General features: G+C 41.8%; 1 protein-coding gene across 2 annotated transcripts; it reads left to right on the top strand.

Moving 5' to 3' along the window:
- The first annotated feature begins 15,749 nt into the window (after nucleotides 1-15,749).
- LOC108704205 lies at nucleotides 15,750-60,530 on the top strand. 2 transcript variants are annotated; one of them, XM_041578911.1, is made up of 10 exons: nucleotides 15,752-15,924; nucleotides 28,041-28,370; nucleotides 28,588-28,887; nucleotides 44,557-44,841; nucleotides 46,122-46,223; nucleotides 49,129-49,443; nucleotides 50,463-50,813; nucleotides 52,246-52,536; nucleotides 58,857-59,204; nucleotides 59,665-60,530. In XM_041578911.1, exons 1-10 carry the CDS (start codon nucleotides 15,870-15,872, stop codon nucleotides 59,715-59,717), a joined length of 2,430 nt encoding a protein of 809 aa, XP_041434845.1. In that variant the 5' UTR covers nucleotides 15,752-15,869; the 3' UTR covers nucleotides 59,718-60,530. The 2 variants fall into 2 exon arrangements, with proteins under 2 accessions (XP_041434846.1, XP_041434845.1); XM_041578912.1 differs by lacking the exon at nucleotides 46,122-46,223 and having other exon boundaries at nucleotides 15,750-15,924.
- Nucleotides 60,531-60,948: the final 418 nt, after the last annotated feature.

The following is a 60,948-nucleotide window of genomic DNA, read 5'->3' on the forward strand; positions in this document are numbered from 1 at the left end:
AAACTTCAAAAGAAAGTGGAAAAAGCAAGTAAAAGCAGGAAAATAGAGGATACCACTAAGAAAAGATCCCTTACAAGAGGGGAAAAGTTATTTGAAGAATGGAAAGACAAGACTGCAGACGAGTTACAGGATTTCATTTGTGAGTGGTCTGATGAGGAATCTTACAAGATGGATAAGGCTATTGATCTTGATAAATATACAGGTGATGAAGAAAAGAAGAAAGTTTTGCAATATTTCTTGACTTTGAAATGAATAAATTGTTAATAAAGTTTGTTTATTATTTTTAAAAAATGAACTACAATTATGGTTTAAGTACTGGTCTGGGTTTGAAAAAATCCATAACTGGCTACTTTTACTGAGTAGTCAAAAAAAAAGTCTTTGGATGATCTCTAATACTTTAAAAGAGGTGTTAAAGAATAGAGGTGGGAATCTTACACACTTATTAATGGGGAGTGCTCACCTCACAGATACACACTTTTTGTAGTGTCAGGTGCTGAACTGGAAGAGCCACTCCTGTCGCCGGGTCATGACAATATGCAAAAAGGAAACCAGCAGCACACTGTGTTGAATTACAAAAGTGCACCTAAAATTTATTAAGCACACATCATACAAAAAGGCCCTTTATCAAGCTTAATGAAGGGAAGGGTATGCCGAAAATATTGCCTTTTTGTATGATGTGGGCTTATTAATTTTTTGGTGCATTTTTGTAATTCAACACATTGTGCTGCTGGTTTCCTTTTTGAATAGAGATGGGGTGTGAGATCTATTGTCTGTTACATACGATGCTGTTTTGGCACATCTCCCTGGAAGGTTAAATAACACATCAAAGCTCCAATCTTGCTAATACAATCAACACCTAAATTAGTGACCTTGTTGTGGATTATGATAAACAGATTATGCTGATTGGAACAACATTCCAGAGGATATAAAGAGAAGCAAGATCCTATATACAAGTTATTCTGAATTGAAAAAGCCAGTTGGATGACTGATGAAATGTCTTCAAAAACACAGCAAGTCCATATTTCCATATATATATAAGTCCTTATTTCCATAGATATATGGTGTTAGTTTCTTATTTAACCAACAGGCGGCAGTATAGTTAATACAGTAAGTTAGTTGTAGTACTTTACTCCAACCACTAGAGGCACAAGGGTATAAAAGGGCAGCCACACCCAGACTAGGTGTCTTCAATGGGAGGGAACAGTCAGCGTTACTGGAAAAGGAGAAGAAGAAGAGAGGGTTTAGGCACAAGAGGGTTTGATGGGCTTTGGGCTGGTGGGCTGCCAGTGAGGAGACCTGATCAGAATAGTAAAGGGGTGCTGAAAGAGCACAGGATTATCAAGACAGGTGGGGACTGGTGCTACAAGTGACTACTCTACCCAATTTTTTTGGTGAGACCCTTTGGTAAAGTTTTTAGCAAACTCAGGTTAACCTGTGGGGACTGTGCTTATGTCAGACGGAGGTACCAGTGATGTGATGGTGTGCATGAAATAAAACTGTGGATGTTTCACTTGCAACTCTTTTTTCCGTCTCTGTATGGGAAAAGGAAGGGCATGGCACAGGTCTGGAACTAGGGGTAGGCAGAAGAGGCACCTGCCTAGGGTGCAATGAAAGAGGGTGCTGGGCAGGTTCTTGTCTTCTGCCTACCCCTAATCCATATTTGTTGCTCTCCCTCCCCGCCGGCTTTTTTTTCCTCCACTTCATTGCTTTCCCCTCCCTCTCCATTCCCCTCTTGCACTCACCACTCTCTCTCCACAACATTCCCCTCCTTCTTACATGAGGCGCTCTCCCCTGCCTTCCCCTCCGGTGCTTTGTGCCTGTGTGTATACACTGCCCACACATTGCCATCTATCAATCTATACCCAGCAAGCTTCAACCTTCCCATCTCTTACATTACTTTACATTTAAAATTTCCCCATATACTATAGGGAGAGAAAAACCTACCAAATCCTCTTCATTTCCATATCAGTCAAAGTTGACCAATCACAAGAGGACTTTCCAATCCATGTCAAAGACTGTCTGTCAACAACATAGCCCTTTGCCTATTATAGATTACCCCCAACACTTATAGGAAGACCCAACACTTTTTTTTTTAATAGCTATACCTTTTCAGGTACTCACTATTTATTGTAAATTACAAGTTTTGACAAAAAACAAAGATATATGGTGACAATAATTTACATTAAAACCACAAAGAAATATGGTGACAATAATAATCATATTCATAATACAAATTACCATTGTTTTAACAACCATTTGTTTGACATTATCACATTTTCTTTTTTGTCCAGAAAGTAATATAAAAACATTTCATTAAAAGCCAAATGAATAACATCATTAACTAATAATAAATCTTTTTTAAACAGTAAAATATGTCTTGCTTTCCATAGTACTTCTTTACAACAGTTAATTATTTTCCATCCAATTACTTTTTGATCTTTTGCAGGGCATTCAATAAAACCATATAAAACAGTAAAATAGTTAAAGTCCTTTAAGTCTGCACAAAGCCTCTGGACTAAAATTTTACCTCTTTTACTTAAAATTACAAATGTACAAGTCCATAGGATGTGCATTACTGTTTCATCTCTGGCACATCCTTCCCGGGGGCACGTTGGTGAGCTCACTAAGCCTCTATGGTGTTGGAAAGCCTTACATGGGAGGCATTGATGAACACAACTCCAAGCAAGATCTTTTTGTGTATTTAAACATTTTGTCAAATTAACCATTTTCCATACAATTTTACATTTGGCTTCATTTGAATTTAAAAACAATAGGACATAATTCCAAATTATTTTTATAAGTCTTTGTTAGCTTTTTACTGTCAAGTAAATCTTTGACTTCTTTCCCTTTAAAATCATGTAAGATTGACATTTTTTCCAAAATCTTGTAGTTTTCTGGCAAATTGAAAGCATAGGGTGAATTCAAAACAGTTCTGAACCACCCATTTTTCCTCATAAAAAAACAGTATTAAAACTTACAAAATAAGACCAATCATGATTTTTAATGGAGTTTAGACATAAAACAAAGAACTTAATATAAATAAAAGCTTTAAAATCTGGAAAATCTTTCCCTCCTCTTTCTCTAGGTTTCATAGCAATTTTTCTTTTGAGTCTTTCAGCTTTGGAACTCCAAAAGAAGGTAAAGCAAGTTTTTGTAATTTTGCTTAAGAGATCACCAGGTGGAGGAAACACCAGACTCAAATACAGTAAAATAAGTAAAAGGACCATCTTTATGATCAATATTTCCCCTCCATTGATAGTTTCCTCATATTCCACATACCAATTTTTTGATTGATTTTGTTTGCCACCATATTCCAGTTTTCTACTCCATCATTTGCTTGATTAAAATTTACACCCAGAATTTATACCGGGAACATCTTTCAAATTCATATGACCAAGATTTAAAATAGAACTCTTGTCAAGGTTGACTTTAAAACCAGAGGCACAATTATAAAATTAATTTTGCTTTAAACCGTTTTTGTATAGACAATGTATCTATACAGAATAAAACCACATCATCCATGTATGCGCATACCTTTGCCTGATTACCACCCCCTCCCAGGAGGGGTACACCATGTATCTGTTTATCCTTATGGATAACGCACAGAAGTGGTTCCAGAGCACAAATAAAAAGCAAAGGGGAAAGCTGACAACCTTGTTTTACCCCTGATTTTAAAAAGACATCTTTTGTCATAAAACTGAAACCTTATTTGAACAATTATCATAAAATGCTTTAAGAGAAAGTAAAAGTGAACTGGGTATACCCATGGTTTCTAAAACTTTGTAAAGAAAAGAATGTGACACTCTGTCAAGGCCTTTTCAAAGTCCACAGATAAAATAGCAAGTTTACAATTCCTATTATTTACATTTTCAATAATATCTTTGATTAAATTCAATTGTCCCAGATACTTCTGCCTGGGACCCCACAAACTTGGATACAAAGAATTACTTTTTCAATGACCTTTTTTAAGTGATTTGCACAAATTTTGGCCCAAATTTTGTAATCGCTGTTTAGGAGAGTAATCGGTCTCCAATTTTTTAGATCCGATATTTCATTTTTATGTAAAAGCGAAACTGCTCCTTTTTTCCCGGATCCTGGTAACTGTTTTGAAATAAAAACCTCAGAAAAAAGTAAAAATAGGTCATCTTTTAAAACATCATAAAAAGTAATATAAAATTCAATAGGAATGCCATCTAAACCAGGGACTTTGCCATTTTTAAAACTCTGAATAGTTTCACAAATTTCTTGTTCATTTAAAGGTCTTGATAAAAACTCTTGACATTTTTCACTTCTTTTACAGAATCAGAGATAAAATCAGCATCAACTTTCATTTCACTAAAAAGCTCAACACAAAAACCATGGATTTTTGTTAGAATAATTTAAATGTCAGTAACCCCATCAATGTTGTTAATAAAACCTTGATTCTTTTCCACCTTTTTTTTAAAGAAATATCTAGAGCATGTTTCATTCTCTTCAATGTGCTTTACCCTAGAATTGAAAATTAATTATTTTCCTTTTTGTACAAGACATTTTGAGATTTCTTTTTTATATTCAGCCATCTCTTTACAAACATCAATATCATAGCTTTTCATTTTATATAAGGTTTGTAACCGACAATTCAAAGAAGAAAAAAAATCACATTTTTGTTTGGCTTTCTTAACCCCAATTCTTATGAAGAAATCTTTTATCCTTTTCTTCATTTGCTCCCACCACACACAAAAAGCATATTTGGGGTCCCTTTTCCTTCTACAATTCCTGTAGAAATCAATAAAATCTATTAAAACTTGAGGGTCATCTAAAAAGGAAACATTCAATTTCCAGGCACCTTTCGCTTTTGTTTTCTTAAAATCAATTTTTACAGAAAAGGATAAAAGTTTATGATCAGAAAAAACATTGGTTAAAAGGTCACATGAAAATGGTTCAAAATGTTTAGAAGAGAAAATAAAATGGATCCTGGAGCTACAGGATGAATTGCCCCAGGTCACCTCCTCCTCTTCTGACAAACCTTTGTCACAACACTTAAAAACATTTGAAAGATTAAAATCTTAAACAATATTTTTAAGCATAAAGGAAGTTTTATCATAGTTTCGCCTTGTTGCTTGAGAGAACCGTTTTTCACCTCTAAGAATACAATTAAAATCACCATTTAAATCAAGGGACAAGAGTCGATAAAAAGAGGTAACAATTCTAACATTTCAGCTCTTGTATTTCTATCTGGTGACCCATAAAAGTACAAAAATTGGCATTTTAAAAAGAATCTAAAACGCCAGCAGAGGAAGATTCATTGGACCCTGACAATATATATAATTCAGACTATGAGGGATGCCGCATTCCTGTAAAAAGAAAACAGTAGCTGTAAAAGTAAATAAAAAGTTCAAAAAAGCCACTCTCCGTACTTTTGACCTTATACTTCTTACATTAAAAGAAATTCCATGAATAGATGACATTTTCATGAAAAAAAGAAGAAGAATTACAGGTCATCATCAAAACTGGCCAAACAAGCATTCTCGCCATAAGAATTTTATGCCTCCTCCGAGTCTACTGTAAAAATAAGAAGAATGTAAAGCAAAAACAGATAGGTTGAAAACAGACACAGCTGGCTCCTCTTCCACAGGCTTTATAATCACATTACCTTCTCCCCAACTTCCTCTGTCAGGCCCCCTTCCCAGGGGGTTTTAGAACTGGGCTGACAATCTGGAACATTGCTGGGAATGGCTGGTTGCTGGTCTTCCGGTGTCTCCAGGACCATATGTATATGGATGGTTTTATCTGGATTTTCAACAGAAGATAGAGGAACCTCCAGTTGCTGACCTTCAATTTTTTGCTTTTTAACAGCCTTTCTTTCAGGTTCCTTCACTAGGGGTTCACTCACTTGGGTGGTGGTGGTGGCTGGTTCAGCTTTATTCAGTTTCCCAGCACCCCCTGAAAGGGGGGTATTCCTGTCAGCTGCCCGCTGGCCACCATTTGTTTCCGTTTAAGTCGTCATGCGTTGTTTAGAATTCAACTTGCGTTCAGGTTGAGGTGGTGTCTCATCCATTGCTTGTTCAGCTGGAGGCAGGAAAGCTGGCTCTGGTTCCTCATGTAGATGGCTCTGAAATAACAACAGGAACAACAACAGAAGAAACAGTAGGCTTGTTGTATTTAGTGGCTATAAGGGGGCAATTCCAAAATGTATGTCCATCCTTTTGGCACAGTCTGCACAGTCTGGCCTCTCGACATTCTGCCACTAAATGGTCTTTACTCCCACAGTTTGTGTATTTAGCTTTGCATTGGTCTTTTAAATGCCCATACTGTTTACACTTCCTGCAAAAAATGGGCATCCCATCATAATAAAGGTCACCATTAATGGTACCGAGCTTAAACCGGGAAGGAGGATCTTTTTTGCCGGCAAAACCATCTAGTTCCCTAATAACAGTCACTTGATATCTATATTTAATTGTCAAGATACCAAATTCATTGTTTATGTTCCCCAACAGTTTTATGTTCTTGAAGTATTTTGACAAAAAAAAGTAGTACCTGTTCTGGAACTGTCACGATCGCCGCCCGGAGCAGGTCCAAGAGCTCCGGGCGGCGCGTCCCTCCTTGCCGGCGCGATGACGTCAGCGCGCCGACGCCGGCGCAAGGGCGTCAATGACATCACAATGGCGCCAAATTCAAAATAAAAACGCCAACTAGACGCCAGAATGGCGCCCAAGTATAGGACTACTTTCCTTATAGTATCCTGGGTTTCCTGTGAAGCTTTATTTGCTAAAATCTTGTTCCTGATTGATTTCCTGACCCTTTGCCTGGACTTTGGACTTTGCTGAATTCTGCCTGCCTGTGAACTCTTGCCTGGATCCTGACTACTCTTTGAATTACCCTTTGGACACCGCGACCTTGCTCCCTCAAGAGGGCTTCCTCCTCGATCCTGACTACCTCCCTGGAGGGAGCTCCCGGCTCCCTGACAGGAACATATGGGGAGTACATCTTGACCACAAGGATTATGCTTTCAATCGATGCATTGTTCAACGATGGAGATACCTGTTAATTTAGGATCATCTTTATCAGATTTCTTTTTGAAAACAAAGTCTCAGAAAATCCCATTGGTGGTGAAGGTGATGTCATAGACTCCTCTCGTCGGTAGTCTTGTATGCACAGTCTCTCAGCTTTTTGAATGGAAAACAAGCCATAAAGAATGTCCTCCACAACGTATTTCAGACCTCTCTTGTCTGCACTTCCCTCACGGAGTTCTTCAGCCTGTCGTAGACTGGAGCAGCATCTGCATCTGCGTCCATGATGTAAGGCAGGCAGGAATCAAAACTTCCAGTGGTAGGTGGAATTCACTGGGAAAATTAGCTTGTTTATTCAGAGGAATGCCCCTTCTCCAATAGCGGCAAGCAGGTGAAGCCTAAAAGACAATCCTGCATAGGCAGAAGAAGGGGGTCTCCGAAAAAACTTGCTAAGCGTTGGTGTCGAGCAAAGCACTCTTGTCTAGCAAAACCAGAATACAGGGGATCGCCACTTGTTTCTCCGAGGAATGCAGGTAAAGTCCACCATATGGTGGGTGATCCTGCCAAGGCAGAGAAGAGGAGTCTCAGAAAGCTATTCAGCCATGGTTTTCAGTATTTCTACCTTCCACACCTAGCCAAAAGGCTATGCAGTGACCAGGCTAGAACTGATAGTCTCATGACAAGATCTGACAGTCCAGCACATTGCCATGTGTTAAGCTGTGCCCAGTAAGTCTCGACTTTCCCATCCCGTGAAACATAGGGAGAGAAAAACCTACCAAGTCTTCTTCATTTCTATATTAGTCAAAGTTGACCAATCACAAGAGGACTTTCCAATCCATGTCAAAGACTGGCTGTCAACAACATAACCCTTTGCCTATTTGAGATTACCCACTTACATGAAAAAGTATAGGATCACCCCAGCCAATTTTAAAAAGGATCGTCCAATAGAATCAACCAGCTTTATTGAACCACAATACGTAAAAGGATAAAATAACACTTTTCAAAAGATACAAAATACAATTCAAAAATTATACATTTCACTCAATTTTGCCATATCACATTACAAATTTAAACTTTATGTCCATCTTTTCATAAACTCAAGTATTTTCTTTTTAACCTCTTTTTCTGAAATTCTTTCTAAGTTAGTTCTTTTTTTAAAAGCTCTTTTTTGATCTTCAGGCCAACTGTCAAAAAAGTTTTAATTTCCACATCAGGTTTATCTTTCCAATAATCATATAAAGTTTCACCTTTAGTAGGGATCTTCTCCTTGATTGGTTGACTTTTCTTTCTAGCCATTTGCTTTTTAACAACCACCTTATTCATTTCCTCCATTTTCTGGGAAGGGCCCTCCAAACTCCCCAACCCCCCAGCAAAACCATCATCAGAGGGGATAGACATCACCTGTTCCAGCCGAGACAGTTTTTCCCACTTCCACCAAAACAGCTTCCCCCAACCTCCACCAAAACAGTCTCTTTTGTGTTTTTAAATTTCCTTTTCCGCTGAGGACGTGTCGCATATAAATGTTCTACCTCTAAACAGAGGTTAAATCTTTTCAGTTCAGCACAGTCTTTTATTAAATGGTCAGAGTTCCCACAATTGGTACATACCCTACAGGTATCCGCCTTATGTCCAACATTGCCTGCAAAAGTCTGGCATACCTGCAAAGAAAACGTCCAAGTTTGTGTTTCCTAGACAAAACCTTGCAGGTGGATAAGAGTTCTCTTTAAAAGTCACCTTGAACTTAAACTTAGATGCCCACACACCATTGTACACTTTCCCAACAAAAAGTACCTTTATGAAATGATTCCGCAAAACCAGCTCCGCTTCTCCTAGGGGTATAAATGGCGAGTACAATTTCACCACCAAAGTAACTTCCTCCTCTGGAAAGTGAGGAATCACCTTAAATCCCCACAGTCGTATATCCTCCGGATTCTGTTTCCAATTTCTCAGGAACCTCAGGTAGACCTTCTCTCCATCAAAGATGATGTCATAAATGCCTTTCCTTGGGTAATCCTGAATTGCCAGAATTTCTTTCCGCCCGACACCACCGAATTCCTCCAAAATCACATCCGCGATGTAAAGAAGTCGCTTGTCAAGACTCACCTCCTCCTGCATGATAATCTGAATAGAGTGCCTGACTCAAGCATAACCAAGAATGAAACACTCTTGCAGATCCATCTTGGCAAAAAAAACACTCCCAGCTTCACCATTAAGGACTCCACTGGAATAAGGGTAGACCTGGCAGATCCATCAAAAGATCTGACATTCCAACACATTGCCATATGTTAAGCTGTGCCCAGCAAGCCTCAACTTTCCCATTCCGTGAACCATAGGGAGAGAAAAACTCACCAAGTCTTCTTCATTTCCATATCAGTCAAAGTTGACCAATCACAAGAGGACTTTCCAATCCATGTCAACCACATAGCCCTTTGCCTATAATAGATTATCCCCTTCCATACAAAGAATAGGAAGACCCAAACCCTTCTATCACAAGAGCTGTCAGTCACATAGCCCTTTGCCTAGGCTCTATGACAATTAGAGATTACCCACTTACATGAAAAAGTATAGGATCACCCAAGCACTTCCATCACAAGAGCTGTCAGTCCAACAAATTGCCATGTGTCAATCTATAACCATCAAACATAAACATTCCCATCTTTTCCATTACTTGACTTGCAATGTTCCCTCATAACATAGTCAGACCCAGATTTACAAATGTATAGGCCCAATATATTCTACTGTATCCTTTCCAATTATATTAAAGCAACAATTCAGATTATTAAGGGTGTGCTGTACATTAGTGTGCCAGTTTTAGGCACAGCATACCCTACTCTTCACTCCAAAATTGGTTTTGCAAGTAATGGACTAAAGACTTATAATAACTCTCAACCTATCAGAGACATTATTCAGCACCTGCACTGCTCTCACCTTATTGGCTCATCATATATTGGCCCATCTTATTGCTTTTTATATCTTTGTATTTAGCACCAGTCAGGGCCCTGCAATAATTTAGCAGTTTCCCCTTAGCATCACATACAGAGATAATGATATTTAAGGCACTTATGGATTTACTTCAGCATTATTTCACTGGAAACTGCTCACATTATATTCCCATTTACCCATTGTCTTGCACTTTGCAAGTTCCTTATGTTACACTGAAGTGCTGCCTATGATACAGAGACACCAATGTGTTCTACATGAGAATTCCTCAGCTGCCCTCACCAGAAACCAACATTTCTGTAGCAGTATAGTAAGTGGCACATAGATTCTTTGGAAAGCACAGGATCTCCCAGAATCCATCACTTCACAGTGGAATAAGATGAGGGAGGTTTTGTATGACACTTTGAGCCTAAGGGATGATGGGAACTGGAGTTTCATGGTTCCTATCAATGTGAGGAATCAGCTGTGTGTGTAACAATAATACATGTATATTTATATCTGTCCCCCCTTTTCTACTTACCCCCCAACTGACTGAGCTCATGTCACACAGGGGAGGGACATTTCCCCTTTAAATCACATGGCAGTGCTGGTATTTCTGTTGTCTCTGACGTCTTTCCTGGAATAGTTGTTTCTATTTCCCAGAAAGAATATAAGCAGTGTCTGTGTAACAGTGGGGGGGGGAGGAGGATTGGGGTCAGTGCAGATTATGCACTGACCCGAATTACAGATTACAGATTATGAGACATACAGAATGATGATGATGATACAGAAGGGTTATTAGATTAGATTTGATTTAATAGAGGGGGATAGTATTGGCTGATTGTCTTTTATTATTATTTGCTGAGCAGAGATGGAAGCATAGAACTAGCAGTAGAAGGGCAATTAAAGGGTTACTGTTCTCCTTAGTTGTCATGGGAAAGCAGTTTCTGGGGGTGAGATTTGCAGCTCATAGAGGGAAGTGATACTCAGCCAATCACAATGTCTCCTCCATGATCTCTCTCACATGCTCTTCTCTTCCCTGCAGGACTGGGGCTACAGAATGTGCATAGCAATGTCATTAGGCTGAGACTCATTATTATTATTATTATTATTATTATTATTATTATTATTATTATTATTATTATTATTATTAATAAAACATATCTCAAAGGATATTTATGAAACGCAACTTCCATCCCTTCAGTTTGTGCTGAACTCCAACTCCTCATTTGAATTCTACTCCCAATTCTCATCATGTTTCCATCCTGATAGTCTCTCTCTATAATATGCAATTGGGCATTTATTATTTATGTTTTCTATTTTTCTTAATTATTTCATTTTTGTTTAGCAGCTCTCCAGTTTGGAATTGTATCATCTATCTGGTTGTCAGGTTCCAATGTTCCCTAGCAGCCAGACTGGGCTAATAAATAAAGGAGGGTCTGAACAGCTTGATAAGGAATAAAAAGTAACAATAACATCTGTGACAAAATGTGATACATTCATTTCTTGCTGACTTTCACATCAAGGAGAATGTCCAGTACGGGGAGCCAAATCTGCTGCTTGAGTCTATGACTAGTGCCCTGTACCCTGCATTATGAAACAGGGGGTACTGCAGTCAGGGCAGATGCATGTCATTAGAATTCCAAGGTTGCAAATGGGGAGGGGTTTGCTGGTGAATGGGCGGAGTTTGGGCTAAAGCATTTGATACTGTGCCCCACAAACGACTGCTTTCTCAACTAAGGTCTGTTGGGCTTAATGAAGTCGTTTGCACATGGATAGGAAACTGGCTACAGGATCAGGTACAGAGGGTGGTTGTTAATGGGACATTCTCTACTTGGAGTAAGGTTCTTAGTGGGGTTCCTCAGGGCTCAGTATTGGGGCCACTTTTATTTAACTTGTTCATTAATGACTTAGGGGAGGGTGTTGTAAGTAATGTATCAGTGTTTGCAGATGAGACAAAACTATCAGCCCAATTAATTCCATCCAGGATGTGGCACTTGCAACAGGATCTTGACTAACTGGCAATCTGGGCAGCTAAGTGGCAAATGAGATTCAATGTTGATAAATGTAAAGTCCTGCACCTGGGATGTAACAATATCCACTTATACTCTTAATGGGACTGCACTAGGCAAATCCATAATGGAGACGGAGCCAATGAGATTAGAAGAGGGAAAGGGGTGTTACAGGGAGAGCTGGGAAGTGAATCAGGGGTACAGGCTAATACATTAGATAGGTACAAGGAAGGGTCGGATGCTTTATTCACCAGTAGCTCCTCCCAGCAGACAGGAGGGAGCCAATGAGATTAGAGGAGGGAAAGGGGTGTTACAGGGAGAGCTGGGAAGTGAATCAGGGGTACAGGCTGATACATTAGATAGGTATAAGAAGGGGTTGGATGGTGTTTAGCAAGTGAGGGAATACAGGGATATGGGAGATAGCTCATAGTACAAGTTGATCCAGGGACTGGTCCCATTGCATGTTGGAGTCAGGAAGGAATTTTTCCCCCTCTGAGGCAAATTGGATAGGCTTCAGATGGGGTTTTTCACCTTCCTCTGGATCAACTGGCAGTTAGACGGGTTATATATAGACTTAAAAAGGTTGAACTTGATGGGTGTGTGTCTTTTTTCAGCCTAACTTACTATGTTACATTGGTACCCTGAGCTCTCATTCTCTCTCCATATATCAACCATATCCAACACCCAGTACTGTATCATCTCTCCATCCAGTACATCATGACACTGGTAACAGGGACACTGAGCTCTCAACCTCCCTCCAGTAGGGACAAAGTTATTTAGCAGTTTGTGTAATAGTCGCTTCAGGAGCAAACATTAGAGGCAGTGTATTTAGTGAGCAGCTTTTAGCTCCAACAAGGAGAGTAGTTGGGGTTAGCACACTTGGGGTGATCAAGCCACCAAACAGAGACATGAGTGGGTGAGCTGAGGTGCAGGGACAGTGCCAAGGAACAAGATACCCCGTGGCACCCCTAGTGCTGGGGAACATCACCAAGACTATACTGTACTACCCCTGAGCCCCTGAGAGAGTTACTACTACTAAATATACCATGTGTGAAGGATTTCCACTATTTGCACTGAATGACTTTGAAGATGTAATTGGCTGACTGCTGTGAGACAGATCCACTGTCATTCTTCAATAAATAAGTTACTTGTCTGAATTAATCCTCTGGACTGCTGTCACTTTCACCCTGGTTGTCTGTGCATCACGAGGCACACATGATCCACCTGAGGGGAATATGTTTAAATGGGCACATGCACACAGCTGGGAGTTGCAGGGAGTTACCAACAGCACAAGAGTATCCATGAAATGCTAGCAGCCAGTCACACTTCCTACACTACTTCTGAAGTCCACCCACGGGTGAGCTACATATAAATATTTGGAAAACTGGTCTCAGACTCTCAGGCACTCATGACCCAACAGGGTTAAATAACCCCCTTGGTTGGGCATGGGAGGGTGGCATAGAAAAAGGTTAATTTTATAGTAAGGTTCATTATCCCTTGAAATAAGGTCAGCCTGTTGGAGGGGTTTTGTACTGTGGGCTGGTATATTAACTAAGTTCAATGTGATTGGCTGCACTGGCCCCTTTAATTATAGTGTCGGCAATATCAGGGTCCAAGAAGTACAGAGAGGTAAACGCTCCATTGGTTGGAAAGAATCCAAAGTGCACCTTCCAACGCTGAACCCAATGCAGTGTATAATAAACTGGGAAAGCAACAAGCTGCAAATACATGGTTGTTTATTATACCTGCATTGAGTTCAGAGCTGGAGTTCTTAGAACCCTTGGACCCACATATTGTTTCCTCATTAGATTTTCTCAGTCCAAAGGCTGCATCTTGTACAACTAGAAGTGGCATTACAGATGCACTGGTTCCATATAATGGTTTGGGCTGAGAAAAGCATCTGACCCATCTGATAACGATTGCCCCAGTTCTGAGCTTGGAAACACAATGGCATCACCTGAGCTCCCACCAAAGCCAAAATCTTATTACATTTATTGGTAAAGCAGTAACAATAATATTAAGCAATAATCTGTACTTGTGCAGCCAGAAGTACTCCTATAGTTCTACTACTGGTTCATTATGTGACATATCTGATAAACTTACCCACCCACCAAGCAGTTTGGCCAATTGTTTGAAAAATCTTGTAATTCTATTACTGTTCTGAATAATGAGCTCCTCCTCCACATCAGAATCAGCAGAGTCAGTGTAGGAAGAGATAACGAGCTCCTCCCCCAGGAATCAGCAGAGTCAGTGTAGGAAGAGATAACGAGCTCCTCCCCCAGGAATCAGCAGAGACAGTGTAGGAAGAGATAATGAGCTCCTCCCCCAGGAATCAGCAGAGTCAGTGTAAGGAGAGATAATGAGCCCCTCCCCCAGGAATCAGCAGAGTCAGTGTAGGAAGAGATAATGAGCTCCTCCCCCAGGAATCAGCAGAGTCAGTGTAGGAAGAGATAATGAGCTCCTCCCCCAGGAATCAGCAGAGTCAGTGTAGGAAGAGATAATGAGCTCCTCCCCCAGGAATCAGCAGAGTAAGTGTAGGAAGAGATAATGAGCTCCTCCCCCAGGAATCAGCAGAGTCAGTGTAGAGCTTACAATCTAAGTGGATGGGAGGCTAACATACAGGTACAAATTGGAGATGAAAAAGTACACAAGGTAAGGCATAGTCAGTAGGGACAGGACTGGGCTAATGTTCTAGTGCTCCAGAAGGTAGACTCTTAGTTTTTTCTTGAAGAGATTGAGAGAGGATTCCTTACGGAGGAATTCAGGGATGGAGTTCCAGAGGGAAGGAGCAGCAAGATGAGAGGTGGCAGTGGATGTGGATGGTGTGAAGAGAAGGTGACTCTGAGAAGAGCGGAGAAGATGACCAGGAACGTATAGTGAGACAAGAGAAGAAATGTAGTGAGGAGCAGAGGAGTGAAGGGCTTTGAGTGTTAGTAGAATAGTTTTATATGTTATCCTTTGCTTAACAGGCAGCCACGCTAAGGATTTTAGTTGGGGTTGAGCAGGTTCCCTTTTAGGAGAGAGCAGAAGGATCCTGGTAGCAGAGTTTAAGATTGATTGGAGGGGAGAGAGATGGGAGTCAGGAAGACCAGTTAGGAGGAGATTGCAATAGTCTAAACGGGATAAGATAAGGGCATGGCTGTTGTTTGTGAAAGAAATGGGCGTATCTTGGCTATATTGCAGAGGAAGAAACATCAGGTTTTGGCAGTATCATTCATATGATAAGAGAAGGATAGATGATCCTTAAGCAGCGTGCAGAGTTAACTGGGTTAATAGTCATTCCATCAATAGTAATAGTGAAAGGAAGAGAAGGGCTCGGTTTGGGTGGAAAGAGCATGAGCTCAGTCTTGGCCAAGTTGAGTTTGAGGTGGGGTCGGTTCATCCAGGTAGTTAGTATAATAGACAGGTAGTTAGTATAATAGACAGGTAGTTAGTATAGTAGACAGGTAGTTAGTATAATAGGCAGGTAGTTAGTATAGTAGGCAGGTAGCTAGTATAGTAGGCAGGTAGTTAGTATAATAGACAGGTAAGCAGCTTCATATCTGTGTTGCATTATTCTCTTCTTTCCTCCTTGTGCTGTGAGAGAATTTATTATGGAGGTGACAGTGGGGGAAGATGAAGCACATGTGGTGAGGGGGGGCAGTATGCATTTGGGAGGGGGTAGCAGGGGGTCATAATAGTTTGGAGGGTCTCAGTGGCTGGGGTGGTGGGTCCTTAAAGTATCAGTCCCCCATGGTACTTGGACACCGCAGTCTAACACTACTCAAAGGTGCAGGTTGGGGGGAGGGGGGGAGTAAGTACAGGAGGATCACTTACCCTTTAATAACAAACAGGATCTTTATTACACACAGATCTATTGCTTATATGGGGGGATGTTCCCTCATTATGGGAATGTCAGTGAGTAAGTGGAAATAGAAAGTGAAAGTGATTTGAGCAGAAGCTGCAGGACATGGAGCGACAACACATTCTCCTCATTTTCCTCTTCTCATTCCTCCCCCAATCAGGTAACATTCGTCTCTTTATTATCAGCTGGGGGGCACAATATGTAGGGTGGGGGCATAGATTTATTTTGCTGCCGGAGGGTCACAGACCCCATTACTGTATGAGAACCTATGAACAGACACAGACAGTACAGGGATAATAAGGGGAGAGATGACAACTGACCGGGGGGGTTGCTGCCACTCCCCAACTTCTCATAATGACCCAGAGTTTCTCTCCCCCTCCCCATTACATAGACTTGATATTCACAACTGTATGGGAAACAATTATCAGTGTTTAGGATCAGGAGTTTGCTGTGATCCAATCAAATGATGTAACAATATCCACAATATCCACAATATCTGCTTCTGGGGCAAACCAGCACCAAATACCTCATCTGCCTCTCATGGTGATACCACAATAGTGACTGTAGCAGGGACATGTTTTACTTGATATAATAGTGATACCACAATAGCGACTGTATCAGGGACATGTTTTACTTGATATAATAGTGATACCACAATAGTGACTGTATCAGGGACATGTTTTACTTGACATAATAGTGATACCACAATAGTGACTGTAGCAGGGACATGTTTTACTTGATATAATAGTGATACCACAATAGTGACTGTATCAGGGACATGTTTTACTTGATATAGTAGTGATACCACAATAGTGACTGTATCAGGGACATGTTTTACTTGATATAATAGTGATACCACAATAGTGACTGTATCAGGGACATGTTTTACTTGATATAATAGTGATACCACAATAGTGACTGTATCAGGGACATGTTTTACTTGATATAATAGTGATACCACAATAGTGACTGTATCAGGGACATGTTTTACTTGATATAGTAGTGATACCATAATAGTGACTGTATCAGGGACATGTTTTACTTGATATAATAGTGATACCACAATAGTGACTGTATCAGGGACATGTTTTACTTGATATAGTAGTGATACCACAATAGTGACTGTATCAGGGACATGTTTTACTTGATATTATAGTGATACCACAATAGTGACTGTATCAGGGACATGTTTTACTTGATATAATAGTGATACCACAATAGTGACTGTACCAGGGACATGTTTTACTTGATATAGTAGTGATACCACAATAGTGACTGTATCAGGGACATGTTTTACTTGACATAATAGTGATACCTCAATAGTGACTGTATCAGGGACATGTTTTACTTGATATTATAGTGATACCACAATAGCAACTGTATCAGGGACATGTTTTACATGATATAATAGTGATACCACAATAGTGACTGTGTCAGGGACATGTTTTACTTGATATAATAGTGATACCACAATAACGACTGTAGCAGGGACATGTTTTACTTGATAAGTGATAATGATCAGAAGTTATAGATGTAATAAAGGAATAAGCAACAGCAACTGAAATAAAGTGCAACACTTGAAACACAAACTGCACTTACACTAATACCACTAACTATTGCACTTCATATACTTCATATACTGAAACAATGGGGGTTTAACTGTATTTCACTGTAGTGCCTTGTGGACATGGGATTGTCTGTGTAAGTCTTTATACTGCCCTTATCCTGATCCCTGTCCTCATCCTCCACAGTAAAGAGTGATTGAAGTTTATCAGAGCACAAGTCACATGACTTGGGGCAGCTGGGAAATTGACAATATGTCTAGCCCCATGACAGATTTAAAAATTGAATATAACAAAATCTGTTTGCTCTTTTGAGAAATGGATTTCAGTGCAGAATTCTGCTGGAGCAGCACTATTAACTGATTCATTTTGAAAAAAAAAATTTTCCATGACAGTATCCCTTTAATTCAAATAAGTGGCTTTTTGGCAGAGAGCCCAGAACTATTTAAGATAAACAAAGATACAACTGTAACTATTTAGGATAAACAAGTCTCACATCTTAAAGGGCAATTTCAGTTTCTTTAGCAAAACTGTTCATTAGCAAAATAATACATAAAACATGGCCCTAAAACGCCCAGAAATTAGCTCAAACTTTCATAACCTGCCAAATTTAGTAAAATGGACTTGGTAATTAGAGGGTGTGGCCATAAAATAGGCGGGGTCAAAAAGATCCACTGGGCAACGTGCAACTGATGTTTTTGTCCCTCTTTACATCCTTCAAATGTTGGGACGTATGTAAACTGTGCAGGACTTGTTCAGACTCTATTTCATTCTGCTGGGTCACTTTATGTCAGTTCCCTTCTATTGCTGAGACAGAGGGGCAGTTTATTGTTCACTTATACAGGATCTATTTATATAGACTGAGGGGCAAAAGTGCACTTACCCTGTGGGCCCCACTAATTTGCTACCCATCCCCCTCATTGCAACCAATTGTTCATTCACATAATGACTCTCAGTGTCAAACAGGCACATTCCAAGAAGGAAACAATAGAAGGATGTGCCGGTCCAACCTCTGGGCTGTTGTTACTGTAGGAAACTCTTATTATAAACTGGACTGTTATTTCTCATGTAATATGAGCCCTTGAGTCCTACTGGGCCCAGCTTGGCTGATTGTATAGACACAAAGGGCCTGGTTACTATAACCTGTAGAAGCAATTCGAGTACTAGAAATACGATTACTGTAAGTTGCCACAGACCAGTAGCTATTTGGGCCATTAGTACTTAGAATACCAGTAACTATTCTGAATCTCAGTTCTGACATGTTTTATTACATGGATCATAATAAGATGGTCTATAAATAATGATAATTATATGATATCCTGAGACTGAGATTAATTGAATTGCCCCAGTCCCTGTCACATGGGGGGGGATTCTGTGTCTTTCTGGGAGTGACCCAACTGCCTCCCCCAATAAAGGGGATATTCACCTCCCAAACACTTTTTTCAGTTGAGTTGATTTCAGTTTGTTCATAGAAATAACAACCTTTTTCAATTCCTTCCCATCTTTTATTTTCTACAATTTCCATAAAACTAAAGTTTAAGATTTACAGTTCCTGTCTTGGGTGTGTGAGTGTGAGTGTGAGTGAGGCAGCTGAGTGATCCAGGGGCAGGTTCCAATTGGCTGATCCATTAGTTGATCCATTTCCCCTCCCACAGCTGCTTCACATTCATAGTAACATAGTAAGTTAGATTGAAAAAAGACACAAGTCCATCAAGTTCAACCTTTTATTTTTAACCTGCCTAACTGCCAGTTGATCCAGAGGAAGGAAAAAACCCCATACTAAGCCTCTCCAATTTGCCTCAAAGGGGGAAAAATTCCTTCCTGACTCCAAAATGCAATGGGACCAGTCCCTGGATCAACTTGTACTATGAGCTATTTCCCATATCCCTGTATTCCTTCACTTGCTAAACACCATCCAACCCCTTCTTATATCTATCTAATGTATCAGCCTGTACCCCTGATTCACTTCCCAGCTCTCCCTGTAACACCCCTTTCCCTCCTCTAATCTCATTGGCTCCCTCCTGTCTGCTGGGAGGAGCTACTGGTGAATAAAGCATCCGACCCTTCCTTGTACCTATCTAATGTATCAGCCTGTACCCCTGATTCACTTCCCAGCTCTCCCTGTAACATCCCTTTCCCTCCTCTAATCTCATTGGCTCCCTCCTGTCTGCTGGGAGGAGCTACTGGTGAATAAAGCATCCGACCCTTCCTTGTACCTATCTAATGTATCAGCCTGTACCCCTGATTCACTTCCCAGCTCTCCCTGTAACACCCCTTTCCCTCCTCTAATCTCATTGGCTCCCTCCTGTCTGCTGGGAGGAGCTACTGGTGAATAAAGCATCCGACCCTTCCTTGTACCTATCTAATGTATCAGCCTGTACCACTGATTCACTCTCCAGCTCTCCCTGTAACACCCCTTTCCCTCCTCTAATCTCATTGGCTCCCTCCTGTCTGCTGGGAGGAGCTACTGGTGAATAAAGCATCCGACCCTTCCTTGTACCTATCTAATGTATCAGCCTGTACCACTGATTCACTTCCCAGCTCTCCCTGTAACACCCCTTTCCCTCCTCTAATCTCATTGGCTCCCTCCTGTCTGCTGGGAGGAGCTACTGGTGAATAAAGCATCCGACCCTTCCTTGTACCTATCTAATGTATCAGCCTGTACAACTGATTCAGGGAGACAATTCCACATATTCACAGCTCTCACTGTAACAAACCCCTTCCCAATATTTAGCTGGAACCTCTTTTCTTCTAATCGGAATGGGTGACCTTGTGTCAGCTGGAAAGACCTACTGGTAAATAAATCATTAGAGAGATTATTATATGATCTCCTTATATATTTATACATAGTTATCATATCACCCCGTAAGCGCCTCTTCTCCAGCGTGAACATCCCCAATTTGGCCAGTCTTTCCTCATAGCTAAGATTTTCCCTTTACCAGCTTAGTTGCCCTTCTCTGTCCCCTCTCTAATACAATAATGTCCTGTTTGAGTGATGGAGACCAAAACTGTACGGCATATTCTAGATGGGGCCTTACCAGTGCTCTATACAGTGGGACCCCCTCCTCCCGTGACTCTCTGCCCCATTTAATACAAGTCAAGACCTTATTTGCCCTTGATGCTGCTGACTGGCATTGCTTGCTACAGACAAGTTTATTATCTACAAGGACTCCAAGCTCCGTCTCCATTATGGATTTGCCTAGTGCAGTCCCATTAAGGGTATAAGTGGATATTGTTACATCCCAGGTGCAGGACTTTACATTTATCAACATTGAATCTCATTTGCCACTTAGCTGCCCAGATTGCCAGTTAGTCAAGATCCTGTTGCAAGTGCCACATCCTGGATGGAATTAATTGGGCTGATAGTTTTGTGTCATCCGCAAACACTGATACATTACTTACAACACCCTCCCCTAAGTCATTAATGAACAAGTTAAATAAAAGTGGACCCAATACTGAGCCCTGGGGGACCCCACTAAGAACCTTACTCCAAGTAGAGAATGTCCCATTAACAACCACCCTCTGTACCCGCTCCTGTAGCCAGTTTCCTATCCATGTGCAAACGACTTCATTAAGCCCAACAGACCTTAGTTTAGAAAGCAGTTGTTTGTGGGGCACAGTATCAAACGCTTTGGCAAAACCTCATCATAAAAAGCAATCAAATGAGTCTGACATGACCTATCCTTCATAAAGCCATGCTGATTGCTGCTCATAATGACATTTACTAGGACAACATTTTGAATGTGATCCCTTAACAAGCCTTCAAATAACTTGCCCACCACAGATTTCAAGCTTACTGGCCTATAATTGCCAGGCTGAGATCATAATCCCTTTTTAAATATTGTAATAACATCAGCTTTATCTCCAATCCATAGGCACCATACCAGATGACAGTGAATCTGAGTAAATCAGAAATAGGGGCTGGTCTAAAACTGAACTAAGCTCTCTTAGAACCCGGGGGTGTATGCCATCAGGCCCTGGAGCCTTGTTAAATTGTTATTAAAGCTTCATGGATCATATCCTGAGTCAGCCACTGACTAGATTGAGCTGAGCCATCAGTGCAGTTATAAAGTGAGCCTGGGAACTCAGACTCCTCTATTGTATACACTGAAGAAAAGAACTGATTTAACACATTTGCCTTTTCTGTATCTGTTACAACCATACTGGTGCAATTATTTAATGGATCAACACTCTGAACCTGCATCTTTTTACTATTAATATATTTAAAAAACTTTTTGGGGTTAGTCTTAGCCTCTGCCGCAATGCACTCTTCATTTCCTTTCTTAGCCTTCCCGATTGCTGATTTCCACATTTAGTATACCGTATATACTCGAGTATAAGCCGAGTTTTTCAGCATCCAAAATGTGCTGAAAAAGTCTACCTCGGCTTATACTAGGGTCAGCGGGCAGTAGCTGAGATTGCAGTCACTTTTAATCATTCCTATACCAACAGGTCACTTGGGGAGAGACTGCAATATCCCACAATGCCCTCTGTTGGTTTTATGAAAGAATAACAGTGCGCCCTCTGTTGGTTATATGAAAGAATAACAGTGACTGCAATATCACACAGCGCCATCTGTTGGTTGTATCAAAGAATAACAGTGACTGCAATATCACACAGCGCCATCTGTTGGTTATATCAAAGAATAACAGTAACTGCAATATCACACAGCGCCATCTGTTGGTTGTATCAAAGAATAACAGTGACTGCAATATCACGCAGCGCCATCTGTTGGTTATATCAAAGAATAACAGTGACTGCAATATCACACAGCGCCCTCTGTTGGTTATATGAAAGATTAACAGTGATGGCAATATCACACAGCGCCCTCTGTTGGTTATATGAAAGATTAACAGTGACTGCAATATCACACAGTGCCCTCTGTTGGTTATATCAAAGAATAACAGTAACTGCAATATCACACAGCGCCATCTGTTGGTTGTATCAAAGAATAACAGTGACTGCAATATCACACAGCGCCATCTGTTGGTTATATCAAAGAATAACAGTAACTGCAATATCACACAGCGCCATCTGTTGGTTGTATCAAAGAATAACAGTGACTGCAATATCACGCAGCGCCATCTGTTGGTTATATCAAAGAATAACAGTGACTGCAATATCACACAGCGCCCTCTGTTGGTTATATGAAAGATTAACAGTGATGGCAATATCACACAGCGCCCTCTGTTGGTTATATGAAAGATTAACAGTGACTGCAATATCACACAGTGCCCTCTGTTGGTTATATGAAAGATTAACAGTGATGGCAATATCACACAGCACTCTCTGCACAATTCTCTGTCACCATCAACTTTGCAAAGAAGTCCGGTTGAACGCTGGGGGAGTCTCTTTGGCGGAAGGTGCGCTGCTGGGAGACAGGGCTGTAGTTGTGTCTAGGCTTATACTAGAGTCAATAAGTTTTCCCAGTTTTCATAGGTAAAATTAGGTACCTCGGCTTATACTCGGATCGGCTTATACTCGAGTATATACGGTAGTCTTTATATTCATTAAATGCAGTGTGCTGCCCCAGCAGTTAAAGTTATCAGGGTTAGAATATATATATATGTTTAATTGCTTATGTTTATATGCATACCCATTGTTATGCTGCCACCTGCTGACCAAGGCTGTATTGCAAGCTCTGTATTTCCTCGTTTGTAAACCCTCCTCCTATTCCTTCCTTATGTGTGACGTCAGTTCTTCCCATCATCCTCTTGTGTTCCTGCCTTCCATGAGTGAGGAGCTGATGTCAGTTCTTCCCATCATCCTCTTGTGTTCCTGCCTTCCATGAGTGAGGAGCTACTCTAAGGGCTAGGAAAGAAATATTCTTTTTGACCTGCAGCACTTATTCATCCACTGCTACATGTGTCCATCCACCTCAAATAAAGCAGTTTTGTGGACTACAAGTCCCTGGTGAGTTCAGTGAGTATCTGCTAAAGATTGTCCTCAGTGGTTGTTCCAGCTCCATACAGGCCCAGCAGGAAGGTCTCACGGGATTCAGCCATTATCACAGCAATTGGAGTCAGAATATGCAGCTTCTGTCCCAACAGATTTGTAGTTTTTAAATGCCTTTCTCTTCTTTCATATTAACTTTTTTACTTTTATATTAAGCCACACAGGGTGATGCTTAGAACTTCTACATTTACTCCTTAAAGGAATAAATTGAGAAGAGTAATGATTTAACAACCATTTCTGTTCTGTGTTTTTAGCTGAAAACCTAATGCCCCAATCAATACTCTGTAGGGCAGCCCTCAAGGCACTAAAATGAGCTTTCCAAAATTCCTGGTTTTGGTTGCCCCAGTATATATTTGTTTTTTGCACCAGACATTAAATGATATAACATTATGGTCACTATTACCCAGGGGTTCAATGACTTGCACATTTGCTATAAGTTCTGGCTCATTAGAGATCACTAGATCCACAATAACATTTTTTCTGGTTGGCTCCTCAACAACCTGTGCCATAAAATTGTCATGTAACAGTTTATAAACTTGTTCCCATTAACTGATCTGGCAGTACTGTTGCTCCAGTCAATATCTGGCTAATTAAAATCCCCCATTATCATTACTTTACCTAAACTAGCAGCCTTTTCTATTTGCATTTGCCTTCTCCTCGTCACTTACATTAGGGGGTCTATAGTGACCCCTACAATTAATTTACAATTGGTGAAGAACTCCACCCATAAGACTTCTGCCCCCTCATTTTCTAACATAACCTCCTCCTTTATATTAGATTTAAATCCTGCCTAACATACAGACATACCCCTCCTCCTTTTCTATTGCCTCTGTCCCTCCGAAACAAAGTATAGCCACTGATATTAACTGCCCAGTCATGTGACTCATTCAGCCATGTTTCAGCCAATCACATCATATTTTCCCTCCAGCACCAGCACCTCCAGTTCTCCCATTTTACCAGTCAGACTCATTGCATTTGCAAACATACATTTTATACTGGTCCCATATTGAACATATGACATGTGCTCCTCCCTATCCTTAACCCCCAGCCAAATCTCCTCCCCCATTTTCCCTTTCTTTGCCCACTATCTCATCTAACCTGATATTAAATCATTACTGTTCTCAATTTTTTCCCTTAAGGAGTAAATGTAGAAGCTCTAAGAATCATCCTATGTGGCTTAATACAGAAGTAAAGAAGTTAATAGGAAAGAAGAGAAAGGCATTTAAAAACTACAAATCTGTAGGGACAGAAGCTGCATTTAATAAATATAAACACTGTAATAAATGTTGTAAATCAGCAATCCGGAAGGCAAAGAAAGGAAACGAGGAGCATATTGTGGCTGAGGCTAAGGCTAACCCCAAAAAGTTGTTTTAATATATTAATAGTAAAAAGATGCAGGTTGAGTGTGTTGCTCCATTAAATAATGGTACCAGTATGGTTGTAACAGATACAGAAAAGGCAAATGTGTTAAATCAGTTCTATTCTTCAGTGTATACAATAGAGGAGTCTGAGTTCCCAGGCTCACTTTATAACTGCACTGATGGATTCAAAAAGCTTTAAAGAGGACATTTCATATAACCTTCATATTCAGATATATTACTCATCCTTCCTCAAAACATGTAATGATGCAGAAAGAAAAATGTTTTGAAAGGATTTTACCTCCTTGAACTCTCATTATAACAGAGCTGCATAGAGAACCTCTCTGTTCAGTGTCTAGGCTGAAATCAAGAGTGGGCGTGTCTGTTCATTCTCTCACAGGAAGTGGTCACAGCACTGACTGACAGGCTGAACTCCTGAGCTGTAGCAGCCAAACTCCTCCCCTCCCCTCTCACCCTCTGTCCTGTGTGTTTCCAGCCTGTACATAACTGTCTTATGCTGCTGCCTGATCATTCACTTGTATCAATATACCTTAAATGCTCAACATAAAGCAATATATGTGAAGGTTAATACAAACTGTAATGGTAATCTAATAGTAATATTTTCTTGTATTTAAAGTACTACAGTATGCTCCTGTGTTCCATAGTAAATAGGCATCAAACACTAATGTACCTGCCCAACTGGACATAATCTATAGTCCATAATATATTGTTATACACTGTGCAACTCCCTGCCTCTATTACATTATAACACTTATACAAACAGTGTCCATTAGTATTTACTGCTATCATATTGCAGAACAGCAGCTGTAGCTTTGTTTTCCTTCATATTGATATATGATCAGGTGCAGGGAGTTGCAAGGGGAAATGCAGCTGTTGTGCAATAATTTATGATCAGGTGCAGGGAGTTGCAAGGGGAAATGCAGCTGTTCTGGAACAATTTATAGGGAAGTGCAGGGAGTTGCAAGGGAATAAATGCATCTGTTCTGGGGTAATTTATGATCAGGTGCAGAGAGTTGCAATGGGAAATGCAGCTGTTATGGAACAATTTATAATCAAGTGGAGGGAGTTGCAAGGTAAAATGCAGTGGTTGTGGAGCAGTTTATGATCAGGTGCAGGGAGTTGCAAGATAAAATGCAGCTGTTGTGTAACAATTTATGATCAGGTGCAGGGAGTTGCAAGGGGAAATGCAGCTGTTATGGGACAATTTATAGGGAGGTGCAGGGAGTTGCAAGGGGAAATGCAGCTGTTATGGAACAATTTATGACCAGGTGCAGGGAGTTGCAAAGGGAAATGCAGCTGTTGTGGAACAATTTATAGGGAGGTGCAGGGAGTTGCAAGGGAATAAATGCAGTTGTTCTAGGATAATTATTGTTCAGGTGCAGGGAGTTGCAAAGGGGAGGGGCTGAGAACAGTTTTCAAGCTAATACAGACGGTTTTTGATGCAAAGGGTATTAAAATAAATATGATTTATTCTATTTTACATTATTTGAAATGGTTTGAAGCATTGTGAAAATTTATGTCCCCTTTAATAAAAATTAAACAAGGCTCCAGGGCCTGATGACATACACCCCAGGGTTCTAAGAGAGCTTAGTTCAGTTTTAGACCAGCCCTTATTTCTGATTTTCTCAGATTCACTTTCATCTGTTATGGTGCCTATGGATTGGAGAAAAGCTGAAGTTATTCCAATATTTAAAAAGGGATTACGATCTCAGCCTGATAATTGTAGGCCAGTAAGTCTGACATCTGTGGTGGGCAAATTATTTGAAGACTTGTTAAGGGATCACATTCAAAATGTTAGTGAATGTCATTATGAGCAACAATCAGCATGGCTTTATGAAGGATAGGTCATGTCAGACTAATTTGATTGCTTTTTATGATGAGGTAAGTAAGATGCTGGATAGTGGGGGGGGCAGTAGATCTATTTGGATTTTGATACTGTGCCCCACAAACGACTGCTTTTTAAACTAAGGGTTGTTGGGCTTAATGAAGTCATTTGCACATGGATAGGAAACTGGCTACAGGATCGGGTACAGAGGGTGGTTGTTAATGGGACATTCTCTACTTGGAGTAAGGTTCTTAGTGGGGTCCCTCAGGGCTCAGTATTGGGGCCACTTTTATTTAACTTGTTCATTAATGACTTAGGGGAGGGGATTGTAAGTAATGTATCAGTGTTTGCAGATGAGACAAAACTATCAGCCCAATTAATTCCATCCAGGATGTGGCACTTGCAACAGGATCTTGACTAACTGGCAATCTGGGCAGCTAAGTGGCAAATGAGATTCAATGTTGATAAATGTAAAGTCCTGCACCTGGGATGTAACAATATCCACTTATACCCTTAATGGGACTGCACTAGGCAAATCCATAATGGAGACGGAGCTTGGAGTCCTTGTAGATAATAAACTTGTCTGTAGCAAGTAATGCCAGTCAGCAGCATCAAGGGCAAATAAGGTCTTGACTTGTATTAAATGGGGCCGAGAGTCACGGGAGGAGGGGGTCATTCTTCCACTGTATAGATATATGATAAATATGTATAAATATATAAGGGGATCATATAATAATCTCTCTAATGATTTATTTACCAGTAGGTCTTTCCAGCTGACACAAGGTCACCCATTCCGATTAGAAGAAAAGAGGTTCCAGCTAAATATTGGGAAGGGATTTGTTACAGTGAGAGCTGTGAAGATGTGGAATTCTCTCCCTTAATCAGTGGTACAGGCTGATACATTAGATAGGTACAAGGAAGGGTCGGATGCTTTATTCACCAGTAGCTCCTCCCAGCAGACAGGAGGGAGCCAATGAGATTAGAGGAGGGAAAGGGGTGTTACAGGGAGAGCTGGGAAGTGAATCAGTGGTACAGGCTGATACATTAGATAGGTATAAGAAGGGGTTGGAAAAAAATGCTGTTTGTTACCAGCAGTAAAATAACAACCCCTTATTAACTATTTTTAAAAAATGTCCCCCTTAGAAACTCTAAAGCTAAAACACAAAAATAAAATAATTGAACTCAATGTATCTATGAGTTTACCCCAAAGAGAGAAAAGAAAAAGCTGTTTGTCTCAGTCAGATACTCACAGAACACACAGCAGTCAGTTATTTGCACTTACTCCCTTCTTGCACCCAGCACTCCCAGCATGCACAGCAACACCAACGCCTTAAGGTTTTAACGCTGCTTAACACTTAATTCACATGCAACACTTAGTCACATGCGACACTCACTTAGCAGCTCCCACACTCACTTTGAATTCGTAGGTTTCAACATAAGATGGAGAAAACTTCTTTGAAAAACCGTCATAAATAGAAAGTAATTGGGAAAAGTCTTTATTTCGGGTGAACTGTCTGATCCCTCTCCCCTGATGGTTCTGTTCTCTTTATTACAGAATCTGCTCTGGAACTGACAGTCGCTCCCTCCCATAGAGCCACAGTGGCAACAGACACCTCCATCCCCTGCACTTTCCATGTGGACAGACGATCAGTGGACCCCAAACTTCTCACAATATTGTGGTACTTTCGGGATAAAGAGATTCTCAGGTACCCGGGTACAGAGGGGACCCCAAACTCCAGGTTGTCCCTAAACAAAGACAGGACAAAGGATGGGGTCGCCTCCCTGTCTCTCACTAATGTGCAGATATCAGACGGGGGGCTGTACAAATGTTCTGTGGGTTACGGTTCTGAAAGGAAAGAGAAGGAAGTCCGACTCGATATTCAAGGTGAGAATTTAGTTTTACTATGAAATCTTGGGTCACATTTTATAGAGAATTATATATTTATTATATAAATTTGCTGTAAGTGATGTAGGAATAAATATATTGTAACAAACAACTTCTAATATGATAAAACTTCCTGCTGCTCCTGCTCCAATCACATCAGCTGATACATATTCATTTGTTACATTGATAGAAATCTTTCCTTTGTCTTTCCCTACAGCGCCCCCCAGTATCAATATAACTGACAATGTTGTAATTGAGGATAAGGAGAGCGTCCTGAGTGTCTTCATCACCGGCTTCTACCCCGTGGACATTGATGTTAAGTGGCTCCAAGACGGGGAGATACTCCCTGGTGGAACTTTGCTCACCCCCCAGAGAAATGCAGATGGTACATACCGAGTCAACAGCACACTCACCATTGTACCCACCAAAGAGAACCGGAACCAGACCTTCTACTGGTGGGTCCAACATGGGTCTCTCTCTGTCCCTCTCCAGGAAGGATTCAAGTTGGTATATGGAGGTAATGATGGCCTAGTTATACAAAAAGTACCATTAATAGCATCTATTATTATTACTACAGTAAAGTAACTTATACTGATGGTGAGACCCCCCATCCTTGAATCACTCATTCCCCCTCTTTTGTTAGGGAATCCCATAACCTGACTGTCCTTACAGTAAAGAACCCCTTCCTATGCTGATGGTAAGATCTCCTTTCCTCCCCACCAATGAATCACTCATTCCCCCTCTCTTGGTAGGGAATCCCATAACCTGACTGTCCTTACAGTAAAGAACCCCTTCCTATGCTGATGGTGAGATCTCCTTTCCTCCCCACCAATGAATCACTCATTCCCCCTCTCTTGGTAGGGAATCCCATAACCTGACTGTCCTTACAGTAAAGAACCCCTTCCTATGCTGATGGTGAAATCTCCTTTCCTCCCCACCAATGAATCACTCATTCCCCTCTCTTGGTAGGGAATCCCATAACCTGACTGTCCTTACAGTAAAGAACCCCTTCCTATGCTGATGGTGAAATCTCCTTTCCTCCCCACCAATGAATCACTCATTCCCCCTCTCTTGGTAGGGGCAGCCAAGGTAGCAAAATTGGGCACAAACCGTCTGTAGTAGCCCACTATGCCCAAGAAGGCTCTTACTTGTCTCTTAGTCAGTGGCCGTGGCCAATTCAGAATTGCCTCTACTTTATTGAATTGGGGTTTTACAATTCCCCTGCCTACAATGTACCCTAAGTATCGGGCTTCCTCCATCCCTAGGGCACATTTCTATGGATTTACTGTGAATCCACCTTTTTATAAAGAGTCTAGCACTGCCTGGACTTTTGACAGATGGGATTCCCAGTCAGTGCTGAAAATTACAATGTCATCTAAGTAGACTGAGGTGTACTTAAAATGAGGGCGCAATAATTTGTCCATTGCCCTTTGAAAAGTAGCTGGGGCAGTCTGTAGCCCAAAAGGCATTCTTTTGTACTAAAAATGCCCCTCTGGGGTAGAGAAGGCAGTTTTCTCCCTTGCCTCTCGGGTTAGAGGTATTTGCCAAAACCCTTTAGTAAGATCAAGGGTGGTGATATACCTGGCTGGTCCTAACCTCTCAATGAGTTTGTCAACCCGAGGCATAGGGTAGGCATCGAATTTGGATACCTCATTCAACTTCCTGTAATCATTACAAAACCACATTGGGCTTGGGGACTAGGACAATTGGACTTGACCACTCACTCTGTGACTCCTCTATGACACCAAGTTGTAACATTTTCATTACTTCCTCTGAAACTGCCTGTCTGCGAGCTTCAGGAATGCGATAAGGTTTTACACACACCTTCACATTGGGTTCAGTGATTATATCATGCTCTATGACATTGGTAAGCCCAGGTAACTCAGAAAAAACATCTTTGTTCCTCTGCAAAAACTCCTTAACTTGTTGAGTCTGAAACCTTGACAGGGAAGAAGCTACTTTTATAGTATTTACCTTATTTTGTCTTTCAAAGCTCACAGTAGCCCCAGCAGACACTGCTTCCCTATCTCTCCAGGGCTTTAGCAAATTAACATGGTAGATCTGGTAGGGTTTTCTTTTCCCTGGTTGGTGCACCCTGTAATCTACCTCCCCTACCTTTGCAACAACTTCAAAAGGTCCTTGCCACTTAGCTAGGAACTTACTCTCTACTGTAGGGATGAGTACAGCCACTCTGTCCCCTACCTGGAAATGTCTTATTTTGGCTGACCGATTATACACCCTACTTTGGGTTTCTTGGGCCTTCTGGAGATGCTCTTTCACCATTGGCATTACATTAGCAATTCTCTCCCGCATTTGGGCAATGTGCTCTACAACACTTCTATATGGGGTGGTCTCACTCTCCCATGTTTCTTTTACCAAATCAAGTAACCCCCGAGGACAACGCCCATACACCAATTCAAAGGGCGAGAATCCCGTAGAAGATAGGGGTATTTCTCGAATGGCAAAAAGCAAAGCTGGAAGCAGGCAATCCCAGTCCTTCCCATCCTTATGTACTACCCTCTTTAGCATTGTTTTCAGGGTTTTATTAAACCTCTCAACCAGGCCATCTGTTTGTGGGTGATAGACAGAGGTCCTTAGCTGTATAATTTGAAATAGCTTACATAAGTCGGCCATGACCTTCGTCATAAAGGGTGTTCCTTGGTCAGTAAGGACCTCTTTGGGAAAACTTGTCCTTGTAAACATATGAAATAGTTCGTGAGCAATGGTTTTGGATGAGGAATTCCATAAAGGAATAGCCTCAGGGTACCGGGTAGCATAATCAAGTATAACCAAAATGTATTGGTGTCCTCGAGCGGACTTCACCAAAGGACCTACCAGGTCCATAGCAATTCGCTCAAATGGCACTTCAATAATGGGGAGTGGTACTAAAGGACTTCGAAAGTGGGGGCCAGGGGCAGTCAACTGGCATGTGGGGCAGGAAGCACAATATCTTTTTATCTCTGCCTTCAACCCAGGCCAGAAGAACTGATCAGCTATACGTGCCTCTGTTTTCTCAGCCCCCAAATGCCCCCCTAGTACATCATTATGGGCTAAGTCCAGTACCATCCTTCTGAATGGGACTAGTAACTGCTCAACCACCTCATTTCGGACCTGAGTGACACGGTACAGGAGGTCACCATTAACTGCAAAATGTGGAAATTGCTTATCAAGCTCAGGCTCTCGTGGGCCCCTTGTCACGGTCGGCACCCTACACCAGAACAGATGCCAAGCACCCTGGTCTCGGCTCAAATTCACCAGTTAAGTGACCGCTTTGGCCTCGGGAGGAGCCCTCGGCGTACTCAGATGCCACCTGGACTTAACGAGAGGTGCAAGGCATAAGTTCTGGCAGGCAATGGGGCACGACTGTTTTACAAGGATGCTGGAAGATAGGAAGCCACAGGAACAGGCAGGCCAGGCCAGCCCAAGCAGTAGAATAGTCAAACAGATCAGACTCAGGATTGAGAGCGAAGAATAGTCGATGGCCAGGCAAAGGTCAGGTTGGAGAGGTCAGAATAGTCACAGACAGGCAGGATCAGGATTGGAGAGTTCAGAGTAGAAATTCAGGCAGGCAAGGGTCAAAACACAATAGATCAGTCAGAAGAGGTAGCATACAACACCCAGGAACAAGGCAAATTGAACAACGGGCAATTACCTGAAAGCCAAATTCCCCTTTATACATTTGAAATTCGCACCAATTGCAAGCTGGCGTCATCACGCCAGCGCGACTGCGCCTTAAAATAATGCGCGCGGCGCGCGCGCCCTAGAGGAAGCAGCATAGGAGGAAGAGGGAGCTGCGCAGCGGGCGTCCATGCCGAAGGAGCGGCGGTGGACCCCGCTGCCCACTAGGCCACCAGGGTAAGTCCTGACAACCCCATTTACCACCACTACTTGTTCTCTGGCATGTACCAAAGTAGGATCTCGCATCTGGGCAGTATTAAATGCTCCCCTAGAAACATCTAAATCTGGAAGTACAGGATGGGAGGATGTTTCCTCATCATCCTCCCCAAGCATGACCTGTAACGGGGAAAATTCCCTCCCTCCTCGGAGGTTACCTTAGTCTCCAGACTTGAGTCCTCAGACCCAACCTTTCCCTCAGGAACACTTTTTGCAATTTCATGATTTACAACCTTTTGTTCTGGCAGTTCCACACAATCCCCTTCTTTTAAGGGTTCTGTGGAAGTGTCACTTTCACTCAAAACCTGTATTGGTTCAGACACTTTAGTTTTTTACATTACCCCACAGTTTCCAGAACAATGGAAAGTCTCGCCCAAGAATTACCTGGTGCAACAATTTTTTTACCACCCCAACCTGATGAGTAATGGTGCCAGAAGCCGTGGCAATTGTGACTGGCAGTAGTGGATATGTCCGAGTGTCCCCGTGTATGCAAATGACACTGAGAGTTTTTGCTTCCTGAGCATCTTCTTGGACACGTTCCCTTGTACAAGTGTAACCAAACTCCCTGAATCAAGCAGGGCTTTTCCAGAAACACCGTTCACATACACTTTACATTCAAAACATCCTTCTTGCAAATCAGGACCTGCAATGCAAACTGGCTGAGCATAAAAGGATACTCTCCGTAGGACATCACACTGCATTGGTTCCACCTGTAGGGGACACTGAGCCCGCATGTGGCCCCATGCCTGGCACTTCTGGGGTGTTGGGTTGCCTGGCTGTACTGCAGGAGGGACAGTGGATAATATCTTGTTGCCGTCCTTTATGCTGGTTCCAGGGTTCCGCAAAGAACTCTTTCCCGCAGAGGTGAACTTTGCTGCCCGGGTTGGAGTGGGGTCTAGATGACTTGTCTGGGGTAGTAGCTCCTCCACTATGGTGTATCTCTCCACCATCTCCACCAGCTGGTCCGCTGTTTTAGGGTCTCCATGACTGACCCAGCGCTGTAGTTCAACTGGCAGTGACCTCAGAAACTGGTCTAGCATGAAGCGTTCCACCATCTGTGGACCGGTGAGTATCTCAGGCTGCAGCCACTTTGTTGCCAGCTGTATTAAATCATACATTTGTGACCTCGGTGGAATATTCTTCTGATACTTCCAGCTGTACACCCTCTGTGCCCTGACTGCTGTGGTCACTCCCAGACGGGCAAGGATCTCTGCCTTGAGCCGGTCATAGTGGAGGGCGTCTGCAGGGGTCAGGTCATAGTAAGCTTTCTGCGGATCCCCAGTCAGGAATGGGGCAAGGAGACCAGCTCATTTGTCTCGGGGCCATCCTTCCCGCTCTGCAGTCCTTTCAAAGGTCATCAGAAAGGCTTCCACATCATCTGTGGGCATCATCTTTTGCAGGAAATGCCCTTATTATTGTCTGGCTGTTAGAGTTAACCACTGCTGTTTCTCGCCCAAGAGCTAACTGTTGTACTGCCTTGTTTTGGACTGTGCCTCTGTAGAATTCCGCAGGGCAGTGGCTTGAGCTGTAGTAGCTTCCCTGATCCAGTTGCACTTCTGTGGCTTTCTGCTGAGCTGCCATGCTTTGCTGCAACTGCACTGTTGCCATGGCCAATTGCCGTAGCAACTCCTCCATGATAAACAGGAGCCTGGCCCTTTAAATTTTTAAATGGCAAATTTTCCTTTTTGGCCTATTCTGTAGCGCAAATGCCCACATCCGAGCACCACTTGTAAAGTTCAGGGGGAGAGGGGTCGCCCATGTACTACAGCCACAACACAATAGTAGTATAAATGTCCTTTTATTTCATAGTCAAACTTAAACAGGCTGGATCTTCAGCAGGTACAAATGGCAGTTTGAACACAGTTTTCAGTATAAAGTAACATTGGATTTCATGCTCAGCAAAACTGACAAATGAAACAGTTCATTTTCCCATTCAGGGATCAGGCTCACGTAGCCTTGCAAAACATTCAGTTTCCAAACAGACTTCTCTGGGGCCGACCTCACGTGTGTCTACCGACCCCCTTCCTGAACTCTCAGGGCTCTCTTAACCCCTGCACTGCTGCAGTAATTAGCCTTGCTGTGCCCCCTCCAGGTACCTGAATAAAGGGGAAATATACCTGCTGTCCAGGACCCACCCCTGGAGTCCTGTACAAGATAGATATATATAATGTCCATATAGTGAACGCACTCTTTTCAGATTTGAAATATATAGATGGGTGCATAGGTCAAATCTTGTAATACAGCATAGCAAATGGACCCGCACTCCTTGTTTATCGTGAAAAAATTGACATGCTTTATAAACAATGCATTTCCAACCATACTGGGGCCTTTATCAAGGATAAATGACATTTGTACAGGTAAGTGTTTAAATCCCTTTCAGAATTGGTGCCAAGAAAATAACCTCATTGCAAACAATTCAAACATTCATATAGATATAAATAACTGTTGTGTCAGCAGGAGATGTGCCCAAATAAAGGGAAATAAAAGTGTCCATGTACAAGTATCCATTCAAGGAAAGTCCATAAAATCTGTAAATTAATACAAACGAGTTACATTGTTGCTGTAATGACAGATATAAAAATGCTATATACATCAATGGCTTACAAAGAGCAATATATATCAGTATCAATAGCTTGCTTAAAGCAATGCAGCTTACATACATTCAATCAAATTTAGTTAAAGGATAAGTAAACCTTTAAAATAAGTGAATGTAAAATTGATGAGGGGGCTGTTCTAAGAAATGTTGTCATGTACATTCATTATTTATTTATTTTTTATTCCAAGATATTAAAGGATACATGTATTGTTAATATGTATACATTTTGTTACAACAGCGCCAACTGCTGGTCAGTTTCCCACCAGTCTGACCAGCAAGTAGTCAAGGAAGTTGTCAGGAGAAAGAAAGAGGCTGATGTTCTTCTGCTTAGGAAAGATGTGAGAAAGGTTTCTAATTTTATTCCTAAGCAGAAGAACATCAGCCTCTTTCTTTCTCCTGACAACTTCCTTAACTACTTGGTGGTCAGACTGTTGGGAAACTGACCAGCAGGCGGCGCTGTTGTAACTCAATTAATTCATATTAACAGTACATGTATCCCTTAATATCTTAGAATAAAAATAAATAAATAATGAATGTAAATGAAAAAAATGCTTAGAATAGCACCCTCATCAATTTTACATTCACTTAGTTTAAATATTTACTTATCCTTTAATATAATTTCAAATCTGTCATGGGACGGTGTTGAAGGTGAAAACGTCTCTTAAGAAAGAAAACAACTTAGTTGCCCATTAAGTCCTTTAGGTGCCACACAGTCCAGCTCATGGATCCAAAGGGTCTCTCTTTACAACAGGGCATTATCACAGTGACCTCCTCTTGTTTTGGCCGGCACGTGCTCTATTGGCATGCACCTGAATGCTGCCGGACTGTGTTTAGCTTCCGCCCAATGTCTGCCCACTAATTGTTGGGCAACATCTTGTTTCTTACCCTTTGTTTTATCTTCTCTCTGAGGATCTAGGGCAGCCCTAATGCTCACTCTGTGCAAACCTACACGTTCTTTCAGCACCCTAATTGTTTTACCACAATAGATTACCCCACATGGGCATTTAATGATACATACAAGTAAAGTGGTTGTGCATGTCGTCCTATGGTTCATATCGTATAGTTTGCCCGTGTTTGGATGTAAGAAGTGCCCAATATAAGGCTGCTACACATTATGCAACCTGCGCATCTGTAGACTCCCGGTCGTGGTGATAGCAAATGCTGTGCCTGTGGATTGGAGTATTTATCAATAGGATCTGAGGGGCTTAGAATTCCTTTCAGTGAGCTCCCCCTTCGATAACTAAACTTGGGCCTATGTGGTCATTTTTTTGCCATATTCTCATCACTTTTAACCAATGCCCAATGTTTCAACACACACTCTCACATATGGCTTGAGCATTCACTGTACTGACTTATATAATATATATGTTTTTCATCCGTCTTTTTATAGGCCGTGTTTTCCTCCAGTAGGATTTCTTCTCGATTGAGGCTTAGTGCCCATTCTTTACCATCATTGATTAAAGTATAAGGATAAGCCCTAAGCAGGAATTATTCACACATAGTGTCTATATCCAACACTCTTGTTCTCTCCTCACTGTTAATGCTAATTATCTTAATAACTGTGATCTCAACAGTGAGTCTAATAGGAGTCTAGGGTGATTGCTCTGATAATGTACTAACGTGTTCTGTCTGTGGGTTTTACATATATACATGTCTGCAGAGTGTCATTTTCCTTATACACTTTGACATCCACAAACTCGATGCTATGTACATTATAGTTTAATGTCAGTTTGACTGGGCTAGCCATACTGTTTAAATGTTCCACTAAACCCTCCAGCTCTTTAATGGGCCCAGACCAAACAAAGAAAATGTCATCGATGTAATGCCTATAGAAGGCGCCATATCTTCTGAATAAAACGTAACTCAGGATGCATTCATTTCATACATATACATAAATGTGTTAGCATATGTAGGGGCTACCTTCCATCCCATGGCTGTCCCTGTGCGTTGCAGAAAGTATGTTTTTCAAAATTGAAGTAGTTCTTATATAGAATAAAGCGCAACAGGGACAAGATAAATTCACATGGGGGCCCTTTATAATACTCATTGTCTGAACAGGCTTTGTGTGCTCTGGTTGAAACCTTAAACTTGTGAAGGCAAAGCAAGTGTGGGAGCTGCTAAGCGAGTGTCGCATGTGACTAAGTGTTGCATGTGAATTAAGTGTTAAACAGAGTTAAAAACCTTAAGGCGTTGGTGTTTGCTGTGCATGCTGGGAGTGCTGGGTGCAAGAAGGGAGTAAGTGCAAATAACTGACTGCTGTGTGTTCTGAGTATCTGACTGAGACAAACTGCTTTTTCTTTTCTCTCTTTGGGGTAAACTAGTTGATACATTAAGTGCATTTATTTTCTTTTTCTGTTTTAGCTTTAGAGGACTAAGGGGAACATTTTTAAAAAAAAGTTAACAAGGGGTTGTTATTTTACTGCTGGTGGCAAATAGCATTTTTTTTCTCCTTTCCCTCTTTCTTCTAATTAAGGGGGAGGGGTTAATCAGGTAAATTCTGAACAGGCTTTGTGTGCTCTGGTTGAAACCTTAAACTTGTGAAGGCAAAGTGAGTGTGGGAGCTGCTTAGCGAGTGTTGCATGTGATCTAAGTGTTAAGCAGCGTTAAAAACCTTAAGGCGTTTAAAACCAAAAAGGTGTTAGTGAGGAATTGCACTTGGGAGACTGTAAGTACCAGTGTAAATATGAGTGGATTTGCTGGTATTACTCAGTGTCACATGTATGTGGTGTTGGAGCAGCAGTTACATGCAGTATTTACATGTGAGAGATGTCGCTGGGTTTTCATCTTGGAATCTGAGCTGCAGACTCTAAGGGGGGAACTTGCAGCATGGAGGGGCACACGAGGGGAATGACAGGAGGCTCGCAGAGCAACCACTGGCAGGGGCTAGTGGAGTGGGGGAGGAGAAGGGGCAGTGGAGGCTAATGAGGGAGGAAAGTTTGGGACAGTCAGGAGGGGAAGTAGGGGACAGAAGAGTAGGGGGGCTGGTCCACAGTTTGTCCAAAACAACAGATTCGCCATTTTGGCTGAAGATGCTGGGGAGGAAAACTCCGAACTGGCGTATATGGAGCAGACTGACTCTCGGAGCACCCCGGGAGGCAGTGGCTCTAATACGGGTGGTGGGGGGAGTGCAAGGAAGGAAAGGCAGGTTCTAGTTATAGGGGATTCAATTATTAGAAAGGTGGATAGGGTAATCTCTTGCAAGGCCCCTACATGCCCAACAGTCTGCTGCTTGCCTGGTGCTAGGGTTCTGCATGTGGTGGACAGATTATTGGGAGGGGCTGGGGAAGACCCAGGAGTTGGGGTACACATAGGTACCAATGACAAAGTTAGAGGAGGTGGTGAAGTCCTCAAAAATGATTTTAAAAAACTAGGTGCAAAGCTGAGGGCGAGGACTTCCAAGGTAAATCAGAGATATTACCTGAGCCACGAGCAACACTAAGGAGACAGCGGGAGCGTAGGGAGATTAATGTGGGGCTGAAAGATTGGTGTAGGGAGGAGGGTTTTGGGTTTTTGGAGAACTGGGCTGATTTCTCAGTCGGCTACAGGCTCTTTGCCAGGGATGGGGGCACCTCAATGATGATGGGGCAGCTGTTTTGGGGGAGAAGATGATTAGACGGTTGGAGGAGATTTTAAACTAGGCGTGGGGGGTGGGTTCAGTAAAAGATTCAGTGGAAGATTCAGTAGATGAGATAGTGGCCAAAGAAAGGGAAAATAGGGGAGAAGATTTGGCTGGGGGTTAAGGATAGGGAGGAGCACATGTCATATGTTCAATACGGGACCAGTATTAAATGTATGTTTGCAAATGCAACGAGTCTGACTGGTAAAATGGGAGAACTGGAGGTGCTGGTGTTGGAGGGAAAATATGATGTGATTGGCTGAAACATGGCTGAATGAATCACATGACTGGGCAGTTAATATCAGTGGCTATACTTTGTTTCGGAGGGACAGAGGCAATAGAAAAGGAGGAGGGGTACGTCTGTATGTTAGGCAGGATTTAAATCTAATATAAAGGAGGAGGTTATGTTAGAAAATGAGGGGGCAGAAGTCTTATGGGTGGAGTTCTTCACCAATTGTAAAGAGTCCAGCAAATTAATTGTAGGGGTCACTATAGACCCCCTAATGTAAGTGGCGAGGAGGAGGCGAAGCTCCTGATGCAAATAGAAAAGGCTGCTAGTTTAGGTAAAGTAATGATAATGGGGGATTTAATTAGCCAGATATTGACTGGAGCAACAGTACTGCCAGATCAGTTAATGGGAACAAGTTTATAAACTGTTACATGACAATTTTATGGCACAGGTTGTTGAGGAGCCAACCAGAAAAAATGCTATTGTGGATCTAGTGATCTCTAATGAGCCAGAACTTATAGCAAATGTGCAAGTCATTGAACCCCTGGGTAATAGTGACCATAATGTTATATCATTTAATATCTGGTGCAAAAAACAAATATATACTGGGGCAACAAAAACCAGGAATTTTGGAAAAGCTAATTTTAGTGCCTTGAGGGCTGCCCTACAGAGTATTGATTGGGGCATTAGGTTTTCAGCTAAATACAACGAACAGAAATATCTAGTATAGGTCAATCTAAAAACAACTGGACTTGCTGAGTAATCAATGAAGTCTTCATTGATTACTCAGCAAGTCCAGTTGTTTTTAGATTGACCTATACTAGATATACTATGACCTGGATGAATGAAAATCTTCATAGTCACAGAACAGAAATGGTTGTCCTTTAAAATGATATTAAATCATTACTGTTCTCAATTTATTCCCTTAAGGACTAAATGTAGAAGCTCTAAGAATTATCCTGTGTGGCTTAATACAGAAGTAAAGAAGTTAATGGGAAAGAAGAGAAAGACATTTAATAACTACAAGTCTGTTGGGACAGAAGCTGCATTTAATGAATATAAACACTGTAATAAATGTTGTAAATCAGCAATCCGGAAGGCTAAGAAAAGAAATGAAGAGTTAATTGCGGTGGAGGTGAAAACTAACCCTAAAAAGTTTTTTAAATATATTAATAGTAAAAAGATGCAGGTTGAGAGTGTTGCTCCATTAAATAATGGTACCAGTATGGTTGTAACAGATACAGATAAGGCAAATGTGTTCAATCAGTTCTTTTCTTCTGTGTATACAATAGAGGAGTCTGAGTTCCCAGGCTCACTTTATAGCTGCACTAATGGCTCAGCTCAATCTAGTCAGTGGCTGACTCAGGATATGATTCATAAAGCTTTAATAAAAATTTATGTAAACAAGGCTCCAGGGCCTGATGGCATACACCCCTGGGTTCTAAGAGAGCTTAGTTCAGTTTTAGACCAGCCCCTATTTCTGATTTTCTCAGATTCCCTTTCATCTGGTATGGTGCCTATGGATTGGAGAAAAGCTGATGTTATTCCAATATTTAAAAAGGGATTACATTCTCAGCCTGACAATTATAGGCCAGTAAGCTTGACATCTGTGGTGGGCAAATTATTTGAAGGCTTGTTAAGGGATCACATTCACAATTTTGTCCTAATGAATGGCATTATAAGCAACAATCAGCATGGCTTTATGAAGGATAGGTCATGTCAGATGAATTTGATTGCTTTTTATGATGAGGTAAGTAAGATTCTGGACAGTGGGGGGGCAGTAGATGTGATCTATTTGGATTTTGCCAAAGCGTTTGATACTGTGCCCCACAAACGACTGCTTTCTAAACTAAGGTCTGTTGGGCTTAATGAAGTCATTGCACATGGATAGGAAACTGGCTACAGGATCGGGTACAGAGGGTGGTTGTTAATGGGACATTCTCTACTTGGAGTAAGGTTCTTAGTGGGGTCCCTCAGGGCTCAGTATTGGGTCCACTTTTATTTAACTTGTTCATTAATGACTTAGGGGAGGGTGTTGTAAGTAATGTATCAGTGTTTGCAGATGAGACAAAACTATCAGCCCAATTAATTCCATCCAGGATGTGGCACTTGCAACAGGATCTTGACTAACTGGCAATCTGGGCAGCTAAGTGGCAAATGAGATTCAATGTTGATAAATGTAAAGTCCTGCACCTCGGATGTAACAATATCCACTTATACCCTTAATGGGACTGCACTAGGCAAATCCATAATGGAGACGGAGCTTGGAGTCCTTGTAGATAATAAACTTGTCTGTAGCAAGTAATGCCAGTCAGCAGCATCAAGGGCAAATAAGGTCTTGACTTGTATTAAATGGGGCAGAGAGTCACGGGAGGAGAGGGTCCCACTGTATAGAGCACTGGTAAGGCCCCATCTAGAATATGCCCTACAGTTTTGGTCTCCATCCCTCAAACAGGACATTATTGTATTAGAGAGGGGACAGTGAAGGGCAACTGGTAAAGGGAAAATCTTACCTATGAGGAAAGACTGGCCAAATTGGGGATGTTCACTCTGGAGAAGAGGCGCTTAAGGGGTGATATGATAACTATGTATAAATATATAAGGGGATCATATAATAATCTCTCTAATGATTTATTTACCAGTAGCTCTTTCCAGCTGACACAAGGTCACCCATTCCGATTAGAAGAAAAGAGGTTCCAGCTAAATATTGGGAAGGGGTTTGTTACAGTGAGAGCTGTGAAGATGTGGAATTGTCTCCCTGAATCAGTGGTACAGGCTGATACATTAGATAGGTACAAGGAAGGGTCGGATGCTTTATTCACCAGTAGCTCCTCCAAGCAGACAGGAGGGAGCCAATGAGATTAGAGGAGGGAAAGGGGTGTTACAGGGAGAGCTGGGAAGTGAATCAGGGGTACAGGCTGATACATTAGATAGGTATCAGGAAGGGTCGGATGCTTTATTCACCAGTAGCTCCTCCAAGCAGACAGGAGGGAGCCAATGAGATTAGAGGAGGGAAAGGGGTGTTACAGGGAGAGCTGGGAAGTGAATCAGTGGTACAGGCTGATACATTAAATAGGTATAAGGAAGGGTCGGATGCTTTATTCACCAGTAGCTCCTCCCAGCAGACAGGAGGGAGCCAATGAGATTAGAGGAGGGAAAGGGGTGTTACAGGGAGAGCTGGGAAGTGAATCAGTGGTACAGGCTGATACATTAGATAGGTACAAGGAAGGGTCGGATGCTTTATTCACCAGTAGCTCCTCCCAGCAGACAGGAGGGAGCCAATGAGATTAGAGGAGGGAAAGGGGTGTTACAGGGAGAGCTGGGAAGTGAATCGGGGGTACAGGCTGATACATTAGATAGGTACAAGGAAGGGTCGGATGCTTTATTCACCAGTAGCTCCTCCCAGCAGACAGGAGGGAGCCAATGAGATTAGAGGAGGGAAAGGGGTGTTACAGGGAGAGCTGGGAAGTGAATCAGTGGTACAGGCTGATACATTAGATAGGTACAAGGAAGGGTCGGATGCTTTATTCACCAGTAGTTCCTCCCAGCAGACAGGAGGGAGCCAATGAGATTAGAGGAGGGAAAGGGGTGTTACAGGGAGAGCTGGGAAGTGAATCAGTGGTACAGGCTGATACATTAGATAGGTACAAGGAAGGGTCGGATGCTTTATTCACCAGTAGTTCCTCCCAGCAGACAGGAGGGAGCCAATGAGATTAGAGGAGGGAAAGGGGTGTTACAGGGAGAGCTGGGAAGTGAATCAGTGGTACAGGCTGATACATTAGATAGGTACAAGGAAGGGTCGGATGCTTTATTCACCAGTAGCTCCTCCCAGCAGACAGAAGGGAGCCAATGAGATTAGAGGAGGGAAAGGGGTGTTACAGGGAGAGCTGGGAAGTGAATCAGGGGTACAGGCTGATACATTAGATAAGTATAAGAAGGGGTTGGATGGTGTTTAGCAAGTGAGGGAATACAGGGATATGGGAGAGAGCTCATAGTACAAGTTGATCCAGGGACTGGTCCCATTGACATTTTGGAGTCAGGAAGGAATTTTTCCCCCTCTGAGGCAAATTGGAGAGGCTTCAGATGGGTTTTTTTTGCCTTCCTCTGGATCAACTGGCAGATAGGTAGTTAATAAAAATAAAAGGTTGAACTCGATGGACATGTGTCTTTTTTCAACGTTACTCACTATGTTACTATGTCTGTGATCAATTGCCGAACAGATTCTCTCCCCAATTCATGCAGAATACAAGTGTACAGACTCTGTGGTCCATAGTCACCAAGACAAAATCAGATGTGGGTATATAAATACTTCTTATCACTTTTAAAAAATCATTAGTTTAAGTAGCTGCCTATTTGCTGTACACACGGCTGGAGATGATAGTCAACAAATTCAGCAATCTCTCATTAAGGGAACCATTAGATGAGATGATCGGTCTGCCTGGAGGGAATTGCATGTTTTTGTGTATTTTGGGCAGAGTGTAAATAACCGGTCCAAACGGACATTTGGGTAAAAAGTATTCAAACGTCGTTTTAGAAATCCAGCCTTCATTCAATCCAGCTTTCAGTATTTCCTTTAACTCATCATGAAAGGCATTAGTGGGGTCATACGTTCATTTTTCATAATTGGTGATATCACTCAATTGGGACATAAGCTCTTCCTTATAGTATTTATAGTCTACTACAACTATACCTCCCCTTTTGTCAGCTTTTCTGATTATTATTAACATTTCTATATATATATATATATATATATATATATATATATATATATATATATATATATATATATATATATATATATATAAATTCAATGCACCATGCAATATTAAAGATGCACTGAAACACATTTTTCTACTGTTGCCGTGATTGTTTTTGTGGATGACTACTATTAATACTTATGTTTAGCACTCGGCTAAGCCTTTTGGACTGGTGAGTACTGATGGAACTTTGAGTAGATATATATGTATAGAATAATGAAGGATCTGCACACTCATTTGTATCTTGTGAACAAAGTGTTTATTTGGATATCCTTGATAAAGTTCCCCAGGTGGGACCGAAACGTCGGATACAATGATGTGCTACAAATAAATACTTCATTCACAAGATACAAATGAGTGTGCTGATCCTTCATTATTCTGCATTCACCATATTGATCATGTACCTCAGCCTCATAAGGAATTGAGTGTGGACACCACCAGTATTGATATATATATATATATATATATTGCAAGAGTGATCCAGGAAATCATAATCCAGTTAATTGCTTGAGGAATAAAGAGAATAACCCCACATCTCCGGCTGAACAAAAGTGAATAGGACACAAAGCTCATCATATTGGACCTGTTATCCAGAATGCTTGGCACCTGACATTTTCTGGATAACGGATCTTTCTGTAATTTGAATCTTCATACCTTAAGTCTACTAGAAAATCATATAAACATGAAATAAATCAAATAGGCTGGTTTTGCCTCCAATAAGGATTAATTATATCTTAGTTGGGATCAAGTACAAGCGACTGTTTTATTATTACACTGAAAAAGGAAATTCGTTTTTTAAAATGTTGATTATTTAGATAAAACAGAGTTGGTCTTTTTGTAATTTGGAGATTTCTGGATAACTGATCCCATAGCTGTATGTGGTCTGTGGGTCCCTGAGAGTCGGAGCATTAACACCACTTATTTATCTGAAAGTCTCGCTGTATTGCTGAAGGGCTGGTGCTACACTGTACTCACTAGGATGTGGCATTGGGTGATTTTAGGGTGCATTGCCTTTAATCTTTGCGGCAAAGAGCTCCTATAACTGTATTTCTAAATGATTAATTGAGTAAATACTATTCTGTCTCCTGTACCAGCTGCTCCATCTGTGTCCATCTCCAACAAACCCTTCCACCAGGACATGGAGCAGACACTGACCTGCCGAGCCTGGGGGTATTACCCAGAATCCATTGTTGTCAGTTGGTTCATGAACGGAACATTTGTGCAGAAGTCTAAGACTCACAGAATTAGTGGCTCTGAGGTGGAGTCAAGCTTTCAGTTTACTCCGATGGTGAAGGACACAGGGATGGAGCTGCTCTGTGTGGTGGAACATGGAACCCTAAAGGAACCGAGTAGCCTCAGGCTGCTGGTGGAGTTCCCAGGTGAGAAGTGTGTTATTCAATATTCTACTGGGTGAGGGAGAAACATCAACAGATACTGCAGACTTAATATAACAAATCTTATACTGTGTACTCATCGAGCAACACTCACCAGTCTTAATGCACATGCCCCAGAGCTGACGCTTCAGGAGGAGACCAACAACATTTTCTGCCTCTCACAGAATGACACAAATACACAATATAACTGTAATCCTTTATTCAAACATCTGTAAAATATACAATAGCCCTACGTGTTTCCTGACAAAGCTCTTACTTATAGGTTTTATTACAATATATACCCAGACTGTATCAGTGAGCGTGGTTAGGGCTAGTAATCAAAGAAGGAGAGGGAGGAGTTAATATGATGAGAGAAAGAGGAGGAGTTAATATGGTGAGAAAAAGAGAGGGAGGAGTTAATGTGATCAGAGAAGGAGAGGGAGGAGTTAATATGATCAGGGAAGAAGATGGAGGAGTTAATATGGTGAAAGAAGAAGAGGAAGAAGTTAATATAGTCAAAGAAGAAGAGGGAGGAGTTAATATGTTGAGAGAAGAAGAGGGAGGAGTTAATATGGTGAGAGAAGAAGAGGGAGGAGTTAATATGGTGAGAGAAGAAAAGTGAGGCATTAATATGCTCAAAGAAGGAGAGGGAGGCGTTAATATAATAAAAGAAAAGTGAGCAGTTAAAGTGATCAGAGAAGAAGAGGGAGGACTTAATATGGTGAAAGAAGAAGAGGGAGGAGTTAATATGGTGAGAGAAGAAGAGGGAGGAGTTAATATGGTGAGAGAAGAAGAGGGAGGAGTTAATATGGTGAGACAAGAAGAGGGAGGAGTTAATATGGTGAGAGAAGAAGAGGGAGGAGTTAATATGGTGAGAGAAGAAGAGGGAGGAGTTAATATGATCACAGAAGGAGAGGGAGGAGTCAGAGAAGGAGAGATTGGAGTCAAGAGAACCCCCAGACCAAAGGCTTTTTATATGAGATCAATGAGGGATTGTGTAACGTTCACACCACATGGAAATCTACTCACAGTTGATCCCATTTTTTGTGAATCACCTTCTCCAACTCTCCAGGACATTCATTGTACTGATTCACACAAGCCAATCTTCCTTTTTTGGGGAATAACATGACTTTCTAAGGGTCCGTCAGACAGTACATTTATTTTACATTTGTATCAAGTATTAATAGGATTAGGGTGGAAGTAGATAATGTTGGGACTATAGAAGAAATGAAGCCACACACACAGGCTGCACCATTACTGAGCTTTCTGTCCTTGTGTCTCTGCAGATCTGAGAGTGAACATGATGGTGAAGATGATGATGGTCATTTCAGCCGTTGTTTATGTCCTCTTACTATTTGCCACATTGTATCACATGGAGCATCAGAAATGTAAGAACTTAATTAAGTAGCTTTTCAATCTCATTTAGTCCTGTTACAATCTTTGCTCTACTCACTACAAAATGGCAGCAGTTGGACTTTACATGTTGCTCCCTCAGACGCACTGAACTCGACACAGAACATTGATTGTTAAACCTTCACAGTGTTTAGTAAATAGAAGAGCCTCCCAGTATTGACCTCCCTCACTAGTGTTTCTCCTTAGTTCTCTCTCCCATGACCCTCAGGTACTCACATGCCTCAAAGAGGTGCTACGTCTCTTCAGTCCTTCTGTTGTGCCCTAAACTAATCACTAATGACCCTAACTGGTGCCCCATTGCCTTTCAGTTCTACCCCTCCCACTAACCAACTTGTTGGGCCAGTAGCTCCTCTTTTTATTTAACTTAGCAGCCTCCCACCTCTGAGGTGACCTATTATAGGTCTAACCCGACCCTACAGAGCCCAAACCTAACCAGCCTTATCCCACTCAGCCTATGCACAGAAAGAACCTACTACTATGGGTCCTGTGCTGTCACCAGGTCTTGCTTAACAAAAAAGCATATGTTTCTAGTTCAACCTCTTTATATGGGTTAGGAAGAAGGAACTCCCCATATATCTCTTGGTTTGTCTCTACAGACACATCCCACCCTAAAAGTTGCTGCCATCTACTGGTAGAACCTCACATTGCATAAATATTTCCAAATCTCTCTATATTTCCCTTTACAAGAAACGGGATCCAAGAGTCTTGGTAACATCCCATCCCATTTTTGTTCTCCTTATAGCTTTTAAAGTTTGGACAGAAATGACAATGAGACATGTTTTCAGGTGTAATGATGGTGAAATGCATTTTCTCCCATGTACTTCATGCCACCTTAACACAAGAAGGTTTTGTTGTTCTTTTTTTTTTATGTTTGATCAAAATCCCAATGTAATATGTAACCCCTCCCAGTGGTTCTATAAGCAATGCTACTGTCTAGCTTCTCATTTGAGCAGTAGGACTAATGAAATACTCATATTTCCAGTGCATGAAACATTATCAGTGCCAACTAGTCAGCCAACAATATGAATGCTGGACACCAGTCTATATGATTAGTTTGATATGGACCAGTTTACCTATAAATCACACAATCATGTACATGAAAGGCAAAGAGTTTGCCCAGGTGCAGTAACCCATAACAACCAATTATATATTTGCCTTTAAACCAGGGCCGCCATCAGGGGGGGACAGGGGGGACAAGCGTACCGGGCCCGGGCATGAAGGGGGGCCCGGCAGCGCTGCATTTTTTTGAAGATCCGGGCCCCCCTTACGAGCGCCCGAGCCGTACGTCTTGCCTCTTCAGTGCCGAATGCGGAAGTGCCGAAAAGCCGAAGCCGATGCGACGAAAAGACCCGAAGTCACGGAAAAAGCCGAAGTCACGAAGCGCCGAAAAGACCCGAAGTCACGAAAACAGCCGAAGCCGAAGTCCTGAAGCAGCGCAAAGACCCGAAGTCACGAAAACAGCCGAAGCCGAAGTCCTGAAGCGGTGAAAAGACCCGAAGTCACGAAAGGAGGCGAAGTTGAAGTACTGAAGCCATGAGTTCAATTCTACTGAACACCAGTTTGTGTTTTTTTTTTTTTTTAATCCCCTGGCCACCAATGTATTATTTTAATATTCTATAGGCCCCTGCCACCAATCTTTTTTTAAAACTTTTGTTTTTGGGGCCCCAATTTTTTTTTTAACTCGTAAGGGGCCCCTTGCCACCATTGTTTTTTTTTGGGTTTTTTTTTAAAAAAAAAATTAATTTGCTTTTTGGTGGCCCCAAATTTTTTTAACTTGTAAGGGGGCCCCTGCCACCAGTTTTTTTTTTTTCAAAAAAATTTTTTTTTCTCCAAATTTTTTTTTTGTGGCCCCAATTTGTATTTAACTTATAAGGGGGCCCCTGCCGCCAATGTTTTTTTTTTTTTTCAAAAAAAAATTAATTTTTTTTCAAATTTTTTTTTGGGGCCCCAATTTGTTTTTAACTTAGAAGGGGGCCCCTGCCACCAATGTTTGTTTATTTTTTAGTTTTTTTTACATTTTTTTTTGTTGGGGCCCCACGTTTTTTTTAACAGGGGGCCCCTGCCACCAATGTTTTTAAAAAAAAAAAAATTTTAATTTTTTTTTTTTGGGGCCCCAATTTTTTTTATAAGGGGGCCCTGACCATCAATAGCTTTTTACAACTTGTGTGGGGGGGGTTACTTTTTTAGCGCTGATGTCTGTGTGGTCTTTTAACTGCGATGTGGGCGGGATATGGGGCGGAGCTTGGTCGTCAGTGTGGGCGGGGCCCAGGGGGCCCCAAAAATTTTGTTGTACGGGGCCCCGTGATTTCTAATGGCGGCCCTGCTTTAAACCATTGACCGGTAAATGCCACTTGCTGATTGGCTCTTTTACGTAATTAGACAAGTAGCAACATTACAAAATACAAAAAGGGGGATTGTGGGTGCACTCCAAGGCTAAGTTAAAATGAGTTTAAATATAATGCAAGTGCTACTGATTTGACCAATTAATCAATGCACATTCCCATGTCCCCTGTCTCATAAGTAATTCAGTATATATACAAGTGCACGTGTTTACAAAAACAGGGTCTTTTTTAGTTACAAAGTTATGATCATAAAGTTGATAAGTCACCATACCACGTCAAGGTAAACCCCATATGGTGGTCCCTCAATTGTTTACCTTTAGTCATAGAATAAAAATTATTTTACTTCTCTGCATAGTAACATTACTTGTGTCTCCTGAACCTTGGTTTCAGCCTGAGGGCTAGATCCTCCCCTTTATTGTATTTCAAGTAGCAACATTGGACCTTTTCTTACATTTCTCCAGCTATAGACATTAGTACAATGTTGACCCAAACTCCGATATGGGTGGAGCTGTGTAGTCATCTCCTTCTGTTCCTGCAGATAAACCCAAGGTGAGAGACATTATCTGCTCAGAAAAAGGGGAATTCAGCTTGGAAGTGGACAATGTCTTCCCTGAACCTATCAATATCACTTGGGATGTTACCCAACCAGCAATGAGTCCATACTATAAACCTCTACAGTCTTCTCTTCTCATGAGTAAAAAACAGGATGGCACCTTCCATGTCACCAGCACCTGTGAGCACCTGATGGACCAGATCAACCCCAAGGAGTCATTTTCTCTCCGGGCCACCGTAGCACACTTGCAACTGAAACAGTCAGTTTGTAAGGAATGGAATGGAACAGAATTCATGAAATGTAAGTGAAACTATTGTGGAATTTGTCTCTAACTGTGAGTGGGGGTGGTGTAAAAACAAGAGGAACATTAGTTCGTATTTATAGAGGGAACACATCCATAGAAATATATTGATTTGTCCTTTATAGAGTTGTTTGTACAATCAGTGCCCAATCACATATCTTATTTGACTGTAATAATCATTTCTACACATCAATTTCATAGGAAAAGAGCACAATATAAGAAATAAAAGAATAATGTTCTAGGTATGCATTGATGCTCAGCCACTGAGCTTTAAAAGGGTAGTTCACCTTTAAACACTTTCAAAGTTCAGTTCAGTTGGTTTCAGACAATTCCCCAGAAATAATGACTTTTCCGAATTACTTTCTATTTTCTATTTGTCACCATTCCTCTAAAATTAAAGAGTAAAGTTTCATGTTTCCCCTTCTTATGTGTTTGTGAAGCAGCTGTGGGAGGGGGTCAGTGACCCTGTAATTGATCCATGAGTTGACCCATGTGTTTGTCCCTGCTGAGCAGAATCCCTGAGTGACATTAAAGGCAACTGTTAGACTTGATACAATAGTTGCACTTATATTCCCCATAGATCCTACTGAGAAATGGACCAACTAATGATCAGCCAATTGGAACAGAATCTGCCCTGGGATCACTCAGCTGCCCCACTCACACCAACATTCAGCTTTAAACTCTAATTATAGTAAATGGTCAAAAATAAAACTTGGAAAGTAATTGAAAAAAGTCATTATTTCTGGGGAACAATCTGGAACCACAAAAAGCTTTTGGAAGGTGAACATCCCCTTTAGAGGCCGGTAAGGGCAGATACTGATCAGATGTCCAACTGAGACCAGTATAAAGATGTGCTGCTCATGTGGAACCTCTTCCCTCATACATATACAGGTATTTACGGGCTGCTTTGAGGGCACAATTTGCAACTTGCAGCAAAGTTCCCCATGAGCTATTGCCCTAATGATGGATTTAGAAAGGCAAATTTAATCTGCACTATAATGTTCTACATTTATTTCAGATGTTGTGTTGAGGCCAGTGATTGGAGAAATAACCAAACCCATTTTCTATCCTAACAAGAAGGCCATGATACAGTTCCAGATCTCTCATTATTTTCCTGATGCTCTGACTGTGAGTTGGTATAGGAAGGAGGCAGGGAAAGAAGATTTGGTTCTGGTAACTAGAAGTGGGAGGTACAAGATCCCAAATATTATACCCCAAAAAGAGAAGGATGGGACTCTCACCTGTACGGCAAATTTGTCTTTTACTCCATCACTGAGTGAGGATGAAGGAGCAGAATTTATTTGCAGAGTGGAACATCCTGGCCTGGAGGAGGCGATAGAGAGTCGCACAGGGCTGATACATGTGTGGGGTGAGTACTCACCAGTGAAGTGTGGTTACTAAGAGGAGCATAGGGCTGCTACATCATGAATAGTAGGTGAGAATCTTTACTGTACCAATGGGCTTAGTGGCCCCCGGGGTGGTACTTTGCCCCCTGTTTGTGATGAGCTTTTATCCCAAGAAACATTTCATTCATTGGACCTTCCAATAGAGGTTCCCATCCCCTGATTATCTCATGTATTTCTCTTCCAGCAAAACCCCAGGTCTTACAGCCCATAAAACTCTCCATTAGTGACTCCAATGAGGTTCAATATACATAACATCTGCCTTGATTAATGGTCCAGTGTGGCCCAACACTTTGCCATTTTGGTTTATGTCTTTGCTTTGAGCCAATAAACCCCAGGCACTCATCAACTTATATATACAACTTATCAACTGTATATATACATTATAACATATGAATTATCAGCAATGACCCCTAAGCTTAGCGTCTCACTGAGCATGTGCAGTGTCACTGACACTCCAAGTACAAAATGGGGTCCTGCTGTGCACAACTTTGGCCTGTCATATAAAATTCAGCATTTATACTCATATTTATTTTTAGGGTTTAGTTATCCTTTAAGACATCTTCTATCCCACCACTGCCACCAAATGTCAGGATAATAACCTTACAGAACCTATAATATTGAATTAAAAAAAAATTGTAGAATTGTTTTCCAGGAGTCTTTCTCTCTCTTCTGTAAGTCTTACTGGAACTGGGGTGCCTGGACCTCCCCTGCTGGTTCTGTCTATTGTTCCTATTCAGACAGAGCAGACTTGTTGTAGCCACTGGGTGAATCAGAAGCTACACCATTGCTATTGCCTATGCAGTCACACCATGAATTTGTCCAGGATTCTTTCAACTCAATTGCTACAAGAGATCAAATCATTTACAGATCCAGTACAGGCTCAAGTGTGTCTATTTTTTGTGAAATAATCCTTATTTGGACATTTTCAAACATCCCACATTGCAGGCAGAATAGCCAGAATATAGTTGCAAAGTTTCTGGAACTAAATGAGATAGATGAGACTTTTGGAGGAGCATAGTCACCCCCTGCACCCTAACCCTGAGCCCCTGCTCTTACATTTCATTGGATCTAATATGTCCCTTGGGAAACTGAAACTCACAGCTTACAGGCGAATTTCACCTTTATTAGCAAAACAAATGTAACTATTAACTGTAATAAAACATAAAGCACAGCCCTAAGACCCCTAGAAATGTCTTCAAACTCTCCATAACCTGACAAATCAGTTGAAGTTTATTTAAGTATCTCAGACTTTTTGCCGTCGCTGGTAACTGGCTGCTTATTGCCACCTGAGACTTGGGTTTAACCTCACTTTATGGCAGAAGGGCCCAGTATACAAGTGACTCTTCAGTAAGTGACACATAAAAGCTCATCTGTGGCTCTTCCCTTTGTTTCCAGCTCGTCCCAAGGTGAGTGAGTTCAGAATGGCAGGAGAATGGGGTCTCTCCTTGGAGGCGGAGGGGTTTTTCCCTAGAGACATTGGATTTTCCTGGGAAGTTGTGCAGGGAAATAAAAGGAAAGTTACAAGTCTCCCATGTGAGTTCAGCATTAGTGAAAATACTGATGGGACCTATAAAGCCACAAGTACCTGTCACTGCCTGAAGGATCAGCTGAACTATCTGCACACTCTGAGGGTCTCTGTCCAACATGAAGCTCTGGGGGTCCCAGTCTGTAAGGACATAACACAAGGTAAGGACAAAGTATATACAGTATAATATATATCTGATAAAGTCCATGAACTTTGGGGCCCCACTGTATAAGGATATAACACAAGGTAAGGGCCAAGTATATATAATATATATCTGATAATGTCAATGAAGCTCTGGGAGCCCCAGTCTGTAAGGACATAACATAAGTTAAGTCATTTATAATTCTGGCTCTAGTTTAAGACTGAATGAGATGCCAGTTGAGGGATATGGGCCATGACAACAAAAGGGAAGAGAAATGGACGTAGGGAGATTTAGTGTGATGAGCGGCTTCGGAGTTTCCTTCCTGACTGGGGTTTCAGAATTAAGATATAGAGTTGGTTTAGGTGCCATGTTACGTAGCACCAGGCAGAAAGAAGCAATGCCAGAAAAGAAAGTATTGCCAATACCTGTGTTTGCTTTCAACGGGGTGCTCCCACTTTTATTCAAGGTGCTTCCAGACACTTTACAATGGATCATTGTAACAATGATCCATTGTAAAGTGTCTGGAAGCACCTTGAATAAAAGTGGGAGCACCCCGTTGAAAGCAAACACAGGTATTGGCAATACTTTCTTTTCTGGGATTTACTACTGGCGTGTAGCTAGGCCAGGGCCATATATACCTGTATCCCCTGCTACGTTGTTGTCTTCAAGAAAGAAGCAATGACCAACACTAATTTGTGCCATAACTCCAGCTTTTAAAACAGAGGATGTGCTGGAGGGCACCCAGAAACTTGCAGAAGGTCACAATGGTGAGCAGATGAGATAGGCATACTAGTGTCTCTGTCTGGCAAGCAGAAGGGTGATCCAACTTACAAGGCATTGAGATAAGGCACCAACAGGCCAAACAGAAGGATCCAACCATCTGCCATGGTGAGCCTTGTACAAAATGGCAACCAGAGACAAAAATTAAACTGTTCTGTAAAATTATAGGAGGACCTAGACAAAGACCGATCATATCAAGCTAAAAGTACCACTAAAACTGTACAGTGCTGTATAGATAAAGATACATAGTAAGTAAGTAAGGTTGAAAAAAGACACATGTCCATCGAGTTCAACTTTTTTTTTTTTTAACTACCTATCTGCCAGTTGATCCAGAGGAAGGCAAAAAAACCCATCTGAAGCCTCTCCAATTTGCCTTAGAGGGGGAAAAATTCCTTCCTGACTCCAAAATCGGACTAGTCCCTGGATCAACTTGGACTATGAGCTATTTCCCATAACCCTGTATTCCCTCACTTGCTAAAAAGCTATCCATCCCCTTCTTAAAGCTATCTAATGTATCAGCCTGTACAACTGATTCACTTCCCAGCTCTCCCTGTAACACCCCTTTCCCTCCTCTAATCTTATTGGCTCCCTCCTGTCTGCTGGGAGGAGCTACTGGTGAATAAAGCATCCGACCCTTCCTTGTACCTATCTAATGTATCAGCCTGTACCACTGATTCACTTCCCAGCTCTCCCTGTAACACCCCCTTCCCTCCTCTAATCTCATTGGCTCCCTCCTGTCTGCTGGGAGGAGCTACTGGTGAATAAAGCATCCGACCCTTCCTTGTACCTATCTAATGTATCAGCCTGTACAACTGATTCACTTCCCAGCTCTCCCTGTAACACCCCTTTCCCTCCTCTAATCCCATTGGCTCCCTCCTGTCTGCTGGGAGGAGCTACTGGTGAATAAAGCATCCGACCCTTCCTTGTACCTATCTAATGTATCAGCCTGTACAACTGATTCAGGGAGAGAATTCCACATCTTCACAGCTCTCACTGTAAAAAAAACCCTTCCAAATATTTAGGCGGAACCTCTTTTCTTCTAATCGGAATGGGTGACCTTGTGTCAGCTGGAAAGACCTACTGGTAAATAAAGCATTAGAGAGATTGTTATATGATCCCCTTATATATTTATACATAGTCATCATATCACCCCTTAAGCGCCTCTTCTCCAGAGTGAACATCCCCAATTTGGCCAGTCTTTCCTCATAGCTAAGATTTTCCCTTTACCAGCTTAGTTGCCCTTCTCTGTCCCCTCTCTAATAAAATAATGTCCTGTTTGAGTGATGGAGACCAAAACTGTAGGGCATATTCTAGATGGGGCCTTACCAGTGCTCTATACAGTGGGACCCCCTCCTCCCGTGACTCTCTGCCCCATTTAATACAAGTCAAGACCTTATTTGCCCTTGATGCTGCTGACTGGCATTACTTGCTACAGACAAGTTTATTATCTACAAGGACTCCAAGCTCCGTCTCCATTATGGATTTGCCTAGTGCAGTCCCATTAAGGGTATAAGTGGATATTGTTACATCCCAGGTGCAGGACTTTACATTTATCAACATTGAATCTCATTTGCCACTTAGCTGCCCAGATTGCCAGTTAGTCAACATCCTGTTGCAAGTGCCACATCCTGGATGGAATTAATTGGGCTGATAGTTTTGTCTCATCTGCAAACACTGATACATTACTTACAATCCCCTCCCCTAAGTCATTAATGAACAAGTTAAATAAAAGTGGCCCCAATACTGAGCCCTGGGGGACCCCACTAAGAACCTTACTCCAAGTAGAGAATGTCCCATTAACAACCACCCTCTGTACCTGATCCTGTAGCCAGTTTCCTATCCACGTGCAAACGACTTCATTAAGCCCAACAGACCTTAGTTTAGAAAGCAGTCGTTTGTGGGGCACAGTATCAAACGGTTTGGCAAAATCCAAATAGATCTACTGCCCCCCCACTGTCCAGAATCTTACTTACCACATCATAAAATGCAATCAAATTAGTCTGACATGACCTATCCTTCATAAAGCCATGCTGATTGCTGCTCATAATACCATTCACTAGGACAAAATTTTGAATGTGATCCCTTAACAAGCCTTCAAATAATTTGCCCACCACAGATGTCAGACTTACTGGCCTATAATTGCCAGGCTGAGATCGTAATCCCTTTTTAAATATTGGAATAACATCATCTTTTCTCCAATCCATAGGCACCATACCAGATGACAGTGAATCTGAGAAAATCAGAAATAGGGGCTGGTCTAAAACTGAACTAAGCTCTCTTAGAACCCGGGGGTGTATGCCATCAGGCCCTGGAGCCTTGTTTCCATTAATTTGTATTAAAGCTTTTTGAATCATATCCTGAGTCAGCCACTGACTAGATTGAGCTGAGCCATTAGTGCAGCTATAAAGTGAGCCTGGGAACTCAGACTCCTCTATTGTATACACTGAAGAAAAGAACTGATTTAACACATTTGCCTTTTCTGTATCTGTTACAACTATACTGGTACCATTATTTAATGGAGCAACATTCTCAACCTGCATCTTTTTACTATTAATATAATTAAAAAACTTTTTAGGGTTGGTTTTCACCTCCACCGCAATTAACTCTTCATTTCCTTTCTTAGCCTTCCAGATTGCTTATTTACAACATTTATTACAGTGTTTATATTCATTAAATGCAGCTTCTGTCCCTACAGATTTGTAGTTATTAAATGCCTTTCTCTTCTTTCCCATTAACTCCTTTACTTCTTTATTAAGCCACACAGGATGATTCTTAGAGCTTCTATGTTTAGTCCTTGAGAACAGTAATGATTTAATATCAGTTTAAAGGACAACCATTTCTGTTCTGTGTTTTTAGCTGAAAACCTAATGCCCCAATCAATACTCTGTAGGGCAGCCCTCAAGGCACTAAAATTAGCTTTTCCAAAATTCCTGGTTTTTGTTGCCCCAGTATATATTTGTTTTTTGCACCAGACATTAAATGATATAACATTATGGTCACTATTACCCAGGGGTTCAATGACTTGCACATTTGCTATAAGTTCTGGCTCATTAGAGATCACTAGATCCACAATAGCATTTTTTCTGGTTGGCTCCTCAACAACCTGTGCCATAAAATTGTCATGTAACAGTTTATAAACTTGTTCCCATTAACTGATCTGGCATTACCGTTGTTCCAGCCAATATCTGGCTAATTAAAATCCCCCATTATCATTACTTTACCCAAACTAGCAGCCTTTTCTATTTGCATCAGGAGCTTCGCCTCCTCCTCGTCACTTACATTAGGGGGTCTATAGCGACTCCTACAATTAATTTGCTGGACTCTTTACAATTGGTGAAGAACTCCACCCATAAGACTTCTGCCCCCTCATTTTCTAACATAACCTCCTCCTTTATATGAGCTTTTAAATCCTGCCTAACATACAGACATACCCCTCCTCCTTTTCTATTGCCTCTGTCCCTCCGAAACAAAGTATAGCCACTGATATTTACTGCCCAGTCATGTGACTCATTCAGCCATGTTTCGGCCACACCAATCACATCATATTTTCCTTCCAACACCAGCAGCTCCAGTTCTCCCATTTTACCAGTCAGACTTCTTGCATTTGCAAACATACATTTAATACTGGTCCCATATTGAACATATGACATGTGCTCCTCCCTATCCTTAACAGTATCCCCAGCCAAATCTCCTCCCCCATTTTCCCTTTCTTTGCCCACTATCTCATCTAACCTGTCTTCCACTGAATCTGTTACTGAACCCTCCGCCCCACACCTAGTTTAAAATCTCCTCCAACCGTCTAATCATCTTCTCTCCCAAAACAGCTGCCCCATCATCATTGAGGTGCAGCCCATCCCTAGCAAAGAGCCTGTAGCCGACTGAAAAATCAGCCCAGTTCTCCAAAAACCCAAAACCCTCGTCCCTACACCAATCTCTCAGCCCCACATTAATCTCCCTACACTCCCGCTGTCTCCTTAGTGTTGCTCATGGCTCAGGGAATATCTCTGAGAAAATTACCTTGGAAGTCCTCGCCCTCAGCTTTGCACCTAGTTTTTTAAAATCATTTTTGAGGACTTCATCACCTCCTCTAACTTTGTCATTGGTACCTATGTGTACCAAGACCGCTGGGTCTTCTCCAGCCCCTCCCAATAATCTGTCCACTCGTTCCACCACATGCCGAACCCTAGTACCAGGCAAGCAGCAGACTGTTCGGCATGTAGGGGCCTTGCGACAGATTACCCTATAATGTACATATAAAGATGAGTGGAGATGGGATTGGGGAGGCGCCTGCAAGGTTAGAGAATCGGGGGTGAGTGGTAGCATAGCAGGACATGGAGGTTATGGTACCAGGTGGGCATAGAGAGAGAAGAGGTTGAGTGTGTGATGCCACATGTCTGGACTGCAGGAGATACTGGCAGTTGGGTTGGGAACAGAACAGCTGAAGACAAGGGAGAACAAAAAAAAGTTCTTCCTCAAAAGTGCATCAATGGAGAAGGTTTGAGGTGAGGGACAGATGTTGTAGCTGGTATCAGAGATCTAGACATTAGAGTGGTTGGTGGAACATCTGCAGAATGAGACGGTCATGCTCCAGGTCTAGGACAGATCCAGTTATTTGGGGGTTGGTGGAGGGACCCTGTTACAATACAACTGGCAATCTGTGGGTGCTGACAAATGCCAGAGGGGCTGCTGTAAGTTGTAATAGCAGTCACTATTTATTGGGCTGGTGGGGGGCTGCTTGGCCTTTGTGTTTTTGAATGCCAGGGCCTATTGTGAATCCCAGTCCAGACCAGTACAGCTCCCATTCCTGCACCCCTAACTCTGCAAGGTCATCTACCCAAGATGGCACCCAGCACCTTTGAACAGAGAAATACATTAATGGAATAGTGTGTGAACCTGAGCAAAAGGCTCCTAGCTCCTATATATATATGAGTACAGAGAAGGGCTTCTTAGGCATCAGCCAATCAGGAGTGACTTTTTATTATATTGTGCTGGCTCATTAAATCCACTTGTCTCATCATTAGGCTGTGTGATAATGTTCTTAAACAATGAAACTGCCCTTATAACTGTCTGGATTTGCCCCTCCTCATTGTGTGGGACAGTACCTATACCCCAACATACTACAAAAGCAAACTGGGAACTGTAGAATAGCAACATTTATATTATCAGTAATAGAAAGATGAATCATTAATGTAATCAATAATGTTGGGGAGAGGCTGGAATATGAATAGGGGAGGCCATTTGTTTAGATGGGGTCAGTGACCCCTGTCTGAAAGCTGGAAGGAGTCAGAAGAAGAAACCAAATACTTCAAAACCTTTAAAAAAGAAAAAGATGTAGGCCAGTTTACAAGTTGTTAGAATTAGCCATTCTATAACATAATTAAAGATAACTTCGAGGTGAACCACCCCTGTAATATATATTCATATAGTTCTTCACTAACTGTATTCATGGCTGTAACTTTCCCATTCAAGAGTTGTAGATATTTTACATTTACTGACTCATTTCTTCCATGAGGTTTCCTGTATTAATCAGAACTGATAGAAATTCTCTTTCTTTTGCAGATTTCCCATGGCGCCCACAGGTGGGAGAGATACTGGTACCAGAACTGATTGAGCTTGAGGAAACCCAACTGACATGTAACATCTCCAACTACTTCCCTGATGCTCTAACTGTCACCTGGTTTATAAAGAACAAGGGGAGTGAGGAATTAACTGACGTTACTCATTATATCAGGTACCAACCTGACACTGTGTCCCAGTACCAACCGGATCAGACTCTCACCTGTACAGCAAGTTTGACTTTCTCTCCATCACTGGGCATGGACCTTGGAGCAGAATTTATCTGCAGAGTCAAACACCCCAGCCTGGGGGAGGAGATAGAGAAGAGCACAGGGACATTATATGTGAGGGGTGAGTAGCACCTAATAACCCACTGGCACCCACTGACCTACAGACACACCCCAGCCTGGGGGAGGAGATAGAGAGGAGAACAGGGACATTATATGTGAGGGGTGAGTAGCACCTAATAACCCACTGGCACCCACTGACCTACAGACACACCCCAGCCTGGGGGAGGAGATAGAGAGGAGAACAGGGACATTATATGTGAGGGGTGAGTAGCACCTAATAACCCACTGGCACCCACTGACCTACAGACACACCCCAGCCTGGGGGAGGAGATAGAGAGGAGTTACATCATTGGTTGGGAAACAAATGGGTGACAGAGAGGTATAACCCCTGTTCCCCTTAATTAATAATGGAAGTAAATATAAAAGGAATAAAAGAACAAAGCAGAGAGTAATTGATTTATCAGAGAAATAGGAGGAAAGTACAAATGACATGTGGCTGATTTATATTTCTGTGTTTCCAGATGGTCCAACAGGTCTCAGCCCATCAGTGGAACAATGGGAGGAAATTGACTGAGGGCAGGAGATAATGGAATGGTCAGTTTGTGTCAGTGCCACTTCTGATGGGTCTGTGGAAAACACTGATTTAAGGATTAAGGACATATTCAAGGTATATATAGACAATAAGTACTGATACCCCAATAAGTCTGCATTTAGCTCCATAATAACAATAGTCAGAGGCATCAGGGCAGATAATCCAGTACTCAGGCTCCACTAAGTCTCCACTCACCAGTATGTGTGTCTGTGAAGCTTCTCGGCCTCTTCATGGAAACAATAGGAACTTGCTGGGAGGTGGGGATTGAAGGGTTACCTTTATGTTACACAATGCTACACAATCAATGTATGTGCTGTTTCTTCTCTGCAACTGTTATTACTTACTGATAAGCGATGTATCCTGTCAGAAGATGTGTCTTACTCCTATGCTATAGATCATATGTTTCTTATACATTAGCATATTAGAATGTTCTTTGTCCTTGTACTCAATATAAGCTGTTGTAACACTACCAATAAACTGAACTTGTTTTGAGTCTCACTGCTTGCTAGTGTCTCTCTGTACAAGCTCCCGGATCCGAGGAATGTACGGACGCGATGTCCAGGAGACCCGTGGGCATCAGTAGCCGGGCCAATAGGGGCATAAAGAGGGCCACAAAGGGAGGCTCGGAGGCCAGTCTCCGGCACATCAGTTCTACTGTTTCACTTACTCTTCCGCCATCATTTACTTGGGACTGTGGATGGATTTTTGTGGCACTTCACAACTGACTTTTTATTCACTTACTTCCATAGTAAAATGTGTTTGGTCTTTACAAAATAAAGTGAAAAATGTCATGTGGTTACTCTCCAGTTGTTCAGAGATATACATAATTAATTTGGGTCCATCAAGGTATTCTTTTGTTTCATCCAGTGGTGTAACTAGATATTACCAGGCCCCATAGCAAATTCTTTTTCAGGCCCCAAAAATGTCAAGAAGTTTAGCTGTTTTACTAATAGTTATTGAAATTGTATATAAGTTAGTACCTCTTGGGGCCCTATACCTCTTGCTTCTCTGTAGTTACACCCCTAGTTTCATCATTTTCATGGCACCAGCCATATGGCAATTGAATGGCAATCAGACTCAGCAGGTGGCAGTTATAAAGTACAGGCACAATACTGGCACTTTCTTACTTTCAGTACACAATGCTCAGGCACACCCTGCCCTTCTTCATATTAAACTCAGTGCTCAGCTGGGGGCCCCCTTCACTATGAAACTT

This window comes from Xenopus laevis, chromosome 9_10S (assembly GCF_017654675.1).
Source record: "Xenopus laevis strain J_2021 chromosome 9_10S, Xenopus_laevis_v10.1, whole genome shotgun sequence".
NCBI classification, from domain to species: Eukaryota; Metazoa; Chordata; class Amphibia; order Anura; family Pipidae; genus Xenopus; species Xenopus laevis.

What these genes read in the sequence shown, in the direction of transcription:
- LOC108704205 (XM_041578911.1), top strand. Translation starts at nt 15,870, where the DNA reads ATGGAGCGACAACACATTCTCCTCATTTTCCTCTTCTCATTCCTCCCC. An exon ending in CTCATTCCTCCCCCAATCAG is followed by an intron (nt 15,925 to 28,040) that starts GTAACATTCGTC and finishes TCTTTATTACAG; the next exon opens with AATCTGCTCTGGAACTGACA. An exon ending in AGTCCGACTCGATATTCAAG is followed by an intron (nt 28,371 to 28,587) that starts GTGAGAATTTAG and finishes CTTTCCCTACAG; the next exon opens with CGCCCCCCAGTATCAATATA.